Source organism: Salmo trutta, chromosome 21 (assembly GCF_901001165.1).
Source record: "Salmo trutta chromosome 21, fSalTru1.1, whole genome shotgun sequence".
Lineage (NCBI taxonomy): Eukaryota > Metazoa > Chordata > Actinopteri > Salmoniformes > Salmonidae > Salmo > Salmo trutta.
In genome coordinates, this window is record NC_042977.1 from 12,304,035 (window position 1) to 12,376,123 (window position 72,089).

At 42.1% G+C, this 72,089-nt stretch overlaps 2 protein-coding genes across 9 annotated transcripts; one reads left to right on the top strand and one right to left on the bottom strand.

Moving 5' to 3' along the window:
- Positions 1–2,099: 2,099 nt before the first annotated feature.
- Positions 2,100–21,635, bottom strand: LOC115156698 (zinc finger protein 644). Of its 4 annotated transcripts, none has more exons than XM_029704280.1 (8): positions 21,357–21,635; positions 20,554–20,655; positions 19,677–19,777; positions 8,491–11,086; positions 4,008–4,577; positions 3,719–3,844; positions 3,407–3,512; positions 2,100–3,134 (listed from the first exon to the last, which is right to left on the bottom strand). In XM_029704280.1, exons 2-8 carry the CDS (start codon positions 20,597–20,599, stop codon positions 2,939–2,941), a joined length of 3,741 nt encoding a protein of 1,246 aa, XP_029560140.1. In that variant the 5' UTR covers positions 20,600–20,655; positions 21,357–21,635; the 3' UTR covers positions 2,100–2,938. The 4 variants fall into 4 exon arrangements, with proteins under 4 accessions (XP_029560140.1, XP_029560139.1, XP_029560141.1 ...); XM_029704279.1 differs by having other exon boundaries at positions 21,267–21,635; XM_029704281.1 differs by lacking the exon at positions 19,677–19,777 and having other exon boundaries at positions 21,267–21,635.
- A 409-nt stretch (positions 21,636–22,044) lies between these two features.
- On the top strand, positions 22,045–48,697 carry LOC115156699 (probable ATP-dependent DNA helicase HFM1). Of its 5 annotated transcripts, none has more exons than XM_029704283.1 (41): positions 22,045–22,191; positions 22,764–22,877; positions 23,084–23,188; positions 23,314–23,426; positions 23,653–23,941; positions 24,197–24,465; positions 24,775–24,816; positions 24,968–25,038; positions 25,128–25,260; positions 25,525–25,676; positions 26,300–26,377; positions 32,026–32,181; positions 32,474–32,674; positions 32,794–32,882; positions 32,989–33,032; positions 33,168–33,269; positions 34,866–35,011; positions 35,209–35,303; positions 37,024–37,157; positions 37,614–37,661; positions 37,778–37,858; positions 38,292–38,383; positions 38,556–38,662; positions 38,749–38,796; positions 39,024–39,121; positions 39,245–39,379; positions 40,263–40,348; positions 40,586–40,669; positions 40,848–41,005; positions 41,322–41,425; positions 41,603–41,812; positions 41,959–42,021; positions 43,599–43,723; positions 43,933–44,000; positions 44,117–44,223; positions 46,286–46,369; positions 46,573–46,956; positions 47,217–47,289; positions 47,821–47,926; positions 48,137–48,273; positions 48,396–48,697. In XM_029704283.1, the coding sequence occupies exons 3-41, from the start codon at positions 23,118–23,120 to the stop codon at positions 48,460–48,462; spliced, it is 4,650 nt and encodes a 1,549-aa protein (XP_029560143.1). In that variant the 5' UTR covers positions 22,045–22,191; positions 22,764–22,877; positions 23,084–23,117; the 3' UTR covers positions 48,463–48,697. The 5 variants fall into 5 exon arrangements, with proteins under 5 accessions (XP_029560143.1, XP_029560144.1, XP_029560145.1 ...); XM_029704284.1 differs by having other exon boundaries at positions 22,764–22,864; XM_029704285.1 differs by lacking the exon at positions 41,959–42,021.
- Positions 48,698–72,089: the final 23,392 nt, after the last annotated feature.

The following is a 72,089-nucleotide window of genomic DNA, read 5'->3' on the forward strand; positions in this document are numbered from 1 at the left end:
ACCATCACACTGCCCTATCCCATCTGGACAAGAGGAATACCTATGTAAGAATGCTGTTCATTGACTACAGCTCAGCATTCAACACCATCGTACCCTCCAAGCTTATCATTAAGCTTAATAAGGCCCTGGTCTCAACCCCGCCCTGTGAATTGGGTCCTGGATGTTCTGAGGGGCCTCCCCCAGGTGGTGAAGGTAGGAAACAACATCTCCACTTTGCTTATCCTAAACTAATACAGAATACCTGTTTTACTTGAGTGTGAAAGAGCCATTAGATATCAAGTAGTTGGGGACTTGTAGTCATTTTTGTTTTATGTGGAAAATGTCATGCACAAACACCCATCTTTAACTGTGGACTTTTTTTTCCAGTTGGAAAGTATTTCAATAGATATTATTGAATGCAGAGTAGCGCAAATCTTCAGCTCTACGGATTGAATCAAGCCCCTAGTTAATGGATGACAGCAATCTTTCCATCAATAGCTGCGTTTACACAGGCAGCCTAATAACGATCCTTTTGCCGCTAATTCAGGGTTTCCCTAACACGGTCCTTGGTGTTTGCCCTAGCACTACACAGCTGATTCAAATAATCAACTAATCATCCAAATTTGATAATTATAATTACAAACAGCTGTGTAGTGTTAGGGCTAAAACCAAAACTTGTGCACCTTAGGGTCCTGAGGACCAAGTTTTAGAAATGCTGCACTAATTGGTATTTTGACCAATCAGATAGTTATCCAATAATTGGGCAGAATAGGGCTGCCTGTGTTAAATGTAGAGAGCGAAATTGCCACGAGTAGCATCGCAGCTATTGAGATGAGTGAGATGCAAGACTTCTGTGCATGGGACCAAAACAGCTGAGAAGTTGAGCCTCAATTTAGCTGTTGCAGAAATCGACCCACTATGCTGTTTACTTCCTGCATCTATGTCATATAGCCGAGTCTACCTGTAACGCAGCCATAGACAAACTATACTGAACAAAAATTTAAACGCAACAATTTCAAATATTTTGCTGAATTACAGTTCATATAGGAAAATCAGTCAATTTAAATAAATAAATTAGGCCCTAATCTATGGATTTCACATGACTGGGCAGGGGCGCAGCCATGGGTGAGCCTGGGAGGGCATAGGCCCACCCACTGGGGAGACAGGTCCAGCCAATCAGAATGAGTTTTCAGAAATAGTCCTCAGCACCCCATGCCCCCTCAGACGATCCAGCAGGGGAAGAAGCCAGATGTGGAGGTCCTGGGCTGGCGTGGTTACACGTGGTCTGTGGTTGTGAGGCCGGTTGGGCGTACTGCCAAATTCTCTAAAACAACATTGGAGGTGGCTTATGGTAGAGAAATGAACATTAAATTATCTGGCAACAGCTCTGGTGGACATTCCTGCAGTCAACATGCCAATTGCATTCTCCCTCAGAACTTGAGGCATCTGTGACATTGTGTTGTGTTAAAAAAAACTGCAGTGGCCTTTTAGGTGCACCTGTGTAATGATGTTTAATCAGCTTCTTATCAACACCTATCAGGTGGATGGATTATCTTGACATAGGATAAAATGCTCACAAACAGGGATAAAAACACATTTGAGAGAAAAAAGCTTTTTGTGTGTATGGCAGTGGTGGAAAAAGTATCCAATTGTCATACTTCAGTTAAAGTAAAGATACCATAATAGAAAATGATTCAAGTGAAAGTCAACCAGTAAAATACAACTTGAGTAAAAGTCAAAGTATTGGGTTTTAAAAATACTTACAGTATCAAAAGTAAATTACATTGCTAAAATATACTTAAGTACCAAAAGTAAAAGTATAAATCATTTCACATTCTTTATATTAAGCAAACCAGACAGCACGATTTTCTTGTTTTATTCATTTACGTATAGCCAGAGGCACACTCCAATTTACAAACAAAGCATTTGTGTTTAGTGAGTCTGCTTAAGTAGTACTTTAAAGTAGTTTTACTGAAGCACTTCACACCACTGGTGTATGGAACATTTCTGGGATCTTTTATTCAGCTCATGAAACATGGGACCAACACTTTACATGTTGCGTTTATATTTTTGTTCAGTACAACAGTGGGCCACTGCTAAAGAAAACACCAACAGGTCAATCCAGATGACAAAACCATAGTTTTATTTAGAACGTCAAAAAATTGTTTCAGCATAATATCGGTATGATATACATTTAAGCAAATTATTTAAAAACATTAAATACAGGTGACAGTTATTCATGAAAGGCAGCAACAATCCACGCTGTGACATCATCGAGAACACAAACTGTGACTGATAAACCCTATTCATTTAGGAGTTTGAGTTAATATGCAGATAACTGCTGTCTGTGACACTCTCACCCCCCCAAAAAAAGCCATCTGTGTTTTGAACCTTAAGTTCTGTGATTAACTCACACGCCATACTTACCGATATTGATAGTCATCAACTAATCCTCAGGCAGATTTCCTATCCATTTTTTTTACCCAGAATCCCCTCCACGCATAAACAAATGGTAGCAATATGATCATGAGTTGAATACAGAAGAGGATTGTATTTGTCCCATTTTCATGTGTAGCATAAATGTAAATATATTATTATACAGATAAAGGGTGCTCCCAAACTGGACCAAATGGACAGAGAATTGAATAATCTGAGGTAAGAGTTGTCTCTATTGGAAATGGCTTCCACACTACATTACTGCATAAACACAAGAAAACAGTCAGCCCACATGGAATCATATTCCTAACATGGGACATTTAAAATGCTGATAAAATGTAACAATATACCAAAAATAAAAATGTGTTGTAAGAGATTAGGTAGTCAAACTCCTGAAATTGTGTGTTGTAGTAGTGGCCATTTTTTTTCTTCAATTATGACTGTATAAAATTGAAGGAACATCCCATGTACAAACACATACACTCGGCTGAACCAAAATATATACTTTTTTTAAAACCTTGGCTTAGGAGGCAGTGTGAGTTGCCAGTGACGGGGTCTGTCTGTCAGAGGTGGGGTAGGACGGGTCCCTGGGCAGTGAGGTGACCTCCCTCATGCCTGCTCCTGTGTGAGGGACACTGGCATTCATAATGTGCCTTTGTAGATGCTTTATCCAGTCCTCCTGGACCGACAAGGGGCCCTGGAAGACCAGGTCACAGAATCTGCAGAGGATCCAAACACAATAAGACCCCCCCCATTCAGAAGTGGGCCTCAAAGACACTTAGATGCTTCAACCAACTCTTTGAAAGCAAATATCTTTGGTCAGCTTAACATTCCTTTTAAAGCATCACTACAAATAATGCATTGAATAGAGCTTCGCCCCAACTTAAAATCTGAGTAGTAAAAATGTAAATGAATAATACAATAATTTACACCAATGGCATAGACAGTATGTGGTCAAACTTTGTGGCATATAAGATGAGGTACAGAGTACCTGCAGGTTAGTCTATACATCTCCTCCGGTGCGTGTGGCATAGTGGGGGACATCTTCTTCTTGGAACCAGGCCTTGATCTCTGCCTCCTTTGTTTACAGTCATACGCTGAAACATTAAGAACAGGGCAGAGCAATAGGCTCAGGTAAGTTCAGTCTTGACTGGTGACCATGTGTGCACTTAGGCAGGGAGTCTGTGTGAGGCAGTGACATTAAGGAAATCATTGTGTTCACTGTACAGTAGTAAGGCTGTAAGAAATGTGCAGTAGTGATGTTACTTTGTGAACATCTGCCGCTGATGACGAAGGCACTTACTTGTTCCCTCCAGCAAGGCAGTGCTCTTTCGTTTTGCGTATGCCCGCAAGTGATTGGACAGACTAACACCGCTATGGAAGGTTGCCTTGCAATGGACACACACCTTCCTGTTGAATTCACCTTTCTCTGTGAAACAATATTGAATGAAAATCAAGTCACATTTTTGACCACATCGGCAATGGTTTTGCACGCAAACATAATCCATTTGGCATTCACATCTTTCATGCTAATATTTTGTCTTTGGTTAACAGCCCTTTATCCCAAACTTTACATTTAGCCTTGGTCTCACCCGATGTAGAGTTTGAGAGTGTTGAGTTGACTTGTGCTCCTCTACTGTACTCGCTGGTGGAGGAAACTGCCAGGGCGCTTCTTGCCGTTTGAGATGAAGTCCTCAACTTCGAGTCCTCCTGACACTTCCTCTTCTTCAGAATTCCTATCAAGGCACTCGAGAGTGAACCCTTTACCTCCAACTTAGTCTCTGCCTGTTTCTTATCCAATGTTTCCCCTGATAGAGAATACATGGGCACCAGTGGTTTGGCATTGTTGTAGAGGTTCTGAATGGGATTCTGTTTAGGGGGTGTCAGGTGATTAGAGGTGACCTGCTTTGAGGGGATTCTGGAATGGGAGGGGATCCGTTTCTTGCCCAGAATCTGCAGAGCTCTCTGGAACTCTCTCTTGTCACGCATCAGCTCCCGGAGCAACAACATTGGGGACTTGGACTTAGTGGCAATGGTTTTTCCGAGCCGTTTCAGATGGCCCCGAACATGGTTAGATAGCCCAGTCTTATTATCAAATGAGTCCCCACATAGTGGACAGGAGTGCCCTCGGACAGGAGCGCCCTCAGACTCAAACTTGGGTGCTGAAAACATAGCAACACAGCAGAAATAATTGGTCAAAACATTCTTTGTATGCCAAGGAAATTAGTACCCATCCCCATTCAAAATGAAAGACAAAAAAAACGAATTATTGAGTAATGTTTTCCACAAGTACATAGAGTAGCAAGCCAAATATTATAAGTAACCAGCCAGGTTCCCTGGGCATGAGGGCGAGGAGTTTTTGCCGAAGGGGCTCTATTTTGGCGGCCTCTGGTACATTCTAATGTCTTGATTCCATCCGAAATACACAGCGAAATTAATGAATAGTTTGAGTTTACCTCTCATATTGGGAAAATGTGTTGTGGTAATGTGTATTAAGACTTTACAATTGAAATGACTGAAAGTGTATTGTAGGGTGTCCAATCAAAAACGCATATTTTGAACAATGGTTCAAATAACATGTTAATTGTGTAGATAATCCTCTAAGAAAACAAATGGTCCAAACCTTGTGTCTCTTATCATAATCTGTTAAACCTATTGGAGTTTTTACCCTTATAGAATGGTCAAAATTAGGGTGCTTAAAACAATGGAGAACACAGAAAAAAAAGTGGTCATAAATCAGGAAAATAGCATGGCATCAGCTAGGCTGGATGCTGTGTGAGAATTAAGGTTACAGACAGGTTCACCATTGAACTCGTCATCTTTCTTCTCAAATCCGGAGGACATAAAACAATATATAAAAAAGGTAGGCAAGATGATGATTTTGAAACAAGACGTAGTATTTTCCATATTTTAGTATACGCTGTTCATATTAATGCGATGTTCCTGTTATTTTTCAAAGACGTCTCCCAAAAACAAGCGTATCTCTACGAAATGTTAACGTGTGTACCCCACGCTTTTTATTTTCAATGCCTTTTACATTTAATTCAGCTTGTGTCATGCTAATTTTGCTATTTGCGACCCGCGGAAACAACTTGGAAGACACGACCACAAAATGTGAAATCCTCAAATCTCTTTACATTCACTTACAGTTTTACTGCAATATATGCATTGCCGCAATGTTTGTTCTTCAAATTATGTATTTTATTAAAACTGAAAAATGAAGTAAATAGCCCACATCTTGAAAAATGTGTTAAAGGTTAAAATGATCAAATAAAAGGGTTATATCAGTCTTAAGTATTATATCTTTCTGATTTAACATAGCCTAAATGTATTTAAAATTATTATAAAAGGTAGGGACCTATAAAATCTGTTTTATTTTTTGTCCGATTCCATTTTCTCTTGTTTTTCCAGATTTCTGGTTTCCCATTTTTTCGCTCTCAAAAAATCACACTACTAGAAAAACAACAGAATTGGAGTCCACTTTTGAGGTCTGCGAAAAATCTTAGAAATTGATTTTTGGGTGTAGTTACCCTTTAATTCAAGTGTGCACCGAGCAAGAGGCTGTTGTTAAGCTGTGTTTTTATAGTGCACATGTGATGGTAGAGTTTGCAAAACAAATAGCCACTAGATTATTTTCATCAATCATGATATCAATCTGCCAGGTAAGCATAGGCTACTTTGTAGTTAACATTTAATTGAGAAGGTTTTTGGGAAAGCCTTTCAATCTACCAGAAGACTGTTTTCATTAGCATCATCGCTAATGTCTATACAAAGAGTTAGACATGCGTACTGCGCACGCACACGCACCCACACACGGGCATTCTCGTTGCCTCTTCAGAAAGTTGCAGGAAATACGAATCACTCATGCATTCTGTTCATGTCCTATGATAAACTTGGGAAAATTAATACATTTAGCGGTGTTAGGGAAGCTACTCTGAAAATAAACTCAGCAAAAAAAGAAACGTCCCCTTTTCAGGACCTTATCTTTCAAAGATAATTCGTAAAAACCCAAATAACTTCACAGATCTTCATTGTAAAGGGTTTAAACACCGTTTCCCATGCTTGTTCAATGAACCATAAATAATTAATGAACATGCACCTACGGAACAGTCATTAAGACACTAACAGATTACAGACGGTAGCCAATTAAGGTCACAGTTATGAAAACTTAGGACACTAAAGAGGCCTTTCTACTGACTCTGAAAAACACCAAAAGAAAAGATGCCCAGGGTCCCTGCTCATCTGCGTGAACGTGCCTTAAGCATGCTGCAAGGAGGCATGAGGAATGCAGAGGTGGCCAGGGCAATAAATTGCAATGTCCCTACTGTGAGACGCCTAAGACAGCACTACAGGGAGACAGGACGGACAGCTGATCGTCCTCGCAGTGGCAGACCACGTGTCACACCGGCACAGGATCGGTACATCCGAACACCACACCTGCGGGACAGGTACAGGATGGCAACATCTGCCCGAGTTACACCAGGAACGCACAATCCCTCCATCAGTGCTCAGAATGTCTGCAATAGGCTAGGAGAGGCTGGCCTGAGGGCTTGTAGGCCTGTTGTAAGGCAGGTCCATACCAAACATCACCGGCAACAACGTCGCCTATGGGCACAAACCCACCGTTTGGTGGGTTTGGACCAGACAGGACTGGCAAAAAGTGCTCTTCACTGACGAGTCACGGTTTTGTCTCACCAGGGGTGATGGTCGGAGTCGCGTTTATCATCGAAGGAATGAGTGTTACACTGAGGCCTGTACTCTGGAGCGGGATCGATTTGGAGGTGGAGGGTCCGTCATGATCTGGGGCGGTGTGTCACAGCATCATCAGACTGAGCTTGTTGTCATTACAGGCAATCTCAACGTTGTGCGTTACAGGGAAGACATCCTTCTCCCTCATGTGGTACCCTTCCTGCAGGCTCATCCTGACATGACAATGCCACCAGCCATACTGCTCGTTCTGTGCGCGATTTCCTGCAAAACAGGAATGTCAGTGTTCTGCCATGGCCAGCAAAGAGCCCGGATCTCAATACCATTGAGCACATCTGGGACCTGTTGGATCGGAGGGTGAGGGCTAGGGCCATTCCCCCCAGAAATGTTCGGGAACTTGCAGGTGCTTTGGTGGAAGAGTGGGGTAACATCTCACAGCAAAAGCTGGCAAATCTGGTGCAGTCCATGAGGAGATGCACTGCAGTACTTAATGCAGCTGGTGGCTGCACCAGATACTGTTACTTTAGATTTTGACCCCCCCCCTTTGTTCAGGGACACATTATTCTATTTCTGTTAGTCACATGTCTGTGGAACTTGTTCAGTTTATGTCTCAGTTGTTGAATCTTCTTGTGTTCATAGAAATATTTACACGTTAAGTTTGCTTAAAATAAACACAGTTGACAGTGAGAGGACGTTTCTTTTTTTGCTGAGTTTATTTGTGTGTCCAGGTTAAACGTGGGACGTCCCTCATTATAAACAGTCGGTTAAATTCATGGTTATTGCATCATTTTCAGATCTATTAGAAGTGATTAATAGATGGAACAACAATGTAATTTTACCAATTCACTGGCCAGAGATCAGGGCATTCATCAGCAAAGACGCAGTGCAAGCTGATAGTATTTTGGACAACCAAATTGAAGTCAAATGTTATTGATGAAATCGAAGTGTGTCAGCTGTACGTTGATTTGCGATTCATAACTTACATTTTTACCGGTACTACCAGTAGTAGGCCAACCGATTACACCACGACGGAATGCGTTTGAAGTGATGATGCGCCACCAAGAACAGCTATCATGTCCAGCAAAGTACATCGCCAGTGGGACGCACACACTTCGTACAGATCAGCAGGTGGGGGCTCTTCGTGGCAGCCGAGACAATCGAAGGAGGATGCGGTGAGCATAAAAAGGTTACTGGGCTCAAATTTAGTCACGCTTGATCTATATAGATCGATGCTTCTAATTGTGCATGTTATAAACCACTTTTTTTGATGATGATAGAGAATAACCTAATGGCTGGATTTATTGATTTTTCCCCCCAATGCTTAATTTAGATCAAGGAAAATAAAGGAAAAAGAATGGAAAATAGTACCTTTTTTCAGTTGTATTGCACCCATCTTTCGACGGATGCGAGGTTTCCTGTCTTGAGAAGCCACCTGCTCTCGTGATACCACATGGCGTGCATTGTAATTCAGTCCAACTCTATGCAGATGCCCTCTCACGTGATTGGATAATCCCACACCTGACTCGAACTCTGCAGGACAGTAAGGACAGGTCTTCCGCTCCCCACCCCCTTCTGAATCAGCATCTAAAAAGGATTCACTTAGTGGCACCGAGTTGGGCGCAAGGTTCTCTCCAAAAACCTGTGTTTCTAAGCACTCTTCCTTGACAACAGGCTTCTGCTGAGAATTCCTGTCTTGACCTTTCTCAAACAGGTCTTCATAGGTTCCAAGGACTCCTTTCATAGACATTCTTCTGCTAAAGGAATTACCAATGTATGGTTTCTCTTGCTTGATTTCACTTTTAGCGAGAATTTTATTGGTGGCATTTGTGGTGTCATCACTATACTGAAAGACATCCTTATTATCACTGTCTTCCATCTCCTCCACCATATTTTGCATTTTCTGACTTTGCAAATGTTTCGGTAAAATTAAGTAAGAGTCCTGGTCAATAGTATTGCGATAAGGGGTGGACATTTTTCTTTTGGAAGGTGATTTTTTCATAACTGGCATTTCTACGACAAGTTTAGAGACATGCTTGCTGTTGAGGTCTGCACTATTACCTTCACTTATACTGGAATCACAGCCAGAATTTAAGATATTATTCTCCAATTTAGATGCCAATAAATGTTTGTGGCCATTTGAAGAAGAAGTTGGATTTTCTGAAATTCCTGACAATGTTAGTCCAAAATCATGATTATGGTCACCATTTGTGCCCTCGACAAAAAAAAATCCTGTGGTGACATCATTTTTTTCATTCCTCTGCTTGCCACGTCTTTGTCGAGACAATAGATTATTTATTGACTTGTCAAGTTTTGACTCTGTGGTTTGAGACTTGAAGCCTCTTTGCGCTCTGTGAACTACCTTATCCTTTTTGAAAAGATCAGAAATGTCATTTGAATCACAAGGAAAATCTGTTCTTTTTCTGAAAGCCAGTTTTTTCACAGATAATTTTGATGTCAGCTCTGAAGAAAATGAATTTACTACTGTGGGTTTCCTAATGGGGAAGTGCTTCTCAGAAGGCGATTGTGCATCCTCATTTCTATCTCTACTCTGGAAAACGTCATATTCCTCGTATGTCTGATTATGACGAATCTCAAGATGATTTTTAAAGATGTTTTTGCTTGAGGTGCCATAAGAACAATGGTTACAGGAGTAGGAATGAGGTGTTTTATCTTCCTTTGACCTAAACACTCTGGGTTTATCTGGTTCGTCCAGGTTTTTACAGAGACTGTGTTCTTTGTTCATGTGTCTCTCAAGTTCCAACACAGTCACAGCCATATAGTTACAATTCTTACAGTCATAGTACCGCTTGTCCTTCTCATGAGTCTTGGCATGTTGAACAAATGTATTCGGACAATTTGTTCCAAAAGTGCACTGGGGGCACTGTAGCCTTGCATCTGTGCCTTCATCCTTCAATTCATTCATGCCCTTGATCTCCTCCATGAGTCTCTCTCTTCTCTCCTGGTGAATGGTCATGTGACGAAGGAGAGAATTGCGAAAGCGGAACGACTGTCCACACTCTCTGCATATAAAAGGCTTTGGAATGTTGATCAGACTGGGCGGATCTGTGTGAGTCCTCATGTGCCGGTGCAAATGGTTCTTCTCTTTGAAATTGATGTTGCACTTTGTGCAAGGAAAAAACAATGGCTCCTCCTCTGAACAAGAGTCAGTCAGCAGTTTCCCTTTCAGTGTTTTAAGCCTGTGAGCTACGCTTTTCTCATGTGGATTTCTTGCAGGCGCGTTGAAAATAAGTTGCTTGATGGCCTCTACAGTTCCATTGGGATATGGTGCTTTCTTCCTTGTCAGTGATTGAGGTTTGCAGCGTTTTCTCAAGGATTGGACCTTGTTGATGGGAACAGGGTCTTCTAGATCCTCCTCATCAAATACGCCCTTTGTTGACTTGAGGCTCAAATCAGAGAACAGTTCCTCTGAGGGATCTACCATGACCACCATGTCCATTTTGCGTTTCCTTCTCCTTTGGCTGTTTGGGGGAGGATCTGCCGTTGGTGGCTCTTCCATGGGAGAATCATCGTGGTCGTCCCACAGAAACTGCATGAATTCTCTCTGAGGGTCCCAGCTCAGGGGACCCTCATAATTATCCATTGAGTTCTCTGAAGATTCTACATCGAAACCCCATATCCCTGTAGTGTCAATGTCCTGCACAGTCTTCAACTGAGTAATACTCTTTTCCTCCTCCTTTTCTGTTGACAAGCTGTTGAGTTCATCTGATTCGAAGGCCTGGTGTAAAGGTTCATTCACAGACAACGCATTTGTGTTTGAGAGAACATCAAGGACACTGCTATTTTCTCTCAGAGGAGAAGTCTGAGATCTGTCCAATGTTTCTATAAACAAGGGCGTCTGATTTCTCATTAGATCTTGAAAGAGATCTAAAGGGTCAATCACAGGATCTGCATCTTTCTCTTCTTCATCAATACCGGTCAGATCAGACATTTCTGCAGCTGAACTCTAGGAAAGAAAAAAAAAACAGAGCAGAAAGTTGTTTACTTTGCCCATCAAACATCTAGCTGGCTACCGTTGCCAAATATGGTACCTCTCCTTTAAGAACTCTACCACCACCAGTGGTGCCTGCTGTTGGTGCACAGCAAAAAATACATTACTTCTGGGAGCTGCTGCAAAATATGATCTCAATTGTATTTATGTACAGTACCAGTCAACACTTTGGACACACCAACTCAAGGGTTTTTCTTTATTTTGACTATTTTCTACATTGTAGAATGATAGTGAAGACATCAAAACTATGAAATAACACATATGGGATCATGTAGTATTAAACAATCAAAATATATTTGAGATTCTTCAAAGTAGCCTCCCTTTGCCTTGATGACAGCTTTGCACACTTTGCATTCTCTCAACCAGCTTCTTCCCTATATACATCACTGGATACTTTAACCTCTCTTGGGTAGGGGGCAGTATTTTCACGGCCGGATGAAAAACATACCCAAATTAAACGGCCTACTACTCAGGCCCAGGAACTAGAATATGCATATTATTAGTAGATTTGGATAGAAAACACTCTGAAGTTTCTAAAACTGTTTGAATGATGTCTGTGAGTATAACAGAACTCATATGGCAGGCAAAAACCTGAGAAAAATACAACCAGGAAGTGGGAAATCTGGTTCTTGTAGTCTTTTCAAGTCATTGCCTATCTAACACACAGTGACTTAGGGTTCATTTTGCACTTCCTAAGGCTTCCACTAGATGTCAACAGTCTTTAGAACCTAGTTTCAGGCTTTTGCAGTGAACAGAGAGCAAACAAGAAAGCCGGGAAGTTGGTGACTCAGAAAATGACATGAGTTCTGTGGCGCGCATTCACGTGATGAGGCATCTGTGTTCCAAAACATTTTTCAAGACATTGGAATCGTCCGGTTGGAATATTATTGATGTTAAAAAGGCCCTAAAGATTGATGCTATACAACGTTTGACATGTTTCAACGAACGTAAATAGAACTTTTTTGGGACTGTGTCATGAAATTTTGGGCGCGCTTCCTACATTTGGAGTAGCTTACTGAATGCACAAACAACAAGGAGGTATTTGGACATAAATTATGGACTTTATCGAACAAAACAACATTTATTGTGGACCTGGGATTCCTGGAAGTGCCTTCTGATGAAGATCAAAGGTAAGTGAATATTTATAATGCAATTTATGATTTTAGAATACTCCAAAATGGCGGGTATCTGTATTGCCTGGTGTATGTTTCTGAGCGCTGTACTCAGATAATTGCAAAGTGTGCTTTCCCCGTGAAGCTTTTTTGAAATCTGTCACAGCGGTTGCATAAAGGAGATGGTTATCTATAATTCTTTGAATAACAGTTTAATATTTTATCAACGTTTATGATGAGCATTTTTGTAAATTGTTGTACTGATTCACCGGCAGTATTGGAGGCAAAATATTTTCTCAACATCACGCGCCAATGTAAAATGCTGTTTTTGGATATAAATATGAACCTTATCGAACACAACATACATGTATTGTGTAACATTAAGTCCTAGGAGTGTCATCTGATGAAGATCGTCAAAGGTTAGTGCTTAATTTTAGCTGAATTTCTGGTATTTGTGACCCCTCTCCTGCTTGGAAAATGGCTGTGTGGTTTTTCTTGTGTTGTACCTGTCCTAATCTAACTTTATGCTTTCACCGTAAAGCCTTTTTGAAACCAGACAATGTGGTTGCATTAAGGAGAAGTGTACCTTTAAAATGGTGTAAAATAGTCGTATGTTTGAGAACTTTGAATTACGACATTTTGTTGTTTTGAATTTGGCGCTCTGATTTTTCACTGGCTGGTGAATAGTGTGAACCGTCCAAGAGAGGTTAATAATGGAACACTAGTCACTAATAGTGTTTACATATTTTTGCTTTACTCATATGTATATACTGTATTCTATTCTACTGTATTTTAGTCTATGCCACTCCGACATTGCTCATCCTAATATTTATATATTCCTTAATTCCATTGTTTTACTTTTAGGTTTGTGTGTATTGTTAGATATTACTGCACTTTTGGAGCTAGAAACACAAGCATTTCGCTACACCTGTAATAACATCTACTAAACATGTGACCAATAAAATTTGATTTGATGAGGAAGTCACCTGGAATGCATTTCAATTTACAGGTGTGCATTAAAAGTTAATTTGTGGAATTTCTTTCCTTCTTAATGCGTTTGAACCAATCAGTTGTGTTGTGACAAGGTAGGGGTGGTATACAAAAGATAGCCCTATCTGGTAAAAGACCAAGTCCATATTATGGCAAGAACAGCTCAAATAAGCAAAGACAAATTACAGTCCGTCATTACTTTAAGACATGAAGGTCAGTCAAGCCGGAAAATTTCGCAAAAACCATCAAGTGCTATGATGAAACCGCCACAGGAAAGGGAGACCCAGAAATCACTTTGCTGCAGAGGAAGTTCATTAGAGTTAACTGCACCTCACAGGCTAACCACACCGCTCGCGTGTTATTCAATTATTGCACCCACATTGCTCGCGAGCATCTGCGTTGCCAAGGGCTAAAATAGAAATCAGTTCTATTTCTGACGCATATCGCACTGCAAGTCCTGCCTCTCCCATCTCCTCATTGGTTTATAGAAGCAGGTACCCACGTGCCATCTCCTCATTGGTTATACCCACGTGGGTGACTGAAAGACGGATGAGGTCGGTGGCGGTAATGCACCTAATTTATGAAAGTTGCCAATCGCAATATAAAGTCAAGAGAAGAAAAAGCCTGGAAGGAAGAGAGATGACTAGAAACAATTCGGTTGACCGTTTTATGTGTGGATTAATTGGTGGAGTAGAGGACCTTGTGCATTTCAGGTAAAATAACTCAATGTTTATATTCTAAGACAAATTAGCTAGCAACAGCAAGCCAGCTAAATTGGACAAATTAGCTAGCAAGTGCAAGCTAACTAGCTAAATTGCCATAAATGTTTAATGCATTTTGACCTGTCCCCAAATTAATATAATTGGTTCAGAGATTGTTTTGATGTCGTGATCACGTTTGGTGTGGGTGGACAAAATACATTTATCCACGATGGCGCACGCGCACAGCCGGTTTGGGTTCCGTGTCAGATTGCAGCCCCAATAAATGCTTCAGAGTTCAAATAACAGACACATCTCAACATCAACTGTTCAAAGGAGACTGCGTGAATCAGGCCTTCATCAAATCAAATTGTCACATGCGCCGAATACAACAGGTGTAGACCTTACAGTGAAATGCTTACTTAACTGCATTGTTGGTTAACGGCTTGTAAGAAAAATACCCCAAAAAGATAAGAAATAAAACAAATAATTAAAGAACAGCAGTAAAATAACAAGTCAGGCTATATACAGGGGGTACCGGTACAAAGTCAATGTGCGGGGGCAGCGGTTAGTCGAGGTAATTGAGGTAATATGTACGTAGAGTTATTAAAGTGACTATAAATAGATAAACAGAGTGGCAGCAGCATAAAATAAGGGGGGGGGGCAACGCAAATAGTCTGGGTAGCCATTTGATTAGATGTTCAAGAGTCTTATGGCTTGGGGGTAGAAGCTGTTTAAAAGCCTCTTAGACATAGACTTGGCATGGTCGAATTGCTGCAAAGAAGCCACTACTAAAGGACACCGTGAAGCATGGGGTGGTGGTGTGATGGTGCTTTGCTGGTGACACCGTCTGTGATTTATTTTGAATTCATGGCACACTTAAGCAGCATGGCTACCACGTCATTCTGCAGCAATACGCCATCCCAACTGGTTTGCACTTAATGGGACTATCATTTGTTTTTCAACAGGAAAATGACCGAAAACACACCTCCAGGCTGTGTAAGGGCTATTTGACCAAGAAGGAGAGTGATGGGGTGCTGCATCAGATGACCTGGCCTCCACAATCACCCGACCTCAACCCAATTGAGATGGTTTGGGATGAATTGGACCACAGAGTGAAGGAAAAGCAGCCAACAAGTGCTCAGCATATGTGGGAACTCCTTCAAGACAGGAAAAGCATTCCTCATGAAGCTGGTTGAGAGACCAGCTTCATTGAGAGAGTGTGCAAAGCTATCATCAAGACAAAGGGTGGCAACCTTGAAGAATCTAAAATATATTTTGATTTGTTTAACACTTTTTTGGTTACTACATGATTTCATGTGTTATTTCATAGTTGAGGTCGTCATTATTATTATTAGAGAATTGTACAAAATTGTAAAAATAACAAATCCCTTGAATGAGTAGGGGTGTCCAAACTTTTTACTTGTACTGTATACTGAACAAAAATATAACATGTAAAGTGTTGGTCCCGTGTTTAATGAGCTGAAATAAAATATCCCAGAAATGTTCCATATACACAAACAGCTTATTTCTCTAAAATGTTGTGCACAAATTTGTTTATATCCCTGTTAGTGAGCAATTCTCCTTTGCCAAAATAATCCATCCACCTGACAAGTGTGGCATATCAAGAAAATGATTAAACAGCATGATCATTACATAGGTGCACCTTGAGCTTGGGACAATAAAAGGCCACAAAACACAATGCCACATATGTCTCAAGCTTTAAGGGAGCGTGGAATTGGCATGCAGACTGCAGAAATGTCCACCAGAGCTGTTGCCAGAGAATTGTATGTTAATTTCTCTACCATAAGCCACCTTCAATGTTGTGTTAGAAAATTTGGCACTGCGTCCAACCGGCCTCACAACCGCAGACCAAGTGTATGGCGTCAGGTAGGCGAGCTGTTTGCTGATGTCAGAGTGCCCCATGGTGGCAGTGGGGTTATGGTATGGGCAGGCATAAGCTAATGACAACAAACACAATTGCATGTTATCTATGGCAATTTAAATGCACAGAGATGCTGTGACAAGATCCTGAGGCCCATTGTCGTGCCATTCATCCGCCTCATGTTTCAGCATGGCCCCATGTCGCAAGGATCTGTACACAATTCCTGGAAGCTGAAAATGTCCCAGTTCTTCCATGGCCTGCATACTCACCAGACATGCCACCCATTGAGCAAGTTTGGGATGCTCTGGGTCAACGTGTACAACAGCGTGTTCCAGTGCCCGCCAATATCCAGCAACTTCGCACAGCCATTGAAGAGGAGTGGGACAACATTCCACAGGCCACAATCAACAGCCTGATCAACTCTATGTGAAGGAGATGGGTCGTGCTGCATGAGTTAAATGGTGGTCACACCAGATACTGACTGGTTTTTTGATCCACGCCTCTATCTTTGACCAACAGATCCATATCTGTATTCCCAGTCATGTGAAATCCATAGATTAGGGCCTAATTAATTTATTTCAATTGGCTGACTTCCTTATATGTTGCATGTTGAGTTTATATTTTTGTAGATAAGGATCACTTTTGATATTGTAAACACTTTCACAATGGAGAAGAAATCTACTGTTATTTAGCCTAGTTGTAAATCAAATGACTGGTTTACAGAAATGTTTGATATGTTGTTGGATTACATTTCATATATAGTGCCTCAACCTGAATTTAAAAAATTTATTAAATTGCACTTTTGTCACTGGCCTACACACAATACCCCATAATGTTAAAGTGGAATTATGTTTTTCGAAAATTCTACAAATTAAATTAAAAATTAAAAACTGAAATGTCTTTAGTGACCAAGTATTCAACCCCTTTGTTATGGCAGGCCTAAATACATTCAGGAGTAAACATATGCTTAACAAGTCTCATAATACACTACATGACCAAAAGTATGTGGACACCTGCTCGTCACACATCTCATTCCAAAATCATGGGTATTAATATGGAGTTGGTCCCCTCTTTGCTGCTATAACAACCTCCACTCTTCTGGGAAGGCTTTCAACTAGATGTTGGAACATTGCTGCAGGAACTTGATCCATTCAGCCACAAGAGCATTAGTGAGGTCGGGCACTGATGTTGGACGATTAAGCCTGGCTCGCAATCAGTGTTCCAATTCATCCCAAAGGTATTCGATGGGGATGAGGTCAGGGCTCTGTGCAGGCCAGTCAAGTTCTTCCACACCTATCGACAAACCATTTCTGTATGGACCTCGCTTTCTGCACGGGGGCATTGTTATGCTGAAACAGGAAATGGCCTTCCCCAAACTGTTGCCACAAAGCTGGAAGCACAGAATCGTCTAGAATGTCATTGTATGCTGTAGCGTTAATATTTCCCTTCACTGGAGCTAAGGGGCCCAGCACGAACCACGAAAAACAACCCCAGACCATTATTCCTCTTCCACCAAACTTTACAGTTGGCACTATGTATTGGGGCAGGTAGCATGCTCCTGGCATCTGCCAAACCCAAATTCGTCCATTGGACTGCCACATAGTGAAGCATGATACATCAATCCAGAGAAAGTGTTTCCACTGCGCCAGAGTCCAATGGCGGCAAGCTTTTGTTCGGTACTGTTACATCGCTGGGTTCTTCTTTTTGTCATGCTATGCCCTTGCATGGTGAGGAGGATGTCCCTGGCCCCAACGATTGCATACCGCAGGGTAGATTGAAAAATTCAGAAAGTGGATGTTTTAGATAGGCGAGACGAGTTGGTTAGTCTGATTGAGTTTTCCAGTTTTGTTTTCTGATACGCCGACACGTACAAACTTGATAGAACACGATATTGGCGTTGGGGATGCTGACCTCATCCGTCAGCGGTTCTATAGTTTGTTCAGAGAAACAGCGTTGTCTGGATGCTGAGATCAGGTACATGCTGGAGAGTGATATTGCAGAGCCTTCTTTCTCCAGCTGGGCTTTTCCCTGTATCTTGGTCAGTAAACCGGATGGGACAAACACATTTTGTACGTACTACCGTAAGGTAAATGGTGTCACTAAGCCAAATTAATTTCCTCTTCCTCGGATGGAGGACTGCGTTGATCAGGTCGGAGTAGCAGTTTGTGAGCAGGTGCCACTGACGCGTAAGGCACGCAAAATCTCTGCCATTATTACACCCTCCGGTCTGAACTCGTATTTGGTTAAGAGTTTCGGCCAGCGGAACGCACCTGCCACTTTACAGCGCCTTATGAATAGGGTTGTTTCCGGTCTGGTCGGGGGCACTGTTTGTCTGGACGATGTATTGGTTGAAGCAGATACTTGAGGAGCATCTGTCCCGTATTCAAGCCTTGTTCGACCTCCTGGCTGCGGGTCGCCTCACTATCAACTTGGCACAGTGGGAGTTTGCTCAGGTGACAGTTACGTACCTTGGTAAGGTAGCTGGGCAGGGTGAGGTGCGCGTCCTGTTCGGGCTAAAGTGGTAGCTATTTGTGCTTTTCCACCGCCAACCACTAAAGAACTGATGCGTTTCTTGGGAACGATTGGTTATTATCGTTGTTTCAGTAGGAACTTTTCTACCATAGTCGCTCCCCTGACAAATTTGCTGAAAGCTAAGTCGGTTTAAGTCTGGTCTCCTCTCTGTCGCAGGCTTTTGATGACGCAGAGAGGCTGCTTACCTCACCTTCGGTGCTGGCTGCTCCTCGCATGGCTTCGTCATTCCTCTGCAAATCAGGTCGGGGCAGGTGCAGTCCTGATGCAAGCAGATGTGTCCAGTGTTAAGAGGCCCGTTAGTTTATCTTCAAAGAAGTTTAACTGTTATAAGTTGAACAACTCCGTGGCGGAAAAAGAAGTGCTAGCACTCATATGGGCGCTACAACACTTTGAGGTGTACATCAGGTCGGGTGTTGTACCTAATGTGGTCTACGCCGACCATAACCCTCTCACCTTGAGGTCTATGATGTGTCCTAACCACAGGTAATGAGATGGTGTTTGTCTTTATGGGCATTCCATCTCGATGTGCTGCACAACAGGGGGTCTGATAATGCCGTTGCTGACGCTCTCTCTCGTGCACCCTGTTCCTGAACGTGTCTGGAACCTATTGATCAGTGGACATGCATTTTCTTATGCGTGTGGTCCCAGAGTTGTGACGTATGCGTGTCATTTACGTGACCAGCTACTGCTTATTTTGTGTTTGTGTTGTCCTGTCTTCGGTTCCCTGCTGTCCTCATTTCCCCTCCCCCTCTTTAAGGTTGCTTCCTGTGCACATAGGTTGCTGAGGTCTGGGGAGGACAAGGTATTTTGTTGGTGTTATATATATATATATATATATATATATATAGTTGAATATTTACATTTCTAGTTTTTTGGTTGGTGTGGTGTTCCAGTGTCCTTGGTGTTCCCCGGTTTTATGAGGGGTGACGAATTCTTTCTCTCTGCTCGTTTTCTTAATAGGATGTCAGTGGGCGGAGCTGGGAGGGTCGTCAGCGAAATGGAACACTTCTGGGCTCAGGTGTGTCCCGGGGATAAATACACCTTTCCCCCATACATCAAGGAGACTCTCTCCACGCAGACGCGCTTATTTTTTGGTTGCGGCATTTTGGGGCTTCTTTGTGTTCGTTTGTTTTGGCACCCCTCATTATCACCATCTATGCACGCATCTACTCACACACACCATTGTTACTTGTATATAGTTTTACCTCCACGTTGTCTCCCTCGTTAAGGGTTACGAGCCGGTTGGTAACAGTAGTAATGAATAAATTGGCAAGATTTCTTTAAACTGACAATTCTGTGAAATGTCTTGTGCAAGCTTGACACAATACCTGTTTAGCAAAGGTTTCAACGAGAGATGATTCAGCTAGGAGCTTGCAGGGATCTGTAGTCTTGCATGATGTCTTCCTTGATGTTAATGAGCATTTCGAATCTGAGAGTAAATACACCCAAATATATTGATAAGTCACCCTGTCCAAGAGATGGTTATCAAAACGTCACGCCAGTGTAAGCCTACACAAAACACAGACCTTATTTTAAGTGTTTCTAAAATCCCCTATGGGAAAAATGAATGGTGGAAAAACAATTTCCCTCTTTGCCCGCTAGGTTTTATGGGTATTATGACACCTCCACTGTGGGGCTCTATACACCCCTGGTATGCATCCCATGAGGGTTTGAATCCCCACAACACTATATACAGATACATTTTTAATATAAAAAAAAAGAAGTAATTTCTCATGTACATGACGACAGCACGGTGAGCGGGCTAAATATGCCCATTTAAGGACACCTGTGAAGCAAGCCATAAATGCATGCATGTCACAACATATATCTTATAATAAAATGCTAATCGGTCACCCCTTGCTCAAGACCAATGGGTAACGTTGTTGATGAGCAGTTGACAGTTATGCGTTCTATAGTAAACTTTCTAGCTATGCGTTGCAGAACTGTAGCCCAGCTATGCCAAAACAAAGCGCAACCTTTACACTCGAGCACCAACATAGTTCCTCGAGCCCCATAAAGATCCAAGGGTGCTTTATTTCTCTTTAAATCTTCCTGTTGTTGGACGCTTGTAATAGCCTAACGTTACCCAGTCCATAATGTCCATACCAAAACAAAAACCTCCACCAAAACTACACAAAAAACGCCGGACATGTTTGAGCAATACCGAGAGGTGACAATATTGTTAGAGAAGACTTGAAACGTTACCTTTGAACGGTGTAAATGCAAACGATAAGCACTTCAGTCGTTGCATTGAATTATTGTTCACTTTCGTCTTCCATCCATTTCACAGTCGCCATTTTCCTTGGTCTACGTAGGTTAAACCATTTTTTTGAGAGGGAATACAAGAACGACACAAATGCATTAATGAGTGCACTTTTTAATCGCACAACATTTTTTCCAGTGTAGAACTAGGGATATAATATAACATTCACAATGTAAGTAATCATTTCATTATACTTCCGTGATCTTTCATAAACTTTTTGTCACCGTGATACGCTTCCCCCGCAAGTGAAAGTGGTTTGTCCCAGATAGGCTGCATGAAAAATCCCGAGTTGATGATCATCTACCTAGTTTATTATAGGTAGAAGATTGGGTGGACGCTACTGATCGCCGGTTTGAAATGGTTATTTTATTAAAATCGAATACATTGACATGTTAGATGGCCATTTCCATTCAATGTATATATACACACACACACGTCTCTTTTTTTCTCTGTCTGGATCACATTTGGGTTTGTGAACACCTTGCGGATACAGTTATAGCTACTCCACAGTCATAGTAGCACATGATTACTGGCAATCAAGATAAATATTTACTCCCAATGTTTGATATTTTTTGTTTGTTTTACACAATTACACAGCCTCTTTATCCTCGATGTGTAGTAACGTGTCAGCTAGGCTACGGTTGTGAGCTCTTACCTGTTAAACATTGTAATATTTTTTTCCACTAATTCCCCCCCACTCATCGTCTTATAGGATATTCAAATAACGCATAACATCTTCATGTACCTTTTTATAGCCAACACTCAATGCATGTTGTTTTGAAACCTGCCAGTCGTTTTTGGTGTCAAGAGGCAGCCGCAACGCGCGGCACACCAATCGATCAGCTGGTCTATGGCTTAGATATCTAGCTAGTTGTCAAATACATAAACGAACGGTCTATCGAGCAGCTTGATTCGAAATAGATTTTTACAATACATTCATTATTTTTGTGTTAAAACGAAAAAATGCTAATAATGTTTTGAGTTGCCGACCAATCTGAGCTGGCAAACCTATCTTCACAGATATAACAATAAGACAGATATTTCACCGGATGTATAAATGTGAAGCGTCCGCTTGGCGTTTCCACTCTTTACCAAATATGGTAGTGAGAGGAAGCTCACTGGCCGGCAGTGGAGAAGATGGAGCGAGATGGATTTTGGCCGACATTCTGCACATTTTCTCATCGATGAAACATTTTATCTCAATACAGTTTTCTGCTCCCAAAACTAGAATATGTTATGAACAAGGTGGATTAAGTTTTTAAAAATCGCGCTGTTTATAAGGGGTGCAAAGGCGAGTTGAATTATTGCACACGCGCACTTCACAGAGGAAGCGTCACTAACGGAAATATGCAGATGAGCTAGAACGCGCCAATAGGATCTCGCTAGATCGTGCTTGGTTCTGCCCACCTCTTTTCTTGTTCTGCCCACAATTACTCATCAGTTCCCGTTGGAAACGACAGGCTGTGGTCTATCTTGGTTTAGTTATAGAAATATTTGCTATCTCCCTCGAGCAAAGAGCGGGTATCATCAGCGTCTAGGCTCGAGACTAGTTAGCTATAGTAGTACTCCCACCGAAACAGGTAGGCAAAAAATTATTTTAATTACTTGAATTATCTATTTACACGCCACCCATCAGTTTGAAATATAATACGAATTAACAGGCTGTCATTCTTATGGTCATATAATACACTTTTATATTTTGTCAAATAAGTCGCTTAACTACATGAAAATGAGCCAACTTGCCTGCCTAGTTAGCTAACGTTAGCTTGCTAGCCATTTCCATTAGTTACCACAGCCACAAAGTCAAAATATTGTAAAGATTCATGAAAACAAAAATGTGCTTTTTGGTCTTAATTTAAAGTCAGGGTTAAGCATAAGGTCAGCAGTATGGTTAGGTTTAACATCTAATTTTAAGAAGATAAATTGTAGAAATAGGCGGTGTTTTACTTTGTGGCTGTGGTAACTAGTGACGATCCTTGCTAGTCCTGACCAAGAGACTGCCATCTTGCGTTGATCTGGTGTAGGGGTTTCAACACCTTAGGCCTTTGCACATTTTTTGTTTTGGCTTTACAGTATGTTTACAATTAAGATATTTTATGAGGTCTAGTCAGGCTACTGACACATGTTTTACCTTTCTTACAATCTCTCCCAGTTGCTGCAAACCTAGGCAGTACCTATAAAGACTTTCCTGTTGTGGCAACATTGTCTGTCTCCTTGGTGCCCTGAAATGCCTGTCGGTGTCTGCTGCATACAGTGCGTTCAGAAAGTATTCAGACCCCTTAACTTTTTCCACATTTTGTTACGTTACAGCCTTATTCTATAACGGATTAAATACCCCATAATGCCAAAGCAAAAACAGATTTTTAGAAAAAACAAAAATACCTTATTCCCATAAATATTCAGAGCCTTTGCTCTGAATACTTTCCGAATGCACTGTATACCGTGATTACATCTAACTTTGTAATTCTACAGATGACTGTTGCATAGGCCTACATGACCTAATGAGATGTTGGACTCAGAAGACTGCACTTTGTCCCTGGATAACCTGTTCTTTGAGAGGCCAGTTGTCCACAAAGTGTGAGTCGTCAGAAACAACCTGCATCCCACAGTCATGCCCCACTAGATTTGTATTTAGCAAGAGTAAAGTTCCTAGCCATGTTAAGCATTGCTTAACCCTTTTCCTGCCTTCCTCCCGTCTCCAGAAAGCCACTTTGTCAAGAGCAGAGTTCTTGGCAGTTGGAACCTCCTCTGTCCCTCTCCCAGATCCCAGCCACTCAGGACATCCAGAAAGAGGCAGAGGGTCTTTCATCATTCAGTAAGTGGCATTTGAAGTGATTAAATCATTTTAGTAAATTCAGTCAATACTGTAAGGGCCAGTTTCCCGGACCCTGACTAAACCGAGTCCTGGACTCAAATGCACTTTCAATGAAAATTATATTTTGAAAAGGATTTTTAGTTCAAGACTAGGCTTAAACTGGGTCTTGTTTTAAGTCATGTTCCTTCCTGTCTATCAAATCCCTTTCTGACCATCTCCAATGCAGGTTTCTCTCAGAAGCCCAACAAATTCCTTCCCCCTTTGAAAAGAGCAGTTGACGGTGATGGTTTCACTCCCAAGAATAACAAATTAAATCAGAATACCAGTGATGGAAGAAAAGAACCTGAGGCACAGGGCGGGTGTGCCCTTTGGGCTCAGGAAGACTTCATGAATAAATCCCAGGATACCACAAAGGTTAGAAGAGGTCAAACTAAAACCCCACAGGAGTCTGGTCATGCACTGGAGCAGAAACATTTCCCTCAGGAGTTCAGCCAAAGCCCACCTCTACAGAGAAGGTAAGCCGTTCAAATGAAACTAATGAGTGTGCATACTGTGCGTTCAGAATACATAGTAGATGTCAGTGTCCCCCATCACGTCTTCGTCAGATACTATTGTTTTGAAATGTAATGGTGTCTGTCAGAGCACGTCTGAAATGGCACCTTCTTTATCAAATACATGGCTGTACTAGTTACATCATGATATGTGGGATATCACTGTAAGCACTTGTGATCTCTCTACCTATAAATTAAATAATCTCTTTGTCGTTACAGTTTGTTCAAACCTCCCAGTGGTCAGGTGTTGAACAGCAGCGCAAACTCAAACAGAGGCCTCAACCAGGCAAGACCCGGAGTGCAGCAAACCTTCGACCAGGTTTCTATGGCGACAGAGCCTTGGCTGGCAAAGCAGTCGGCAGCAGGCCCCGGACCCCTCACCGGTCTGGGCCCGCCTACAGCCCGGGGACCACCACAGAAGACACAGGACAAGGGCACCAAGAGGGCTCATGTTCTCCCCATGACACCCCAACCCCTTCACATACAAAGTAGTACCGCACAGACTGAACCTAACACCATGTCTGTGTTTATATATATAAATCATATACATATTGCTATGATGAGGTATTGTAGCTGAAGAATGTACTCAGATGTAATGGTCATGGCAGCAGCCTGTCACTGTTCGTTAGAGCTTGATGCGGTGAAATGAGGTGAGCGCTACCCAATAGCCCTCTTTGCTGTAATGACAGAAAAATACCACTAAGGGGTGGACAATATCTGCCATTTTGACTGTGGTTGGGTTATCACTGTCGGTGTGAATGTAAAATGAGATGTCTATGGATTTGTTTTCATATTAGGTACTTTTGGGCCTGGGATACTCCGACCAATCTCCGAAATCCGTATCCTTTCGCATCTGTTTTATCATCAGTAATAACGCAAGGAATGAAAAGTTAATGAATGCTTGATTGATGCATGCTTGATGATGACTACATGAAATCTAGGGAACAATTGTGGGTTGTTTGTTGGGTGTCCTTAATCAAATGAACACAGCTGCTAAATTTAGATCGGTCTTCAAAGAGTTCCCTTACTTCAACTACGTTCAATCAAAAGCCCTAGATGACGTAAGCATTCCGAATTATCATCCAATTAAGAACCGTAACAGCAAAACAGTCTCCTTGAGACATTTTTATGAGCCATGTATGTTTTGCAGGTTCTATACACGAGTAAGAACTTTGTGGCTTGTGCTCCTACGGGCTCTGGTAAGACTGTGCTTTTTGAGTTGGCCATCATCCGCCTACTGATGGAGACCACAGAGCCCTGGAGAAACGTCAAAGCTGTGTACAGTAAGGCCCTCCAATTACAGTACTTAGTATCCTTCTCAAAAGCACTAGGTAAAAGCACTAAGACATTAAGAGCTGATTCATGCTACAGTATGGGTTAGCCTGTGTGCAGTCTTGATATCTGGTTTGTTGCTTACATGTTGTAAGTCATTTATGACCTGACTACACCCATACATTCTACGTGTTCAAAATGTAAATTTATAACATTTTATAAAATGAAACTGCATGATGAGATGGATTGATTGTGAATGCTTCTGTCGTCTTCAGTGGCCCCCATCAAAGCTCTATGCAGCCAGCGCTTTGAGGACTGGAAGAAGAAATTCGGGCCTCTGGGCCTGAGCTGCAAGGAGCTGACCGGAGACACAGAGATCGACGACTTCTTTGAGATTCAAGACGCCAATATCATCATGACCACACCTGTGAGTGACTCTGTATCCCAGTGTACAGTATACAGTGACACTGTATCCCAGTGTACAGTATACTGTATGTCGCATAGCCTGTCACTGGCGGACATTTTTATTTGTGTGTAATATGTAGCGCAATGAGGTGGCTGATCCTGTGACCATAGCAGACGTGATTTCCATGTTGCAATAGGGGTTTGTTAGTGATGCGAGGATGGATCAATTCAGTTGTATCGAGAGAATTCATGACCTACTGTCAAATTACCTAGTGACCTTATGGGTAGAATCTTCAGAATATTTGTCATAATTTCATAATTAGTAAAAAAATGTTTTTAAACTAAATGAAAATCCAGTGTTTCTATGTTAAACGGTTTTATTATATTTCAGTCTTCTGTGATGTGTAATATTGGGATGGGAACTCAAAATGGAATACATTTCAACTCTATATCTGTCATGGTACAGGTGTTTGTTTAAGCCCATAACCATGTGTGTGATGTGTATACTTTTGTTTCAAAGTAGATTTGTTTAAGGCTACCAAGAAACACTCTGTGTGACCCAGATTTAACCCACTGCAGTAAAAGGTTAACACTTTATTAACCAGTTCATGATAAAGCACAGACACATTTCTCTGTTTCTCCCAGGAAAAATGGGACAGCATGACGAGGAAGTGGAGGGATAACTGCCTGCTGCAGTTGGTCCAGCTTTTCCTTATTGACGAGGTCAGTGGATACATTTTAGTATTTTATGTTCTGTTCAAAATTCCCTCAGGTAGGACTGCAACCATATACAGTACTTGACCAAATAACACTCTGAAACAGCTTGGATAGAGTGAAATATTCTTTCCCAGATTCTGATCTATAGAGGGCTTGCAGACGCGTCATGTTGGAAGACCAAAGTCAGTCTGATGGAAGTCCTCCAATCGTCCACATGGCTGGCTACGTTTTGCTACCACCGGAAACGTTGGGAATATTGCCCATTATTTAGTTTGTCTAAGGACCTAGAAAACGAAGGCAGTGGGAGAACCTATTCAAGTAAGTAAATATATTTCGAAAATGATCGAAAACGATGTATTATTAGCTAGCTTGCACCAGAAACTTAGTGAGCTGCTAACGTAATGTTTGCTACGGTAGTTAGAAAACTTTACATACTGTATAGCTAGTTAAGTGAATTAAATATAACCAGTTTGCTAACTTCATATTAGCTAGTTAGCTAGGTATTGTGATGTATTTATTGTTGTAACTCTAAATGTATTTGTAGCGAGGTAGCTAGCCAACAGCCATGGAATAGGGTGAAAGGATTAGCTATCAGTCGCTGCTGTCAGAGAATGGAGAGTAGGCTACTCTGGATAGGGCAGGTACCTTTGTGGGAGGACATTTTGAAAATATTCTCCAGTTCCAGTCCCCAGCGAAAAAAACGAAGTACATAGAGATATATCTACATAATATTCAGTGGTGTCTAATTTGAGGATAATGCAGCCTGTTATTTTGTAATGTCTTCCGTCCTTAGGTACAGAGAGTTGTGAAACCCTGTCTGCAGATGAAGAGGTCCCAAGAGAATAAGGGGACATCCTTGTATACCATGGATTATATGTGTACCTATGTTCGCAAATTTAGTGAACAAAAATACAGTTTAAAAGTCACACAATGTATAAACCTATTACAACTGGAGCAGGCCAACCCTGCTGGGTGTGCAGGCTTCTGTTCCAGCCCAGCACTAACACACCTGATTCAAATCTAATTTTATTTGTCACATACACATGGTTAGCAGATATTAACAATTCCCCAACAAGTACCTAATACACACAAATCTAAAAGGGTGAATGAGAATATGTAAAGGTAAGTATATGGATGAGCGATGGCCAAGCGGCATAGGCAAGGTGCAATAGATGGTATAAAATACAGTATATACACTACCGTTCAAACGTTTGGGATCACTTAGAAATGTCCTTGTTTTTGAAAGAAAAGCACACTTTTTGTCTATTAAAATAACATGAAATTGATCAGAAATACAGTGTAGACGTTGTTAATGTTGTAAATGACTATTGTAGCTGGAAATAGCTCATTTTTGACTAAAGAAGGAATAAAACTGGCCTTTAGACTACTTGAGTATCTGGAGCATCAGCATTTGTGGGTTCGATTACAGGCTCAAAATGGCTAGAAACAAATAACTTTCTTCTGAAACTTGTCAGTCTATTCTTGTTTTGAGAAATGAAGGCTATTCCATGCGAGAAGTTGCCAAGAAACTGAAGATCTGGTACAACGCTGTGTACTACTCCCTTCACAGAACAACGCAAACTGGCTCTAACCAGAATAGAAAGAGGAGTGGGAGGCCCCGGTGGACAACTGAGCAAGAGGCCAAGTACATTAGAGTGTCTAGTTTGAGAAACAAACGCATCACAAGTCCTCAACTGGCAGCTTCATTAAATAGTACACGCAAAACACCACTCAACGTCAGTGAGTGAAGAGGCGACTCCGGGATGCTGGCCTTCTAGGCAGAGTTCCTCTGTCCAGTGTCTGTGTTCTTTTGCCCATCTTAATGTTTTATTTTTATATGACTTTTTCTTTGCAACTCTGCCTAGAAGGCCAGCATGTCGGAGTTGTGTCTTCACTGATTTTGAGACTGGTATTTTGCGGGTACTATTTAATGAAGCTGCCAGTTGAGGACATGTGAGGCGTCTGGGGTGCTCCCTCTGCTGTTTCCTGAAGTCCACGATCATCTCCTTTGTTTTGTTGACGTTGAGTGAGAGGTTGTTTTCCTGACACCACACTCCGAGTGCCTTCACCTCCTCCCTGTAGGCTGTCTCGTCGTTGTTGGTGATCAAGCCCACTACTGTTGTGTCGTCTACAAACTTGATGATTGACTTGGAGGCGTGCATGGCCACGCAGTCGTGGGTGAACAAGGAGTACAGGAGGGGGCTGAACACGCACTCTTGTGGGGCCCCAGTGTTGAGGGTCAGCAAAGTGGAGATGTTGTTTTCTACCTTCACCACCTGGGGGCGGCCCCTCAGAACGTCCAGGACCCAATTCACAGGGTGGGGTTAAGACGCAGGGCCTCCAGCTTGATGATGAGCTTGGAGGGTACTATGGTGTTGAATGCTGAGCTGTAGACGATGAACAGCTTTCTTACATAGGTATTCCTTTTGTCCAGATGGGATAGGGCAGTGTGATGGCGATTGCGTCGTCTGTGGACCTGTTGGTGCGGTATGCAAACTGAAGTGGGTCTAGGGTGACAGGTAAGGTGGAGGTGATATGATCCTTGCCTAGTCTCTCAAAACACTTCATGATGACAGAAGTGAGTGCTACGGGGCAGTAGTCATTTAGTTCAGTTATCTTTTCCTTCTTTGGTACAGGGACAATGGTAGCCATCTTGAAGCATGTGAGGACAACAGACTGGGATAGGGAGCGATAAACACAGTATCAATGTATCGAACCTAGTTAGTTAATAATCAAGTGTGCTATTGCTGGCCTGGAACAGAAGTCTGCTCACCCAGTAGATCAGGGGTCAGTGGAGCGAGGTTAGCCACTTCTGGTATTGACTTTTTTTTGTTCCCTTGAAATTCTGCGTTAATAGTAATAGCCTGCTTGTTACTAAAATGTCAAACCTTTACATACGAGTTAGCTTACTTGTACACTTTGAAATTATATGAAATAGTGTTGATTCTTTGAAGTCTTTAAAGTTGTTTTAATTGTTAAGTTAACTATTATTCAAGAATAACTAGTGTCGAGGTTGATTAGTCACAGATCACAATCCTGCAATAAAGAGGGGAGGGGACTCTGTGTCTAATTTGTGTTGTTTCTGTTTTATTCTCAAATTAACAGTACCTTTTTGTTCAGTCATAAGCTCTCCAATTAGTTTTATTTGATTGTCATAATTTTTTCAGGATATGTGAACCCATTTTTTTTAGCTGATAATGTCATGCAGTGCCAATGCAGCCATATGCCTACAGCAGTGGTTCCCCAACTCCAGTCCTTAAGTACCCCCAACAGCACATATTTTTGCTTTAGTCCTGGACAAACATACCTGATTCAATTCAATAGGGCCTGATGATTAGTTGAAATAGGTGTGTTTGTCCGGGGCTACAAAAAACGGTACTGTTGGGGGTACTCGAGGACCGGAGTTGGGAACCACTGGCCTACAGTATGATGGCATTAGCCATATGGGCATTTGCAATGCACCCCTTGACATTTTGCATTTGAAGCAGAGAATAGCTTAACTCACACATTGTTTACATATTGTTCAGCTCTTTGTTCTCAATTGAAAAACAATACCAGTAGACAATGTATGAAGCTAATCGGTTACACTAAATTTTGTACATGCCTTGCGCTGTGCAAATCCAACCAGTGTGCAAATCCAACCCTTGTAATCCCGGTGGAAGCAGATAATGGGATCCTTCGCTTCAAACACACACAACTACTACCACCAAGTTCAATGCCAGATACTTTTCTCCCAGAAGGTCTGAGTGGCTACCACAGCAATTACATTGTCTCTGCTAAATGTGTTTAAATTGTAAAATAAAGAAAATAGTTGGGCTATAAGAAATATTTTTTATTCAATGGGGCTAGTCAAAAGCATAGACGACAACGCTTTTCATTTCACCCATACAACAATACAGCCTATTATTAAAGTACAGTATGTTTACAATATCATAAACAGTATTTTACACCTTCCAAATGACATTTTATATATCCATATGGTCTAAGGAGGCACTTTTGTCATGACGACAATGAGAAGGCGCTCTCTACTCAAATGGCACAACGGATTAATTGAAATTGTCCAAAGCACAGCATATGACAACCATCTCGTATAACTGAGGGATGTTTCCTAAAGTAGTAGACGCTGATGCTGCTGCAGCATTGCTCATCTTCACAGTGGGAATCCAGTCGATGTGGGTGTCTTGATAAGAGGTCAGCTGTAGTACATAAACCAATTAAAAGCACTCCTGATGTTAGAATGGCACTTATTCAGGTCACCTATACCACCAGGGCTCTTAATTCATTCAGGTGTTTTAGTGTCACGTAAAGATTAAATCTATTGTTGGGATGGAACAGCCAATAGTCAACAGGCAGGTTGTCCTATCCCATTGAGGCCTCTGTCCTATGCTGTAATGTCCATACATTTTCCCTCTTATGAGTAAAGTTCTCAACCAATTATCATTAGGTTATCTTATGAATATATAATAACCACTGGAGTTATTTTGGTCAATAATTGTCCTCCAGGCTATATGGACATCATATGTTACAATTTGCATCTCCCCTTTTCATGGTTATGGCTAGAAGGGATCAAGCTTTTGTCAAATTAGTGTCATATTCTAGATTACATGGTTGCATTCGAGACGAGGTCGTTTTTCTTGATCTGTTGTCAGTAGAGTAAGCCATCGTATCAAATAATATTCTGCTAATGTCTCCAGTCATATAAAGTGTAGAAGAATTGCATCAAATGTTTATCAAAGGCCACATTTTCCGGTGCTAAGTGTTTATTTATAGCCTAAATTATCACTATCCAATCTACTCATCACATTAGGAATAGTATACTTACAATAGTCTGCAAATGCAATGATAGAGGCATGCAATCATTAGTTATAAAGGTGCCTTTTTATGGTGAAAAAAATGGCTTCCCCAAAACGTGAAACTCACTCTACACATGCTAATAGCTAGACTACAAGCTAACTAATTAGCTACTTTTGGCTAACTTAGTGTTGTTAACACCTGGATAGCGTAACAGCTAAACTAAATTCGAAATTGATCAGACTTGATTTACCAGTGATGAAATGATCGTAGCAGACCCTGTACTGATAGCTGTCTGGATTCAGGTATTGACGGGGGAAAAGTTTTTTTCGCATTTCTGACAGTTGTTGAGTCTTATCTAATTGGCATAACCAATGGCGTTTCATGATTGCGGGGAATCTGCAAACATATTTTTCCCCCGTTGTCTTTCCTGCCTTGTTAGAGCAGCCAACTAATCCACAGAAAATGACCGTGGTGATGAATAAACTAGTTTTAGGCACTGTTATCATGCAGTTTGGGGTAGCAACTCGGCTGTTGATGGAATCTTCCAATATAGCCGCTAGTAGACATCGTATGTCAACTGCAAGCCTTCTATTGTGGCTTGTGTGGTTCAGCGGTTAAAACCACGGACCCCAGCACACATGTACAGCCTGCATAACCAGACGTCCTACTGCCCTTTTGACTCGCAATCTCTCCTACCTTTACTGTCTCCTCTTCAATGTCCTATAGAAAATTTTTAAATAAAAAATGGTGATCTATTGTTTCTTGATTTGTCATTGTACTGAGCATATCTGTCTATTATTGTGTTATACATGTGTTACATTGACAACTAAATATAATCTATCTGGGCTCTGTGTTTCTAGGTGCACGTGGTGAAGGACCCAATGCGTGGAGCCACACTAGAGGTGGTGGTGAGCAGGATGAAGGCGGTCCATGCCTACCGTGCAGTAGAGAACCCTCAGGAGGACCTCTCCATGAGATTTGTGGCTGTCTCCGCCACCATCCCCAATACCAAGGATGTAAGTGGCTGAGGGTCAAAGAGGGGGGATGTCACACTTTGGCCATATGCAAATACTCTAAAGAGACTTCCTTCACTATAGTCATTCTTTCCCTTTCTGTTCATCATTTGCCATTCCGACACATGCATCTCCGTGTCTTGTTATGTTGTTATTGTGTCCGCAGTCCTGTCTCCTTCAGAAAGAGTAAGGGAATAGGAAATGGGGAAGGCGGGAGCTCGATAGTATTGCTAGTTACTGATTATCATTACATTTGAAATTACTTCTTACTGTGTTCAATGGTTTGGCATGGCAGATAGCAGACTGGCTGTGTGACGACAGAGACCCTGCTACTTGTCTGGAGATGGATGAGAGTCACAGACCGGTGAAACTGAGGAAAGTAGTGCTGGGTTTCCCCTGCAGCAGCAACCAGACTGAGTTCAAGTTCGACCTGTCACTCAACTACAAGATGGCCAACATCATCCAGACCTACTCGGACCAGAAACCAACACTTGTTGTGAGGAACTCTTTTTGGGTCTCTGAAATGTAGACTTGACCAGTACCTTATTTATACGTTTCAGTAAGTATTGCCATTGTTAATATTTCACACATAGGATTATATATTTTTTTAAACAGTTTTGTTCAACAAGGAAAGGAGTCCAGCAGTCGGCCACTGTTCTGGCCAAGGATGCCAGGTTCATCATGAGTATTGAGCACAAACAAAGGTTGTGCTACTTCCCTTTTCATTCTTTACATATGTACAGGTATTCAATACAAATTTTCTGCTGTTTAGTTTGATCTGATTGATTCGATGGAATCCTCTGTTTGCAGGTTGGTGAATTATGCAAACTCTCTCCTGGACTCAAAACTCAGAGGTCGGTGGAGAATTTATATTAATTTATATTCCTTCTCTTCTGTACCATGTAGGCAAACATTGCTCATTGATTTGAATGTAACTATTTTTGCGTTAGAAATGTGAAATTACTAGCCCAGTGTTTTCTCTTTTCCAGACTTGGTGTTGTTTGGGGTTGGTTTCCACCACGCTGGAGTTGACGTGTCAGACAGGAAGCGGATCGAGGAGGCCTTCAACATGGGAGACCTGCCTGTGCTGTGTGAGTATCTGTGTAGTTCCATGAATAGAGTACATGCTAAAACAGTTATAGAGTTGAATTGCTGTTCACCAGACACTGGGAGATTCATTCACCTTTCAGCAGGACAATAACCTACAACACAAGGCCAAATCTACAGTGGAGTTGCTTACTGTCACGATATTCTCCTTCGTCTGAAGATATCTCAAAATCACTGTCAGAAAAAGTGGACCAATACGCAGCGGATTGCGTGCTCAACATCATTTTTAATTTAAATTATGATGTACACGGACAAAACAATAAACACGAATGAAACGGTGACCGTTTTACAGGCTATACATAAATCTAGCAGTGTAAAATAAAACAACCCACAACCCCAAGAGAAAAACACACACCTAATATATGACTCCCAATCAGGAACAACGATATCCAGCTGTTCCTGATCGGGAGTCATAAGACTAACACAGAAACAGAACAACTAGAAACTACATACAACACACAACTTCTGCCACGTCCTGACCAAATACTAAACAACTACTCCCTCTGCTGGTCAGGACGTGACACTTACCAAGAAGACCGTGAATGTTCCTGAGTGGCCGAGTTACAGTTTTGACATAAATCTGCTTGAAAATCTATGTCAAGACTTGAAAATGGTTGTCTAGCAATTATCAACAACCAATTTTAAGAATTTGGGAAACAATTATTGCCAAATATTATACAATCCATGTGTGCAAAGCTCTTATTAGAGACTTACCCAGAATGAGTCACAGGTTTAATCGCTGCTATAGGTGATTCTAACATGTTTTGACTCAGCGCTGTGAATACTGATGTAAATGAGATATTTATGTATGTAATTTTCAATACATTTGCATACATTTAAAAAACCGTTCACTTTCTCATTATGGGTATTGTGTGTAGATGGGTGAGGAAAAAACATATATTTAATCCATTTTGAATTCAGGCTGTAATACAGGAAAATGTGGAATAAGTCAAAGCTGGTTCTACTCTTTTTGGCAATTTTCTGGTGTTTTGTGGTGGAAAACTGAGCGTGTCGAGAATAACACGTCCCATAGATAGATAGGCTAGAAATGCTTTTACACACAACAAGCTTCACAAGGGGATTATGGCTGGTTTCAGATGATAACTGTAACCCTGTTACGGTCAATCCAGTTAGTTTCTTACTGAAGTCATTTTATTTACCCCTTGAGACGGGAAAACATGTTTTTTATGAAGTTGAACATCTGCTCTTCATGAGAGAATGTTAAAATGACATTAAATGAATAGGTCTTTTTTGTATGAAGTTACACTACGTAAAATGTACTCTATTCGTGGAACGACCATTCTATCCTCCATTACAGGCCAACCATATGTGTTACTCGTCACAGTCATGCCAGTATAGAGGGTTTAATAAAGATTAGTGTCAAAATATACTGTGGATGTGGCTAAATATAGAAAAGCTTTTCGTTATCTCAGCCTATATTTAGTGCATCCTTTACCAACAATCTTCCTCCATACTTCAGGATCAGAAACATTATTGACCTTAACATTGTCATGGCACATGTTTATGTCATATGAAATACCAAAGAAACATTGTGTGAAGTTATTGGGGAAATGTCTCAGTTACAACTAGCACTCTGGCGATGGGGGTGAACCTGCCAGCCCACCTGGTGGTAATCAAGTCCACCATGCACTACATCGGGGGCGCCTGTGAGGAGTACAGCGAAGCCGACATGCTGCAGATGATTGGCCGAGCAGGCCGGCCACAGGTATGGAGCACAGATGAACCCTCAAGTAGTCCCAGACTCCCAGCATGCTTAGCTCGTCAGTGTACTGTAGGAGTGCCCAGTCTTAAAACAGCCCCATAGCCTTATTGCACCTTTTCCGTTGCTTTGTGAACTGTTTGTGTACCGCTCGCAAAAAGCATAACCTATCTACAGCTTTGCCTTCGATGTCTCCTCTCTAGTTTGATACATCAGCGACCGCAGTGATCATGACCAAGACTCAAACCAAAGACAAGTACATGCAGTTCACGAATGGAGCGGAAATCATCGAAAGCAGGTATGGGGACATTACATTTTCCAAGACCACCAAAACCTCATTCGACTTAATTTTGGGTTACATGAATTTACAGTTGAAGTCGGAAGTTTACATACACTTAGGTTGGAGTCATTAAAACTCGTTTTTCAACCACTCCACAAATTTCTTGTTAACAAACTATAGTTTTGGCAAGTCGGTTAGGACATCTACTTTGTGAATGACACAAGTCATTTTTCCAACAATTGTTTACAGACAGATTATTTCACTTATAATTCACTGTATCACAATTCCAGTAAGTCAGAGGTTTACATACACTAAGTTGACGGTGCCTTTAAACAACTTGGAAAATTCCAGAAAATTATGTCATGGCTTTAGATGCTTCTGGTAGGGTAATTGACATCATTTGAGTCAATTGGAGGTTTACTTGTGGATGTATTTCAAGGCCTACCTTCAAACTCAGTGCCTCTTTGCTTGACATCATGGGAAAATCAAAAGACATCAGGCAAGACCTCCACAAGTCTGGTTCATCCAATTTCCAAACGCCTGAAGGTACCACGTTCATCTGTACAAACAATAGTACGCAAATATAAACACCATGGGACCACGCAGCCGTCATACCGCTCAGGAAGGAGACTCGTTCTGTCTCCTAGAGATGAACTTACTTTGGTGCGAAAAGTGCAAATCAATCCCAGAACAACAGCAAAGGACCTTGTGAAGATGCTGGAGGAAACAGGTACAAACGTATCTATATCCACAGTAAACCGAGTCCTATAATGACATAACCTGAAAGGCCGCTCAGCAAGGAAGAAGCCACTGCTCCAAAACCGCCATAAAAAAGCCAGACTACGGTTTGCAACTGCACATGGGGACAAAGATTGTACTTTTTGGAGAAATGTCCTCTGGTCTGATGAAACAAAAATAGAACTGTTTGGCCATAATGACCATCGTTATGTTTGGAGGAAAAAGGGGGAGGCTTGCAAGCCGAAGAACACCATCCCAACCTTGAAGCACGGGGGTGGCAGCATCATGTTGTGGGGGTGCTTTGCTGCAGGATGGACTGATGCACTTCACAAAATAGATGGCATCATGAGGAGGGAAAATTATGTGGATATATTGAAGCAACATCTCAAGACATCAGACAGGTTGTTAAAGCTTGGTCTCAAATGGGTCTTCCAAATGGACAATGACCCCAAGCATACTTCCAAAGTTGTGGAAAAATGGCTTAAAAACAACAAAGTCAAGGTATTGGAGTGGCCATCACAAAGCCCTGACCTCAATCCCATATAACATCTGTGGGCAGAACTGAAAAATCGTGAGGCCTACAAACCTGAGTTACACCAGCTCTGTCAAGAGGAATGGGCCAAAATTCACCCAACTTATTTTGGGAAGCTTGTGGAAGGCTACCCGAAACGTTTGACCCAAGTGAAACAATTTAAAGGCAATGCTACCAAACACTAATTGAGTGTATGAAAACTTCTGACCCACTGGGAATGTGATGAAAGAAATAAAAGCTGAAATAAATCATTCTCTCTACTATTATTCTGAGATTTCACATTCTTAAAATAAAGTGGTGATCCTAACTGACCTAAGGCAGGGAATTCTTACTAGGATTAAATGTGAGGAACTGTGAAAAACTGAGTTTAAATGTATTTGGCTAAGGTGTATGTAAACTTCCGACTTCAACTGTATATGATACTTGTGAAGATGATGGTGATGATGATGTCCTATTGTTTGACCACAGCCTGCATACCCACCTGGTGGAGCACCTGAACGCTGAGATTGTCCTCCACACCATCTCAGACGTCAACATGGCCCTGGACTGGATCCGCTCCAGCTTCCTCTACATCCGAGCTCTGAAGAACCCCAAACACTATGGTCAGTGGAAGGAGAGACACACTGGACAGACCCCGGTCTCTATTAGTATTATCCAGCAAATGTACAGCATGGATACAGCATTGGCATGGATGCTAGTCTATTACATTACCGTTATTAGCCTGTGCTTACATCTCACAACATGGTGTCAAACAGTTGCTCAAAAGACATGAGGACATACAGTACCAGACAAAGTTTGGACACACCTACTCATTCATGGGTTTTTCTTTATTTTTACTATTTTCTACGTTGTAGAATAATAGTGAAGACATCAACACTATGAAATATCACATATGGAATCATGTAGTAACCAAAAAATGTGTTAAACAAATCAAAATATATTTTATATTTGAGATTCTTCAAAGTAGCCACCCTTTGCTTTGATGACAGCTTTTCACACTCTTGACTGGTACTGTACATGAGGAGAAAACAACTTACGGTCCTTTGCGCTTTATGCAGGCTTTTCCACTGACTTGGACCGATGTGGAATCGAAGCCAAATTGCAAGGTGTGGCATTGCTGTTTTTTTCTTTGTTATATGGACTTCTTATCTGAAAAGATAGAATATCTCCATCATGATAGCATTTGTGTGACTGAAGAATTTCTCTCCCCATCCTGCTTCAGAGCTCTGTCTGAAGAACTTGAATTCCCTGGCCTCCATTGGTCTGATATCCATGGATGAGGATGTTAACATCAAAGCTACAGGTTGAGAGAGGCTGACCATTTTGGTTCAAGAGGCTACTATGGCCATTTACTGTTTTGTTACATTGTTTATCGTCAGACGCGTAAAACAACTTACAAACCCTGTACCTGTTTGGTGTTATTCAATGATACAGATGGATGTCTCCTTAATCTCTCGTGGACAGACTAGGTAAACTTAAATGGCACCGTAGACCTGTCATGATACAACAGGATGCGTGAGATCGAGCTGCATTCGTTCCGGGGCTTGGGTTTTTCATCACTGGTTATTTGGACAAATCACGATTTCGCAGGTGTTGGCATATTTCGAATTTCGTCAGGGGAAGGGGACATTTGACCCATAGACTTGCCCGAAACTTGCATGTGCTTTCCAGCATCCCAAAGCCGTTAATTGAAATCTGTTATTTTCTTGACGTGTAACTGTGTTCATCCCGTACAGAGGCAGGCAGGCTGATGGCAAGGTACTGTGTTGCGTTTGACACCATGAAGCAGTTCAGCAAGGTGACTGGCACTGAGACCTTACCTGAGCTGGTAGGTATACCGTAACACTGTAGCGTCTCTCATTATGCACATACACTGTTTATATTGAGTTTCTCTATTGTGTTTGTTGAGTTTGTGTTGTTCGTTACAAAGGAAAGTTGAATTGATGAGTTGAGTAGATTCTGTATTCCACTCAAATGGAAGCTGGGTCTTCTTCACACAGATAGAATTGATGGCGAAGGGCAGAGAGTTCACTGACGTGCAGCTGAGAGTGAACGAGAAGAGAACCTTGAACACGTTGAACAAGGACAAGAACAGGATCACTATCAGGTTATAGTGGAATTCAATAAATGATATTCAAATAAAATGCCCTGAAGGTAGTGTAAATGCTGCTATCTGGGCTTTTGTTCATCCAGGTATCCCATGGAGGGAAAGATCAAAAACAAAGAGATGAAGGTGAACTGGTAGGTCAAGCAGAGAACCCTACATTGTACCAACATGAGAAAATGGAGGGTGACATTGGAGAAGGCCATGTATTCTCTTTGGGTGAATCTCAAAAGTCCTTCCTTGAACCTTGGGTCTTTTCCTCCGTTGCGTTTTGAGGCGGAGACGAGGAATTAGGCACATGAGGAATCAAGGAAAGACCTTTGAGATTCATCCCTTCTGTCTCTCTACCGGTCTTCCCCCTCAGTTTGATTCAAGCCCAATTTGGCTCCATTCCAATCCAAGAGTTTGGACTTGCACAGGACACAGGGAGAATCTTCAGAAATGGAGTCCGAATCAGCAGATGTAAGTCATCAATCACTTCACATTAACAGTAGATGATTAGCAGTGAGCCTCATCTGACAGACAACCTTCGCTTGAAAAACACTCTTCAGTAAGATAGTGTCTATGTGTTTTGAACTACATTAGGCTTGGCAGAGTTCCTAAACCAGCGCTCCAAGACAGGCTTCTCTGCTCTACTCAACTCCCTGATACTGGCCAAGTGCTTCAGGGCCAAGCTGTGGGAGGACTCTCCTTACGTCTCAAAGCAGCTGGAGAAAATAGGTAAGGAGACATAGAATACTGTCAATGAATACAGAACGTGTGTGCAAAATACTGTCAATGCTTGTAGAACAGTAGTAGGTTATCCTACTGTTGCTATGAGACCACAGGAGGTTGGTGACACCTTAATTGGGGAGGACGGGCTCGTGGTAATGGCTGGACGCGGAATAATGGAATGGTATCAAATACAGCAAATGCATGGTTTCCACGTGTTTGATGCCAGTCCTTTCGCTCCGCTCCAGACATTGTGAGTTTTCCTCCCCTCACCAGCCTCCACTGTCAGACACCGCTTTTACAAACGGAGTGGCTGCGGATCCGACTTTTTTTTTCTCCTGCGCATTTGTATATTCTCAACTTTACGCACAGAGAACAGGCTACTCAGGCGAATGGGTCTTGTTTAATCAAGCTAGATCAAAGCCGAATCAATGTCTGCAAGGTCACATAAAGATAGTATTCTACATAACAGAATCCAACATAATAGCATAGTGTAACATTACTGGAAGACTGTAAGCATTTTCTCTCGTGTGGCCAATACTCGACAGCGCGGCAATACTAGGAAAATACACAGGTCTGTTAAGCTAGTTTGTTAACGCCATCTGCTCTGGAATTCGCTCAATTCAAATGGTCGGTATGTAGATGCCGGATCCGCAGCCAAGGCCTTTTAAAAACCCATTGACCAACTGATTTTATTCCCAGACAAATGAAAGTCATGAAAATTGCTGTAACCATAGACATATGATGACACTGAGATTGAGATGCTAAAAACTGAGATTTTATTTATAATATAATTTTATATATATATATATATATATATATATATATATATATATATATATATATATATATATGGCTGTAACAACACAGATAACACAGATATCTGATCCAGGGTTGTCTCTGTCGACGGCCATGGTGAACGCTGGGCTCACCACCTTCAACAAGATACTGCAGACCAACGCCAGGGAACTGGAGCTGGTGAGAATAGCATGAACTGAGAATGACTGTAACTACAAAGTCATTAAACACCACTGTTGTCTCTATCTCTAAATGGTTTATTGACATTTCCCCTGAGACCAACATGCAGTGTCATGGCTTTCGATCAAATCAGTCAATTAAATGTTTTGCTTAAAGACCTTTTTACATCGACAGTTGTCACAATGTGCTTTCACGTACAATAAAAGCACATATTTGTTGTCTGTTTATGTTTTCTAGATTGTCAACAGACATCCTCCGTTTGGAAACCAAATCAGAGACGCTGTCATCAATCTACCCAAGTACGAAGTTAGTTTGGAGCAGGTAAAAAGTTTTGCTTTGGTTTAATTGTAGTTTGAACGGAAATGGTCATCAAGATGAATCGTTATAGAAATATTTGGTAGCAGGACGTAGCAGAATATGTTCCATACTTATATCATTTAATATCAATGAATACATCTCCCCAACAAGTTTAATTTCGTGTTTATTTTTCACGTTTTAGCTTCCAAGATACAACATCGCCACCGCAGAGATTGTCGTGACCGTGAATGTGAAAAACCACGAACAGCTACTGTCAAAGAGAACCACTCATGACCACCACTATGTCACAATGATCATCGGGGACTGTGACAACAACGTGGTCTTCCTGCAAAAACTCACGTAAAGATTAGGACTGGCATTTCCAGAAATGTCGTCACACACAGACACGACCTGATACACACATGCATAGAGACACACTTTACCTAAAGCTTGTAGGTAGAGACAGAACATATTAAAAGTGTATTATAAAACATTTTAAAGGGTCGTACATGCTTATAACAAGTTAGAAAGCATTGTACCTGCAGGCTTTAAGTCAAATGTTACCGTCATACACTCATACAAGGAAAAGAGTGAAGGGAAGAGAGCAGAAGAGTGGGAGAACAAGAAAGGGAACGAAATATGTAAGGGAGAGCGACTGTATTGTGTGTTCATCCAGAGACTTGATGCTGTTGAAGTCGGGAAACTGGTCAAAGAAGATTGAAGTGGCAAAAGCCTTCAAAGGAGAGGAGATCAGCGTGAATCTAATCAGCTCAGAATACGGTCAGGCAGTTAACTGTCAGGATTTTATGTTTGTTATTGTTCAAAATACATTTGTACAAACTACATAAAACTTCTAAAAGGCAGTTTAAGTCAAATTAAATTGTTTCAGTGAGAATTGTAAAAAGTAAGAATATACACCTCCTTCTATTACCTACTTTGAGATCTTCCTCTCTGCAGTGGGGTTGGACATTCAGCAGAAGTTTAGTGCCTTCTACTCTGGACCAAAGAGGTACGGAGGTGAAGCACTCACACCTGAGCAACGTGACACGATGCAAATAGCACAGGCTAACGCTCAGAGATCACAGGGTGCAACACAGAGAATACAGCCAACAGGCCAGCAAACACAGGCTACGGCACAGAAGAGAAACTCCACATCCACAGAAAAGGGTAGGCTGATTTTACACCAAACATTAGAATGCTTTGAGCTATTACTAAGTTGTACTTGCAGACTCACAGGACTGTTTTTGTTGTTTTGAAACAAAATTTGCTATATCTTTTTTTTTCCTGCTGAAATTCTGGTTCCTCACAACCAGTTCCAGGCAAAAGGCAATGTAACCACTTCTGCAAAAACAAGGATCAGTGTGGCCACGACTGCTGTGAGTCAAATTTTTAGTCCTCAAAAACTGTCCATTCCATTTCTCAATTGACACTTAGAATAATTAAAATGTTTGATTAAAGTATTATAGTGTACAGTGCCTTCAGAAAGTATTCATACCCCATGACTTTTTCCACATTTTGTTGTCTTACAGCCTGAATTCAAAATTGATTACATTCATTTTTTTCTCTCATCGATTTACACACACTACCCCATAATGACAGTGAAAATATGTTTTTAGACATTTTTGCAAATTTATTTAAAGTTAAATACAGAAGTGTTCACACCCCTGAGTTAATACTTTGTACAAGCACATTTGGTGTCAATTACAGCTGTGGGTCTTTCTGGGTGAGTTCTAAAAGCTTTCCAAACCTGGATTGTGCAACATTTACCCATGTATTATTTTCAAAATTCTTCAAGCTCTGTCAAATTGCCATAGATTTTCAACTCGCCCACTCAGGAACATTCACTGTCTTCTTGGTAAGCAGCTACAGTGTAGATTTGGCCTTGTGTTGTAGGTTATTGTCCTGCTGAAAGGTAAATTCATCTCCCAGTGTCTGGTGGAATGCAGACTGAACCAGGTTTTCCTCTAGGATTTTGCCTGTGCTTAGTTCTTAACGATTACAAGCATACCCATAACATGATGCAGCCACCACTGTGCTTGAAAGGTGGAGAAGAGGTACTCCCTAATGTGTTGTATTGGACTTGCCCCAAACATAACACTTTGTATTCAGGACAAGAACTTAATTGCTTTGCCACATGTTTTGCAGTATTACTTTAGTGACTTGTTGCAAACAGGATGCATGTTTTGGAATATTTGTATTCTGTACAGGCTTACTTCTTTTCACTCTGTCAATTAGGTTAGTATTGTGGAGTAACTACAATGTTGTTGATCCATCCTCAGTTCTCTCTTATCACAGCCATTAAACTCTGTAACTGTTTTAAAGTCACCATTGGCCTCATGGGGAAATCCCTGAGCGGTTTCCTTCCTCTCCGGCAACTGAGTTAGGAAGGACACCTGTATCTTTGTAGTGACTGGGTGTATTGATACACCATCCAAAGTGTAATTAATAACTCACCATGTTCAAAAGGATATTCAATGTCTGCTTTTTTTATTTTTACCCATCTACCAATAGGTGCCCTTCTTTGTGAGGCATTGGAAAGCGTTCCTGGTCTTTGTGGTTGAATCTGATTTTTAAATTCACTGCTCATCTGAAGGACCTTACACATAATTGTATGTGTGGGGTACAGCGATGAGGCAGTCATGTTAAACACTTACTGCACACAGAGTGAGTCAATGCAACTTATTATGTGACTTGTTAAGCACATTTTTACACCTGAACTTATTTAGGCTTGCCGTAAGAAAGGGGTTTAATACTTATTGACATATTGAGTAAACTTTTATAAAAACACACAGTCATTCCACTTTGATATAACGGGCTATTGTGTGTAAGCCAGTGACAAAAAATGTAAAATGAATACATTTTTTATTCATGCTGTAACACAACAAAATGTAGAAAAGGTCAAGGGGTCAACTTCCTGAAGGCGCTGTATTTTCATTTCCTAATTGTTTCCCAGGTCAAAATGGAGTGCCGGTGGTTCTGAAGAGGCCTATGAATCAGCATTCGAGTTTCTCTTCCTACCTCCAAGACTTGAAGACCAGGAGTGACACACTGACGGAGACTCCAGTCAAACGCCTCAAAGTGAGAGAACAACTGACAAGAACTGCAGAAGTCCTTTAAAATATAACCCCTTTGAGCTGAATTCTAACTTAAGAGACTCACACAAGACTCATTCATACTTTGGCTTAAATCGTGCATTGAAATCAAAGGCGTGACATGTTTTAGCTTTTTTTATGTTTTTATGTGTCAACTGAATTTGTGTTTTGTCTGCTTGTTGCTTGTTCCTTTAGATGAGAATGAGTGGTAGGACTGGGACTACGAACATTCAGCAATTTTCTTATACGCCTGCTGCTTGCAGGTACATACACTCTTTTTCCACATCCAACACATACAGTTCATCAGGTTGAAGTTAATTGATTACCAATGCAAACTGTATCTGACACTGCCCTCATCTTTTCTTAAAATGTTTTGAAGTTATGTAGGTAATCATTATGGTGCTTCAGCAATACAACAGAGTGTGGAATCAGCTGAGGACTTTGCAACGCCCCAAGAGATGGCATATCTTGAGAACTATGACCATGGTATGTTTAGTATCAGAATGCTTCTAGAGCAGAGATGGGCAACTTTGATGGGGGTGGGGGCCACAAAAAATCGGAACTCATCATGAGGGGCCGCAGTGGCTCGTGGGTCTGCGTACCCTCATCCATACCCACACATGCAGTCAGAGCTGGCCCTAGCCTTTTGGGGTCCCCAAGCAACATTTTGTTTGGTGGTACCTCACCATACCTTGCTAGCAAAAACATTTTAGTGCCCCCCCCCATTGACTGTGAGATCTTTTTTTAAGTTTTAGAGTTAATTTCCTGCAATCCTACACATTTTGCCATATACGTAGAGAAATATTTAGAGTTTTTAATACGATATCTGAGTGAAAGTAACTAGCAAAATCAATGGGGCCCCCCGGTGGGTAATTTGACCATGATTACTACAAGTTTAGATAGCTTTCCTCTAACTTACCAATCTATACTGAACAAAAATATAAACACAACATGCGACAATTTCAACGATATTAGTGAGTTACAGTTCATATAAGGAAATCAGTCAATTGAAATAAATTCATTAGGCCCTAATCTATGGATTTCACATGATTGGGCACGGGCACAGCCATGGGTGGGCCTGGGAGGGCATAAGCCCACCCACTTGGGGGCCAGTCCCACCCACTGGGGAGCCAGGCCCAGCCAGTCAGAATGAGTTTTTTTCCCCACAAAGGGCTTTATTACAGACAGAAATACTCCTCAGTTTCATCAGCTGTCCGGGTGACTTGTCTCATACGATCCCGCAGGTGAAGAAGTCCTGGGCTGGCGTGGTTACAGGTGGTCTGCGGTTGTGAGGCCAGTTGGACGTACTGCCAAATTCTGTAAAACGACATTGGAGGTGGCTTATGGTAGAGAAATGAACATTAAATTCTCTGCCAACAGCTCTGGTGGACATTCCTGCAGTCAACATGCCAATTGCACGCTCCCTCAAAACTTGAGACATCTGTGGTATTGTGTTGTGTGACAAAACTGCACATTTTAGTGGCCTTTTATTGTCCCTAGGACAAGTTGCACCTGTGTAATGATCATGCTGTTTAATCAGCTTCTTGATATGCCACAAGTGTCAGGTGGATGGATTATCTTGGCAAAGGAGAAATGCTCACTGACATGGATGTAAAAAGAATGTGTGCACAAAATGTGAGAAACATTTCTGTGATCTTTTAATTCAGCTCATGAAAGATGCGACCAACAATTTACATGTTGTGTTAATATTTTTGTTCAGTATAATTTTTTTTTGCTTTCAGTGACTGACATAACAAGAGAATAGCTGCTGATGCACAACCAAATTGCACCTTGTGTATTCTACAATTGTAACTCTTTACTATTTATATTTGACTACTTTTACTTCACTACATACCTAATGAAAAGAATCTACTTTTTACTACATACATTTTCCCTGACACCCAAAAGTACTCACTCATTACATTATGAATGCTTAGCTGGACAGGAAAATGGTCCAATTCTCGCACTTATCAAGAGAACATCCCTGGTCATCACTACTGCCTCTGATCTGGTGGACTCACTAAACACATGCTTTGTTTGTAATTTATGTCTGCGTGTTGTATTGTGCCCCTGGCTATCCGTCAATAAAAAAACAAGATAATGGTGCCATCTGGTTTGCTTAATATAAGCAATTTGAAATTATTTATACTTTTACTTTTTATACTTAAGTATATTTTTGCAATTACATTTACTTTTGATACTTAAGTACATGTATATTTAAAACCAAATACTTTTAGACTTTTACTCAAGTAGTATTTTACTGGGTGACTTTCACTTTTAATTGAGTAATTTTTTAAAAAGAAATCTTTACTTTTACTCAAGTATGACAATTGGGTACTTTTTCCACCACTAGTATTCTATCTCTCAACATATTTCTATGAATTATTCATTTTTGGGGGGAAATTGATCGACAAAAGAGGGGCCATGCGGGCTGCCAGTTTCCCATCCCTGTTAGAGGCTCGTACCTCCATTCACATTCTATACAGCAGTGTGGAAAAGTAATGGTAGTTAACTTGAGAGGAGTAACTGAAAAGATATCTCTCTACAGAGTATAATGACTACCTGGAAGACATATATCAGACAATGGGAGAAGAGGAACCACCACCTATTCAAACCCCTACAGAGTCACAAAGTAGGACTTCTCAGTTACTAAAACTATGTCATACTGTATTTTTTTTTTTTCAAGACTTGATTCCAAGTCGTACACCCTTGTAGATTCAATACTGTTTGCACATACTATTTTCGAGTAGACCACTTACTTCAAACACTGCAAACAGACATACATTTTATATCAACATCTCATCTCTCAACATTAATCAACATCTATGTTTTCAGGGACTTCAATGTGGAGGAAACCCAGTGCCTACAACAGAGGGTCACTCAGTCACAGCATCCCCCAAACCGATAGCATGGGTTACCACCAAAGTAATTTCCCCCTTCAAAACCAGAGTAGGGGTTACCCTCAGAGTCACAATACCCCCCAAAGCCAGACTAGCGGTTACAGCACTCCCCAAAGCCAGAGCAGGAGTTACTCTCCGAGTCCCATCATAGACTTGACCGATGACAGTGGCTTCCTCTTGTCGTCACACACCCCCAGCGTGACCTTTGACCTGGGAGACGAATGGGATGATTTTGACGACGACAACTTAGTTCACGCCAGTGAGACATCATGCACCACTGTAGCTAAAACTCAGGGGATGGACCGTGACAGGCTGAAAGGTATTCTACTACAGAACATCCAGGGTTGGAGTCAATTTCATTTAAATTCAGTCAATTCAGGAAGTAAACATTCATTCCAATTCTTCCTCATTGAAAATAATTAAGAAACATTGGAATTGAAATCAAAATTTCACTTTACTTCCTGAACTGACTGAATTGAAATAGAATTGACCCCAACCCTCTGTTCATCAATTACAGTTTGATTGGTAATTTTGATCTGATCTTCAATTAATTATGAAATGATGGAAACGTGTTTTCAGGTCACTCAACACCACTACCATCCACTTATGTACAACCCAAACCCCGCTTCACTGTGTCCAGTGCCCCACTCAGGTGAGTTCAACTTGTACCAAACTTCACTGTGTCACAAGATGTCAAACCACTGTCATTACACTGAATTAAATATCTATTATCTTTGCCAGCAGGCTAAATTTAGCATGGGACGTGATAGTGATGTTATTTCCCGGTTGTATGCCAACCAGTTTCTGGTTATAGAGATGTCAGCAAGTAGAAACTTGGTTATTGTTGTACAGATGTAGGATCTTAATTTGAGCCAGTTTGCTACAGCAGGAAAATAATCCTGCAGCAACAGGAAATGTGAATTATGTGGATTATAATGAATGCATTTTTTTTGGAGAGTTGATACATTTTTCATAAGGGGAAATCAAATCTGAAATTTGTAAGTGGAAATCACTAACTTCAGAAGCCTTTTTAATCCTCAAATACACTACTAGTTTTACATTTCAAAGTTCTCCTGCAACACGGCGATCAAATTAAGATCCTATATCTGTAAATACTTGATAAATGTGTCCTAAACCAAATGATTATCAATATAAAATGTCATGTTTGATTTGTGTGTCCCAGGTCAACCTCCCCAGTTGTTCCTCAGATAGCAGTTACTAGTCTCTCAGTCAGACCACATAACCTCCAGGCTTCTGCTCCCTGGAGCGACTCTGACAACAAGGCCACAGTGAGTTACTAACTACCCCTAGCAACTCAGTTGACGTCATCTCAATGCTGAATCTGACGTCAAAATTATACTGACAACAGACAAAGCCAAGGCTTTTGTTATGATATAGAATGAAAGTACGTTGTTTTTTTTATTTAAAATCATGTGATTTGTGTGTTTTAGCCCATTTGTTTCCAAACACATTGGAAAGGTAATATTCTCCCTCTGCAGAGGACATTCAGTGAACCCTCTGTGAAAGCACCCTCCATCCCAAAACAGACTGATACAAGCATGGCTCCGCTGGGAGGACAGTTTGATTTCTTCTCAAAGACGACTACCCCAAACAATGACAATGTGACTGGCAAAAGGTAAGGAGGAACTATAGAGAAAGAATACTTAATTTCCTTTACTTTTTATCAATATATCTTGTAAGCAGATTATGCATTAACTTGATATCATTGATAGACAGCGTGATTCCTCATCATTGCAGGCTCCAGGGAGAGGACAACAGCAAGGAAGTGGAGGCATTCATGGGTATATTTGATGGACTATTTTAGAAGTGTTTATAGTTGGATGGACGGGTTCCATGGCAATGTTTCATGTTACTGTGTATGTTATACTTTATTTCTACTGTTTGTTGTTTGAGATGAACTGTTGATCCTATTTGAAAATGTTGCTATCATTCAGGAGTAGGAACATTCAATCATCATTAGCAGGTGGTCTAAAAAGGATTACAAAAAAGTATTATATCTATGTACTTAATTTAATAAACACAATATTTATTCAGAGGAAGTCTGAGGGGATTATATCTGAATATTATCATTTTTATATTGATATCTAGAAAAGTATCAAACCTGAAAAACATGTGTGCGTGGACAATCCTAAGGGTGGAGTGTTTCAGCATGATATAGGTAAAGTTTAATGTGGTTAGGGGGGCTGGCGAGTGGTATTTCTTTTTTGGGGGGGGGGGTTAGAAGTTAGTAAGGAATTATTTGGTTTTGAATTTTATTTTCATGGTTGTATAGAATTGGGCAGATCATGATTGTTCGTACACAGTGGCGATTTTAGCATATAAGTCTTGGTGGGGAAAACTCCATTTAAATTTTTTGTTGTTGTTGATGCATGCCAGCAAAGCCACTACACAACACTAAACAATACATTAATTGCACTATGACGGTGACACACAAACTGTTAGAGCCTACGTAAAGCTGTCCCAACAGCAGAGCTATCTTTCCAGCACAATGGAGTGAATCCTTACCACCGCTACACCTGGCTATCAGCGAAGCCTTGTCTGGCAGCAAAACAGTTCATTCAGCCTCATTTACTGCCTTTTTTTAAAACATAGCTGATATGGCTGACTTGCAACAAGTGTGGTTTCTACGGACAATTGAGATGTACAAACCTTGGCATAAGGGAACGATGAGTGGATAAGAGGCAATACGTAATTTCGATTAAGACATTAATGAGCGAGCTAAGACGGACGTAGTCAATGTAACTATTCGTTCAGCACTTTTGAAATATACAGTCACAAAATTCAGAACATGGGGCATTCTTACAGTATTCTCACTGTAACCGTAGGATAAGTAAAGGGAGCATATAAGACGACAATGAAAGCTCTTACAATATTCGATGATGACATTTCTCTAAAACAGGCTATATGATACGTCAGAACAGTAGACAGGAAAGGGACCAAATTATTAGGGTGAGGCACATGGGCTACTGACAGCTTACTACACAACATACACTTAGTATTACTTTCTTAACGTATTACTTTCTTAACTACAGTATACATATCCCCTTCGCATATTACATCATTTCTGCAGCAGCATATAAGACATTTTTGGACTCACCTTGTTGTGCAGTGCTCACTTGAACAGGACAGTGGCGCAGCGGTCATTCTGGTGGTCAAATGTTGTAATCAAAGTCTGGCATTCTCTGGATTTATGGTGCTTTCAAGACAACTGGGAACTCGGGAAAAGGTTGCTTTAGAAAGAGGCACAAGTTCCCTTGGAATTCCGAGTTGGATGACTGTTCAAGAGCTCGTTTTTTTCCGGGTTCCCGGTTGTTTGAACTCACTGAAGTCTGAGATTTTCCTGTTCTTAGTTTTTCAGTTGTTTTGAACATGGCAGAAGTCATGCAGGATTGACAGCATGGCCAATGTATTTAACATTTTCTGGCCCATGGTGTTGCATGTGAATGTTTATCCTTTTAAGCTTGGAAAAGATACCCTTAAACCCAGACTTGGACCACACACCCTCTTCACTGAATAGCAGGCTAGTGATTGCTTTGCAATGCTTGCAGTTATCCACTGATTCCTTCCAAACCACTCATTGTTGAATTTATGATTTCCAACTTGTTGTATAAGCACCGATACGGGGCGGCAGGTAGCCTGGTAGTTAGAGCGTTGGGCCAGTAACTGAAAGGTTGCTAGATCGAATCCCTGAACTGACAAAGTAAAAATCTGTCGTTCTGCCCCTGAACAAGGCGGTTAACCCACTGTTCCTAGGCCGTCATTGTAAATAGGAATTTGTTCTTAACTGACTTGCCTAGTAAAATAAAGGTAAAAAAGAAAAAACAAATCTATGATTTCTCTTCATATGACAAGGCTTGAAAAGGATTTGCCAGTAGATTGTTGACTTGATTCATGATGATGACTGTTTTCTAGCTAAGATTTTGAAAGTATGATGTTGACATTTTATCTGTGGCCAATGACCTTGAGCCTTCTTGGATGGGCACTTGTAATGTAAATATATGGCAGTACCCAAGGGGCATGAATTTTCGAGCTCTACCCGTAGATTTTGCAGTGACGTAGTGTCCCCATGAGTGACAGAACACTGAGCCAATCACGGTGCAACTAGAGAATATTACCAACCCCTACGCTTCGTATTTTCTGCTGGCTGCCCCACCACCACAGAACGCACTGAGCTAGGCTGAAACACCTGCATTTTAGAGCTCTATTACTCAAGAAAGCATCAAAGAAACCATGTTTGTATATGACTAAATTCACTTTTCTTTTTTTTTATTACATTGTTTGCAAACTGTTATGTGACACGTATTAATGTCAAAATAACATGCAAATATATATTTATTAATTTTTTTAGCTAAACAGGTGGGGCTCAAAACATCTGAGTGAAAATCAATGGGGGTCCCCTGTCCATAATTACTACAAGTTTAGATAGCTGGCCGCTAACTTACCAATCTATACTGAACAAAGGTATAAGCGCAACATGCAACAATTTCAACTATTTTACTGAGTTACAGTTCATATAAGGAAATCAGTCAATTGAAATAAATTAATTAGGCCCTAATCTATGGATTTCACATGAATGTCACGTCCTGGCCAGTATAAGGGTTAATTAGTATTGTAGTTTGGTCAGGACGTGACAGAGGGTATTTGTTTTATGTGGTTCAGGGTGGTGTGTTTGGTTAAAGGGTGTTTGATTTAGTATTTCCGGGGTTTTGGTTTATAGTCTATGTTTATGTATTTCTATGTCTAGTCTGGTGAGTGTGTTTCTATGTTGTGTTGATTGGGGTTGGGACTCTCAGTTGAAGGCAGGTGTTGTCTATCTGCCTTTGATTGAGAGTCCCATATATTAGGGTGTGTTTGTGGTTGTTATTTGTGGGTGATTGTTCTGTGTGTAAGCCGTATGCTTTACCAGACTGTTTGTAGTTGTTCGTTCGTTTCGTTATTTTGTATGTTCATTTTTGTAGTTAATAAAAATCAAGATGAGCATACACGTACCTGCTGCGTATTGGTCCTCCTTCACCGACGACAACCGTGACAATGAATGGGCAGTGGTGCAGCCATGGGTGGGCCTAGGAGGGCATAGGCCCAGCCACTTGGGAGCAAGGCCCACCCAATCAGAATGAGTTTTTCCCCACAACAGGCTTTATTACAGACAGATATACTCCTCAGTTTGATCAGCTGTCCGGGTGGCTGGTCTCTTACGATCCCGAGCGTTTCTCCATTGCCAAGATAATCCATCCACCTGACAGGTGTGGCATATCCAGAAGCTGATTAAACAGCATAATCATTACACAGGTTCACCTTGTGCTGGGGAACAATAAAAAGGCCACTCTAAAATGTGCAGTTTTGTCACAATGCCACAAATGTCACAACTTGAGGGAGCATGCAATTGGCATGCTGACTACAGGAATATCCAACAGAGCTGTTGCCAGAGAATTAAATGTTAATTTCTTTACTATAAGCCGCCTCCAACATCATTTTAGAGATTTTGGCAGTACATCCAACCGACCTCACAACCGCAGACCATGTGTAACCACGCCAGCCCTGGACCTCCAAATCCGGCTTCTTCACCTGCGGGATCGTCTGAGGGGGGGGGGGTGCTGCTGAGGCGTATTCCTGGGCCTGGCTCCCAAGTGGGTGGACCACCCAGTCATGTGAAATCCATAGATTAGGGCCTAATGAATTTATTTCAATTGACTGATTTCCTTCTATGAACTGTTGTTCAGGAAAATATTTCAAATTGTTGCATGTTGCGTTTATAGTTTGTACACTTAAGAGTAAAAATAGAGCAAACTTTTTTATAGACACAACTACAAACTTCAAGAGTTGGTTTGATGGGTTTACTCCAGTTGTCATCGTCCTCCCCCTTGCATAAATGTTATTTATTTAAAACAAATCTGACATTCACATTTTACAATCATAAATAGTTAACATAAATACAATTCAACTTTCACATCAATACGTTCGAGTTCATAATTACATAACATGATTTAATAGTGTCCATGGAAGGTTTTAGAGTCCATCTTATTTGTAGTTCCATTTTGACAAAAAGTTGTTTTTATAGTCATAATGCATCTTGTTTCCCAAAGTATACTGTACCCAATATTATCCACCATAGTTATTTAGTAATGTTAATGCATATTATTGTCCACAATAATTATTTAGCAATGTCATCCATGTGAATATCTAAGAAACTGTGAAAGACAGACTTGTGATTTATACAGTGGGGAGAACAAGTATTTGATACACTGCCGATTTTGCAGGTTTTCCTACTTACAAAGCATGTAGAGGTCTGTAATTTTTGAAGGTACACTTCAACTGTGAGAGACGGAATCTAAAACAAAAATCCAGAAAATCACATTGTATGATTTTTAAGTAATTAATTAGCATTTTATTGCATGACATAAGTATTTGATACATCAGAAAAGCAGAACTTAATATTTGGTACAGAAACCTTTGTTTGCAATTACAGAGATCATACGTTTCCTGTAGTTCTTGACCAGGTTTGCACACACTGCAGCAGGGATTTTGGCCCACTCCTCCATACAGACCTTCTCCAGATCCTTCAGGTTTCGGGGCTGTCGCTGGGCAATACGGACTTTCAGCTCCCTCCAAAGATTTTCTATTGGGTTCAGGTCTGGAGACTGACTAGGCCACTCCAGGACCTTGAGATTCTTCTTCTTATGGAGCCACTCCTTAGTTGCCCTGGCTGTGTGTTTCGGGTCGTTGTCATGCTGGAAGACCCAGCCACGACCCATCTTCAATGCTCTTACTGAGGGAAGGAGGTTGTTGGCCAAGATCTCTTGATACATGTCCCTTCCATCCTCCCCTCAATACAGTGCAGTCGTCCTGTCCCCTTTGCAGAAAAGCATCCCCAATGAATTATGTTTCCACCTCCATGCTTCACGGTTGGGATGGTGTTCTTGGGGTTGTACTCATCCTTCTTCCTCCAAACACGGCAAGTGGAGTTTAGACCAAAAAGCTCTATTTTTGTCTCATCAGACCACATGACCTTCTCCCATTCCTTCTCTGGATCATCCAGATGGCCATTGGCAAACTTCAGACGGGCCTGGACATGCGCTGGCTTGAGCAGGGGGACCTTGCGTGCGCTGCAGGATTTTAATCCATGAAGGCGTAGTGTGTTACTAATGGTTTTCTTTGAGACTGTGGTCCCAGCTCTCTTCAGGTCATTGACCAGGTCCTGCCGTGTAGTTCTGGGCTGATTCCTCACCTTCCTCATGATCATTGATTCCCCACGAGGTGAGATCTTGCATGGAGCCCCAGACCGAGGGTGATTGACCGTCATCTTGAACTTCTTCCATTTTCTAATAATTGCACCAACAGTTGTTGCCTTCTCACCAAGCTGCTTGCCTATTGTCCTGTAGCCCATCCCAGCCTTGTGCAGGTCTACAATTGTATCCCTGATGTCCTTACACAGCTCTCTGGTCTTGGCCATTGTGGAGAGGTTGGAGTCTGTTTGATTGAGAGTGTGGACAGGTGTATTTTATACAGGTAACGAGTTCAAACAGGTGCAGTTAATACAGGTAATGAGTGGAGAACAGGAGGGCTTCTTAAAGAAAAACTAACAGGTCTGTGAGAGCCGGAATTCTTACTGGTTGGTAGGTGATCAAATACTTATGTCATGCAATAAAATGCTAATTAATTACTTAAAAATCATAGTTATTTTCTGGATTTTTGTTTTAGATTCCGTCTCTCACCGTTGAAGTGTACCTATGATAAAAATTACAGACCTCTACATGCTTTGTAAGTAGGAAAACCTGCAAAATCGGCAGTGTATCAAATACTTGTTCTCCCCACTGTATATACAGTGCCTTCAGAGAATATTTATTCAAATTTGTACAAGTTAATTAGAAGTGAAAACCTGAAATGTCGAGTCTAAGTATTCAACCCCTTTGTTATGGCAAGCCTAAGTACGTTCAGGAGTAAAAATATGCTTAACAAGTCACATAATAAGTTGCATGGACTAACTCTGTGTGCAATAAGTGTTTAACATGATTTTTGAATGACTCTCACATCTCTGTACCCCACACCCAGAATTACCTGTAAGGTCCCTTAGTCGAGCAGTTCATTTTAAAAACAGATTTGTCACAAACCTCTTCGTCAGAAGATATGTTGAAATCACTGTCGGAAAAAGTGGACCAATATGCAGCGGATTGCGTGCTCATCATCATTTATTTTCAATGTGAACACGAGGAAAACCAATAAACAAAACTCACGACAGGAACAGTGTAGCAGGCTAAACAAAAGCAGTGCTAACATACAACTACCCACAACTGACAAACAAAACACACACCTACTTATAGGACTCCCAATCAGAGGCAACTAGAAACACCTGCCTCCAATTGAGAGTCCAGCAACCAAACCTGCACATAGAAAACTTAATCTAGAACCTACTCATACTAAAACATACACCACAAAACCCCGGAACACATAAATAACACACCCCTCTAAGCTATACACAAAAAAAAAACACCATACAAAACAAACATACCTCTGCCACGCCCTGACCAAATAATACAAATAATCCTCTATACTGGTCAGGACGTGACAAGATTCAACCACAAAGACCAGGGAGATTTTAATGCCTCGCAAAGAAAGGGCACTTATTGGTAGATGGGTAAAAATTTAAAAAAGCAGACATTGAATATCCCTTTGAACATTGTGAACTTACTAATTACACTTTTGATGGTGTATCAGTCACTACAAAGATAAAGGTGTCCCTTCTAGCTCAGTTGCTGGAGAGGAAGGAAACCGCTCAGGGATCTCACCATGAGGCCAATGGTGACTTTAAAACAGTTACAGAGTTTAATGGCTGTGATAGAAAACTGAAGATGAAGCAACATTGCTAACCTAGCTGACAGAGTGAAAAGAATGACGCCTGTACAGAATAAAAATATTCCAGAAAATGCATCCTGTTTGCAATAAGGCACTAAATACTGCCAAAAATGTGGCAAAGAACTGAACTTGGTCCTGAATACAAAGCACTATGTGTGGGGGAAATCAAACAACATATCACAGTGCCACTTCCTATTTTCAAGCATGGTGATGGCTACATCATGTTATGAGTCATCGGCAAGGACTAGGGAGTTTTTTAGGATAAAAAGGAAAGGGAAAGCACAGAGGAAAACCTGGTTCAGTCTGCTTTCCAACCGACACTGCAAGACAAATTCACCTTTCAGTAGGACAATAACCTAAAACACAAGGCCATATATACAGTTGAAGTCGGAAGTTTACATACACCTCAGCCAAATACATTTAAACTAAGTTTTTCACAATTCCTGACATTTAATCCTAGTAAAAATTCCCTGTCTTAGGTCAGTTAGGATCACCACTTTATTTTAAGAATGTGAAATGTCAGAATAATATTAGAGAGAGTGATTTATTTCAGCTTTTATTTCTTTCATCACATTCCCAGTGGGTCAGAAGTTTACATACACTCAATTAGTATTTGGTAGCATTGCCTTTAAATTGTTTCACTTGGGTCAAACGTTCCAGGTAATTTTGGCCCATTCCTCCTGACAGAGCTGGTATAACTGAGTCAGGGTTGTAGGCCTCCTTGCTCGCACATGCTTTTTCAGTTCTACCCACACATTTTCTATAGGATTGAGGTCAGGGCTTTGTGATGGCCACTCTAATACCTTGACTTTATTGTCCTTAAGCCATTTTGTCACAACTTTGGAAGTATGCTTGGGGTCATTGTCCATTTGGAAGACTCATTTGCGACCAAGCTTTAACTTCCTGACTGATGTCTTGAGATGTTGCTTCAATATATCCACATACATTTCCTGCCTCATGATGCCATCTATTTTGTGAAGTGCACCAGGCCCTCCTGCAGCAAAGCACCCCCACAACATGATGCTGCCACCCCCGTGCTTCATGGCTTGCAAGCCTCACCCTTTTTACTCCAAACATAACAATGGTCATTATGGCCAAACAGTTCTATTTTTGTTTCACCAGACCAGAGGACATTTCTCCAAAAAGTATGATCTTTGTCCCCATGTGCAGTTGCAAACCGTATTCTGGCTTTTTTTATGGCGGTTTTGGATCAGTGGCGTCTTCCTTGCTGAGCAGCCTTTCAGGTTACGTTGATATAGGACTCGTTTTACTGTGGATATAGACACTTTTGTACCCATTTCCTCCAGCATCTTCACAAGGTCCTTTGCTGCTGTTCTGCGATTGATTTGCACTTTTCACACCAAAGTACATTCATCTCTAGGAGACAGAACGCGTCTCCATCCTGAGCGGTATGACGGCTGTGTGGTACCATGGTGTTTATACTTGCGTACTATTGTTTGTACAGATGAACGTGGTACATTCAGGCGTTTGGAAATTGCTCCCAATGATGAACCAGACTTGGATGTCTACACATTTTTTTCTGAGGTCTTGGCTGATTTCTTTTGATTTTCACATGATGTCAAGCAAAGAGGCACTGAGTTTGAAGGTAGGCCTTGAAATAAATCCACAGGTACACCTCCAATTGACTCAAATTATGTCAATTAGCCTATCAGAAGCTTCTAAAGCCATGACATAATTTTTGGGAATTTTCCAAGCTGTTAAAAGGCAGAGTCAACTTGGTGTATGTAAACTTCTGACTCACTGGAATTGTGAAAGTGAATTAATAGTGAAATAATCTGTCTGTAAACAATTGTTGGAAAAATTACTTGTGTCATACACAAAGTACATGTCCTAACCGACTTGCTAAAACTATAGTTTGTTAACCTCTATGGGACCCCTTCCCGTTCTCATCCCGGTAACGGGATTGCTTGACAAGATAGCAAAAATCTAATAATTTCAATTTCTTAAACAATCAACTATTTTACACCATTTGAAAGATAAACATCTCCTTAATCCAACCACGTTGTCCGATTTAAAAGAGGCTTTACGGCAAAAGCATAAAGTTAGATTATGTTAGGACAGTACATTGACAAAACATTACACACAGCTATTTTCAATGCAAAGACAGGCGTCACCAAAAGCAGAAAACCAGCTAAAATTATGCACTATCCTTTGACAATCTTCATCAGATGACACTCCTAGGACATTATGTTAGACAATACATGCATTTTTTGTTCTATCAAGTTCATATTTATATCCAAAAACAGCATTTTACAATGGCGGTGATGTTCAGAAAATATTTAGCCTCCAAAACTGCCGGTGAATCTGCGCTACAATTTACAAAATTACTATTCGAAAACATTGGTAAAATATAATATTGTTATTCAAAGAATTATAGATTAACATCTCATGAATGCAACCGCATTGCCAGATTTCAAAATAACTTTACTGGGACACTTTGCAATAAACGAGGTACTATGCTCAGAAAAATAGGCTAGGCGATACAGGTTAGCGCCATCTTGGAACCATCTAAAATCAAATATACTATTGTAAATATTCACTTACCTTTGATTATCTTCACCAGAAGGCACTTCCAGGAATCCCAGGTCCTCAACAAATGTAGTTTTGTTCGAAAAAGTTCATAATTTATGTCCATATAGCTCCTTCTTGTTAGCACGTTCCGAAGGCTACTCAAAATGTACGAAGCGCGCGGGACTTGTCGTCACGAAAGTGCAAAAAAATATTATTTACGTTCGTTCAAACATGTCAAACGTTGTATAGCATAAATCTTTGGGGCCTTTTTCGATTAGAACTTCAATAATATTCAAGGCGGACGATTGCATTGTCTTACAAAACGTTTCGGAACGAGAGAGTACCCACGGGCACGCGCATCATAGTAGTTATGGCCCTCCTCCTATGACAAACTTTCCAGACCTCTCGTTCGGTCAGTTTTTACAGGAGAAGACTCAAACCACTTTGTAAAGACTGTTGACATCTAGTGGAAGCCGTAGGAAGTGCTACATGAATCCTAATTTACAGTGTGTTTCATAGGCAAAGGCTTGAAAGTGATTCCACACATCAGATTTCCACTTCTTGTTAGGGTTTCTCTCAGGGTTTTGATTGCCATATGAGTTATGTTATACTCACAGACACCATTCAAACGGTTTTAGAAACTTCAGTGTTTTCTATCCAAATCTACCAATAATATGCATATCCTAGCTTCTGAGTTTGAGTAGGAGGCAGTTTAATATGGGCACATATTTTTCCCGAAATTGTCAATACTGCCCCCTAGCCCCAACAGGTTTTAACAAGAAATTTGTGGAATGGTTTAAAAAAGAGTTTTAATGAGTCCAACCTAAGTGTATGTAAACTTCCGACTTCAACTGTACACTGGAGTTACTTACCAAGACGACATTGAATGTTCCCGAGTGGCCTAGTTACAGTTTTGACTTAAATCTGCTTGAAGATTTATGGCAAGACTTAAATGGTGGTCTAGCAATGAACAACCAATTTGACAGAGCTTGAAGAATTGTTTTAAGAATATGCGAATATTGTACAATCCAGGTGTGCAAAGGTCTTAGAGACTTACCCAGATAGACTCACAGTTGTAATCACTGCCAAAGGTGACTAACATTTATTGACTCTGGGTTGAATATTTATATAATCAAGATATGTCAGTTTTATTTTTCCTGAATTATTTACAAATGTTATAATTTTTCTTCCATTTTTTGTAGATCGTTGACAAAAAATGACAATTAAATCAATTTGAATCCAACCTTGTAACACAAAATGTGGAAAAAGTCAAGAGGTGTGAATACTTTATTTTATTTAACTAGGCAAGTCAGTTAAGAACAAATTCTTATTTACAATGACGGTCTACCAAAAGGCCTCCTGCGGGGTTGGGGGCTAGGATTGAAAATACAAATAAATTAAATAAATCGCACAAAACACATCACGAGAAGAGACAACACTACATAAAGAGAGACCTAAGACGACAACATAGCATGGGAGCAACATGGCAGCAGCATAACATGGTAGCAGCACAAAACAGGGTACAAACATTATTGAGCAAACAAAAGCAAAGGGCAAGAAGGTAGAGACATCACACAAAGCAGCCACAACTGTCAGTAAGAGTGTCCATGATTGAGGCTTTGAATGAAGAGATTGAGATAAAACTGTCCAGTTTGAGTGTTTGTTGCAGCTCGTTCCAGTCGCTAGCTGCAGCAAACTGAAAAGACGAGCAACCCAAGGATGTTTGTGGTTTGGGGACCTTTAACAGAATGTGACTGGCAGAACGGGTGTTGTATATGGAGGATGAGGGCTGCAGTAGATATCTCAGATAGGGGGGAGTGAGGCCTAAGAGGGTTTTATAAATAAGCATCAACCAGTGGGTCTTGCGACAGGTATGCAGAGATGACCAGTTTACAGAGGAGTATAGAGTGCAGTGATGTCATATAAGGAGCATTGGTGGCAAATATGATGGCCGAATGGTGAAGAACAGCACCCTTACCTGCCGATCTATAAATTACGCCTCTAATCTAGCATGGGTAGGATGGTCATCTGAATCAGGGTTAGTTTGGTAGCTGGGGTGAAGGAGGAGCAATTACGATAGAGGAAACCAAGTCTAGATTTAACTTTAGCCTGCAGCTTTATGTGCTGAGAGAAGGACAGTGTACTGTCTAGCCATACTCCCAAGTACTTGTATGAGGTGACTACCTCAAGCTCTAAACCCTCCGAGGTAGTAATCACACCTGTGGGGAGAGGGGCATTCTTCTTACCAAAACACATGACCTTTGATTTGGAGGTATTTAGAACAAGATTAAGGTCAGAGAAAGCTTTGTTGTAGAGCGTTTTACACAAAATCCAGGGAGGGGCCAGCTGAGTATAAGACTATTATCTGCATATAAATGGATGAGAGAGCTTCCTACTGCCTCAGTTATGTTGTTTCTGAAGACACTGTACATCAAACCGATAATTCTCATCAGATCGCATATTTCCTTAGTTCTGTCGCAGTCACTAAAAAGGTGTTCTAAACTCTCCATCATGAGTTAAAGGCATAGAACACAAAGTTGTTTTGTCAAAAGTTAATTTAATTTACTACAGCACCCAATGGTAAACGTCGTATGGAAATCAACCTGGTAGTATCACCGAGTAGATTTTTAATACATTATTTTGTTTCTGCATGGGTCAAGTGACTTCACCTCCATATATTGAATAAGATATCACTTTTTAAATAGTTTTGTTCAAGACACTGTGTTCCAGTTAATATTTATATGTCTGAGATACCCGATCATTTGGTTCCGTCACCGTATTAAAATCCCCACATATGATTACTGAAAATCCCACACATGAATAGCCCCATAGTTTCATCATTAATTGTTTTCTTATTTGCATCAGATGCTGTATAGACATTTAAACACTCATTTTGGTTTCTCTAAAAAAGCATTGATGATGTTAAATCATCTGGCTGCAAAGTCTAATTCTAAGGTCTTTTTAGATGACTTATTATTTGCTTACCTTCTCGGGATTTGGTTTCTCATCTTTTTTTTTTGTTGTAATTTTCACCCCCTTTTCCGTGATTACGATCTCGCTGCAACTTCCCAACGGGCTCGGGAGAGGCGAAGGTCAAGTCATGCGTCCACCGAAACATGTCCCGCCAATTCGCGCTTCTTAACACCCGCCCGCTTAACCCGGAAGCCAGCTGTACCAATGTGTCGGAGGAAACACCGTTCAACTGACTACTGCAGTCAGCCTGCAGGCACCAGGCCTGCCACAGCGGGATGACCCAAGTAAAGCCCCACCGGCCAAACCCTCCCCTAACCCGGACGACGCTGGGCCAATTGTGCGGCACCCTATGGGACTGCCGGTCATGGCCGGTTATGACACAGCCGAAACCCAGGCTGTAGTGACGCCCAAACACTGCGACGCAGTGCCTTAGACCGCTGCGCCACTCGGGAGGCCCCTCATATTTATTTTTAAACTTGGTTTTGGATTGGGAAGTGTGGGAGGCGTTTCACTCCGCCTGCAGTGGTAACTGACGCTCTGCCGTGGCGCGGGGGATGGAACTCACTCTCTGGTCTAACTCTCTCTCCTCGCCTCCCGAGTGGTTCAAGTCAAGACTGTCACAGCCGGCCACGACCGGGAGACCCATGGGGCGGCACACAATTGGCCTAGTGTCGTCTGGGTTAGGGGAGGGTTTGACCGGCCAGGATGTCCTTCCCCCATCGCGCTCTAGCGACTCCTGTGTCGGGCCGGGCGCATGCACACTGACACAATCGCCAGGTGTACGGTGTTTCCTCCGACACATTGGTACGGCTGGCTTCCGGGTTAAGCGGGCATTGTGTCAAGATGCAGTGTGGCTTGGCTGGGTTGTGTTTCGGCGGATGCACAGCTCTCGACTTTCCGTACGGGAGTTGCAGCGATGGGACAATTGGATACCACGAAATTGGGGAGAAAAAGGGAGAAAATAAAAATAACTCTCTCTATCCCTTCTTCCGGCTCTTCCCCTGACTGGATTGGGGACCAGCCCTAATTTATAGTCATAAGATGGGACACTTGAAAAAGTCATGCCCCTCTGTTGCATACAGGGTGCACTTGCTTAGACACTCGCAGTCCCTGGATTTGCATCCAAGGTCTCCGCTTCTCCAACACTTCATCTCTGGGCAATCCTTGAACTGGTGGACCAGCCTCTGGCAGATGTAACACTGAGGGGTATGTCCAAGGTAGGAGACCTTCCCGTTGTAAGGGCCCAGAGATTGAGTTAGGGATTGTGTCATGAATGAGCCTAGTCAGTATGACTTGATGACTCATCCCGTCTCCAGGCAGAACTCTAGTAACACTGAAACAAGAAAGATCAAGAAGAAGCAGGAGGACAGGAAGAGGCCTCAACCACAACGGCTGGAGAGCAGCAAAACCCAGTCAAAGGCAGAGAGGAAATGACAGGTGCGGGTAGACTGTATGCAGATGTTCCTCTGCCGGAGGGCGTAGCTTCATCTTATATGGCGAAACCCCCGTAAAACCTCAGCCCTGGGATAGAGCTGGTAGAGTTGCCTGATGGCACGTGGGTCTGCCATGAAGCAGATGACACCACAGATTGTCGTCACCTACGAAGGAATCAATGTGTTACCTGACTCTGTGTAGACATCACGTGTAAAGGTGACAATGTATTATGTAACTTTGCTGAAATGTCACTTGTAGGGTGGGAGGATGTGTTGTGTGGCTGTAGTCAAGAGGCATGGGTATAAAAACCAATGTAAAAGATAGGGAAAGGGCGGAGATTCTGAGGAAGACCGATCAGGAGCTGATTGATGTGTCAGCAGACTTTTGGAGTAAGGTAAGAACAGAACTTAATTACTATTGTTAGAAGTCCCATTGTAATTGCTATATATATATTTTTTTTAAAAATCCATCAGTTGTGAAGCTGTGTTACTGGTTTTCATTCACTAGTTAAATTAGTTGTTGAATAAAGTGCTGAAGAAGAAAAGTAGCTGTTATATCTAGCCTAGCTGTAGAAGAACACACGTCTGCACGGTTTCACATTGTACATCACTCTGTCGTTTAATGACATGTGCCACTCATCCTGACAACCCATTCATCCGTAAAGCAGCACACTGTCGTAAACCATAACAACGTATAGTATGACGTACAGCACGTCGTACCATACATAACATTTCCCCCCCTTTCCAAAACCAGGGACTGGTACCATATATAAAATGTCCATAGGGCAAGAACCTAGAGTGATAACTGTAAGAAATAAAACATTAACCTTTAAAACGGAAGGACCCTCCAAACTAACCAGTTCAGTCCATTAACCTGGAGGTTGACTAAGACCCCTATCGGAGCCTAAGAATGAAAAGAGGTTAAGTAGTCCCCCAGATGAGCAGGGCGAGTTCGTGTCCGCATAGGCCTTTCTTCAACCGCCACCGCTTGTAGCTCTGGCCCTTGGGGAGCCCACAGAGGCTGGGGCTCGGGTGGTAGTGGTGGGGGAGGTCCATCCGGTGGCGTCTCTGGCCTGCATGTCTGTTCTGTGTGCATTCGTATTCCTTGAGGAGCAGGGACTTTCCTGAGGCGGCTGGCGTGCCAGCGTGATCCATTGCTCAACATGAATGTGGCGGGCCCCAGTTGTCGACTGACCTGCAGGGGGTCCGACCAGAATGAGGCCATTTTGTTGCACCGCTGAGGCCGTCGGGCTCGGACCCAGTCAGACACTTGGATGATCGACTTCTTCACCCTGTGTGCCTTGTCGAAACGCTGTTTCATTTCTCTTTGGTGCCTAGTCACTGCCTGTTTTTCTTGGGTGCACCTAGTCGCCGGTTCTGCAACTCTCTGTGTTCTGAGTCTGTCCAGTGGCAGTTCCATCTCACGACCTAGCATGAGAGATGCCGGGGAGGCCTGTGTTGTTGTGTGTTTGCTTGCTCTGTAGTGCATTAGCGTTTGATTCAAAGCAGTTTGGAACGTGCACCCCTGGACCAGGTGCGCTCTGATGCCGTTCTTCAGCGTTTGGTTGAAGCGTTCCACCCCTCCGTTAGCTTGTGGGTTGTAGTAGGCCGTGCGGATGTGTTTGATTCCCTTGTTGCTGAGATATGAGGAGAACTCGCAGAGATTAGCTGGGGCCCATTGTCCGTGGTAAGGGTGAGGGGCAGGCCCCACCTTGTGAACAGGCTGTCTAGGATGTCCACGATGGCCTGTGCTGTGACAGTTCCGACAGGAACCACTTCTGGCCACTTAGAGTGGAGGTCATACACCACCACCAGGAAGCGCTGATGGTGAGGGACTGCGTGACCATGGATCTCGCCACAGATGTCCAGTTGGATGTGCTCCCAGGGGCGGGACTGCCATGCGAGAGGCTGCAGGGGGGGGGGGGGGGCGGACTGTCCTGTTTTCCCACTGAGGAGGCATGCAGCACAATCCCTGACCAGGGCTTCAATGTTGTGGTCGATGCCTGGCCACCACACAAGGTCTCGACATCTCTGTTTGACCTTCACTATGCCCAAGTGCCCCTCGTGCGCAGACCACTTGGGACCACAGTGCAAAACCCTCGAGAGACACAGACTTCTTCCCAGCAAGACAGTTCGTGCTTCACCCTGGCGAAAGTCGCAAGCTCTTCCGGCACGTGTGCTGGCCATCCAGTGCGTATGTAGGTGCGCAGGGTAGACAGTGTGGGATCCTGTTCCGATGCTTGCTTCAGCTCTTCCAGTGAGACGACTGACTGAAGAGGAGCGTAAAGCATTTGTACGAGGTCTGTTTCATTGTCGTCTGGCAAGACGGTCGGAGTAGGAGCGTCAAAGGAGCGTGAGAGGAGGTCTGCCACCACGTTATCCCTCCCTGGAGTGAACTTCAGCTGATAGTCGTACTGTCTGAGGCGGTCGGCCCATCTGTGCAGCCGAAGTGGCTTGTGGCCAGTTCCTGATGCCGACAGTAGCGTTGTGAGGGACTGGTGGTCGGTTCGGAGCGTGAACAGACGGCCATAGAGGTAGAGGTGCCACCTTTCGCACGCCCAGACACAGGCCAGTGCTTCTCGTTCGCCCACAGAGTACCGTTGTTCTGTGGGGCTCAGGGCCCTTGAGGCGAAGGTGACGGGCCTCTCAATGCCATTCTGCAGCTGTGAGAGGACAGCTCCTAGTGCTCCAGCTGAGGCGTCACATGTGACAATGGTGGGGCAGACGGGGTCAAAGTGAGCCAAGACTGGGGCTGTGGAGAGCTGGCTCTTCAGTGAGCGGACCGCGTCTGAGCAGGCTGCCGTCCAGGCCCATGGCTCATCCTTCTTGAGGAGCTGGCGAAGGGGCGCTGTGGTCTGGGAGTAGTGGGGCAGAAACCGGAGGTAGTAGGCTGTCATGCCCAAGAATGACGCCACCTGAGAGGCTGAGGTCGGTTCCGGGATCCTGTGGACGGCTTCAATGTTCGACATGAGTGGGGCAATGCCTTTGGCCGACAGGCGGAACCCCACAAACTCGACGGCTGGAGCTGCAAAGGTGCACTTTCCACCGTTAAGGGTCAGGTTGTTCTGCAGTAGAGCGCTGAATACTCTGTGGAGTCGACAATCATGGATGTGGAGGTCAGGACCGTGGACCACGATGTCATCCAGATAAACCGCCACCCCAGGTATTCCAGCGAGGATGGTGCTCATCACCTTCTGGAAGCAGCTGGGGGCGGAGTTAAGTCCAAAAGGCATGCGTGTATATCTGAACACGCCAGCATGTGTGACAAAGGTAGTGAGATCTCTGCTAGCTGCGTGGAGGGGTACCTGAAGATAACCCTGACGAAGGTCAAGCTTCGTGAAGATCGTGGAGCCATGGAATTGTGCGGTCAGCTCCTCAGCTGTAGGCAAGGGGTACTTATCCGGGACAACGGCCTTGTTCACAGCACGAAGATCCACGCAGGTCCGGATTCCACCTGACTTTTTGGTTGCAATGACTAAGTTTGAAATCCAGGGGGCAGCGTTGACTGGCTCAATGATGCCTGCATCCAACTGTGCCTGGAGATCTTTTGTGACGTCATCACGCAGTGCAAAGGGAATGCGCCGCAGGGGCTGCATGACTGGGGTCACTTCCGGATTCACTAGGGGCCTGTGAGTAAAGGCTGTGAGGCAGCCCAGTCCATCAAACAGAGTTGGCCAGTTCTGTTGCCATGTGCAGGTAACCTGGTGGATAGCTGACCCACTGTCATCTCTCAGCGTGAATCCCAAGCCTGTGAAGAGGTCGAGGCCCAAGAGGTTGGCACCCCGCTTTGCAACATGAAATGTGAATGATGGCAGATGCTTGGTGCCGTAGTGTACTGGGACCTGGAGGGTGCCTACAATGTCTATCTTGGATCTACCGTACCCACACAGGGCAGTGGAGGGCTGTTGGAGTGGTAGGTGACTGAAAAACTTGTAGTAAGTTGCAAGGTTGAGCAATGACACCGCAGCGCCAGTATCCAGCAGTAAAGGCAAACCCACCTCACCCAGCTGCACAGTGCATGTCCTGAATGACACATGGTTGGTGGAGACAGTTCGAATTTCCGTGCGTTCATGTTGAGAGTGAGATGAAACTAAGGGCCTGTGCTGGGTGGAGCTAGTAGCTGGGGCAGAACGACACACTTTTGCAAAGTGATTGTATTTTGAACAGTTCTTGCATATTTTCCCACGGGCTGGGCAGTTTGAAGCCCTTGAATTGTGAGAGCTAGCCCCACAGTTGCCACAGCTACTTCTGTTCGTTTGTCTGTGTGCCTGCTGCACGGGCATGCCGGTGTCTGTCCATGCAGCTATCAACGTGGGAGGCCATGCACAGCGCGTGATCGTTGTAGTGCGCCTGCTCGGGCTGAAGCTGCTGTGTGAGAATGGCTGGGGGCCGAGTGTATGCTGCAGATCTGTCTGTTAGCATAGTAGAGCATTCCAACGCCGCTTCAACCTGGAGTGCTATTTTAATAGCTCCATCTAGTTGTAAATTATCCGATTCCAAAAGCAGTTTCTCCCTTGTCTTTTCACATAACGTCCCCTCTATCAACTGATCCCTGATGATCTCGTCCTGAAGTGTTCCATAGTTACAAGAGCTAGCCAAATCCCTCAGATTAGCCACGTAGCTTTGAATGGACTCACCCGGCCGTTGGTGTCTCTTCCGTAGCCGGTAGCGTCGGAGGAGCACTCGCTCTTTCCCGGCGAAGTGGTTCCGTAGGAGGCTGACTGCAGCAGTGAATGTAGGAGCCGATCCAAGCGCTCTGAAAATCCTTTGTCCCTCTGTACCAAGGCAGTGACGGAGCAGTGCTGTCCTCCGCTTGTCGGAGATTGTAGAAAGGTCCATAGCTTCGATATAAGTGTTAAAGCTATCAAGCCAGTTATTCCACGGGACTGGAGGTTCGCCAGGCACAGCGAGGAATGGTGCCGGCGGTGGTAAACTGAATTCAGCCATCTTCGTCGCCAATGTTATATCTAGCCTAGCTGTAGAAGAACACACGTCTGCACGGTTTCACATTGTACATCACTCTGTCGTTTAATGACATGTGCCACTCATCCTGACAACCCATTCATCCGTAAAGCAGCACACTGTCGTAAACCATAACAACGTATAGTATGACATACAGCACGTCGTACCATACATAACAGTAGCATTAGTACAATTATAGGCTCAGGGGGTTCACCTTAGGTGGTCCAAGGCCAGACCATATTGTGGGCTTGAGCAGGAAACCACAGGGGAGCACTAGGGTAACTGTGTAAAAAGCACACAAAAAGGAGTACTGAGTATCTATAGTGTGCTCCCTTAAGAATGAATTCAAAGAAACGTGTTTTAGCTGAAACCCTATACCCGGGACTTAGCGAGTGTGACTCACCCGTGATGGTGTTGTCCGGTCAACTAGAAAAGGGAGGACCAGTCAGGAGTGTCTGAGATTATGCCACGTTTATAACAAAACATTGTTTAACCCCTTCGCTGAACGTATCCTGTGTGAATGGCGAGATAACATGCCCGGGCCACACTAAAATAGTTTAGGGTAGAAAGACAGGGACCGGGAAAGAAGCTCATACCGCAGGATAATCCAGGCATACAACGCGCGGTGGGAGTTGCCCCACCCTGTTTGGTAAAGAGAAGATCCACAGGCAAAGGCTACCCGAGTGTGTGTGAACCGAGTAGGGCCGTCTGCGAGGCGGACCATACTAGTCACCTTGACAATTTGTATTGGCTGCCCTCTAGTGGTTTTGTACTTGCGTACTCTAAACCAGATCCCGAATTTATCCACAGGTTTCACTGCAGGTTGTAAAATAGTGCAGTACCCGTTTAGAAACAGTTCGTCATCGTGATCTGAAACTTTTCCCCATCCAGAACTTTACAAAGACCATCTTAACATCCAGTTCAATGGAGGACTCCACTGTACTGTACAGTCCTTCCACTTTGCAGCTGTCTCTTTGGCTGACTGGACTACTAGGAAGCGGCGTAATGGGGGTTCTTCCTTAAAGACGAGCTATAACTCTCCTATTCGGCAGTGCAATGAATGCATATACAGTGCATTCGGAAAGTATAGAGACCTATTCACTTTTTCCACATTGTAATACATTTTTGAATCAGGCTGTATGGACATAGTTTTTTCCCCTCATCAATCTACACACCTTACCCCATAATGACAAAGCAAAAACAGGTTTTTAGAACTTTTTGCAAATGTATTAAAAATAAAAAGGTAAATATCACATTTACATACACTACCGGTCAAAAGTTTTAGAACACCTACTCATTCAAGGGTTTTGCTTAATTTTGTACTATTTTCTACATTGTAGAATAATATAGAATAATATAATATAGTCAATACAGAACATTTCAAGAACTTTGAACGTTTCTTCAAGTGCAGTCGCAAAAATCATCAAGCGCTATGATGAAACTGGCTCTCATGAGTACCTCCACAGGAAAGGAAGACCCAAAGTTCCCTCTGCTGTAGAGGATAAGTTCATTAGAGTTACCAGCCTCAGAAATTGCAGCCCAAATAAATGCTTCAGAGTTCAAGCAACACACATCTCAACTTCAACTGTGTGAATCAGGCCTTCATGGTCGAATTGCTGCAAAGCAATTCAAAGTAGCCACCCTTTGCCTTGATGACAGCTTTGCACACTCTTGGCATTCTCTCAACCAGCTTCACCTGGAATTGTTTTCCAGCAGTCTTGAAGGAGTTCCCATATATGCTGAGCACTTGTTGGCTACTTTTCCTTCACTCTGCGGTTCGACTCATCCCAAACCATTGCAATTGGGTTGAGGTCGGGTGATTGTGGAGGCCAGGTCATCTGATGCAGCACTCCATCACTCTACTTCTTGGTCAAATAGTCCTTACACAGCCTTGAAAAACTAATAATAGTCCCATTAAGCAGGGCGGAAGGTAGCCTAGTGGTTAGCGCGTTGGGCCAGTAACCGAAAGGTTGCTAGATCAAATCCCTGAGCTGACAAGGTAAAAATCTGTCGTTCTGCCCCTGAACAAGGCAGTTAACCCACTGTTCCTAGGCTGTCATTGTGAATAAGATTTTGTTCCATGCTGGTTAAGTGTCATTCTAAATAAATCACAGACAGTGTCACCAACAAAACACCACCTCCTCCATGCTTCACGGTGGGAACCACACATGCAGAGATCATCCGTTCACCTACTCTGCATCTCACAAAGACAACCAAAAATCTCAAATTTTGCCTCATCAGACCAAAGGACAGATTTCCACCAGTCTAATGTCCATCGCTCATGTTTCTTGGCCCAAGCAAGTCTCTTCTTCTTATTGGTGTCCTTTAGTAGTGGTTTCTTTGCAGTAATTCGACCATAAAGGCCTGATTCACACAGTCTCCTCTGAACAGTTGATGTTACTTGAACTCTGTGAAGCATTTATTTGGGCTGCAATTTCTGAGTCTGGTAACTGTATAATGAACTTATCCTCTGCAGCAGAGAACTATGGGTCTTCCTTTCCTGTGGAGGTACTCATGAGAGCCAGTTTCATCATAGCGCTTGATGGTTTTTGCGACTGCATTTGAAGAAACATTAAAAGTTCTTGAAATCTTCCGCATTGACTGACCATGTCTTAATGTAATGATGGACTGGCGTTTCTCTTTGCTTATTTGAGCTGTTCTTGCCATAATATGGACTTGGTCTTTTACCAAACAGGGCTATGTTCTGTATACCAACCCTACCTTGTCACAACACAACTGATTGGCTCAAACGCATTAAGAAGGAAAGATGCCCGACAGGATGCCCTGCAGAACACATACACAACACACACACACAATTACAGGAGAAGTAGGGTTAGCCCTATATTAGTTATGCCTACCCCTATACAGGGTGAAGTTACCTCTAGTTGAATGAGAACTTGTGTGAAAGTCAAATATAATCATTGAGAATAGTATGAAAGAGCTAGCCTGTTTCCAGATCGGTTTGTGCTGTATAGCCAAAATTAACCGGCCCCTACGGTCCTTGTCAATGGCGGTAGGATTTGGATATACCGTATATCATATGCGACACAAACAGATCAGGAACCAGGCTATGAAAGGAGCAATGGTCACAATCTGAGCAGGATTCTTACCAGAATCTATGTGGCAATGTTCCTGAGGGGAGATTCTGCTAGGGTTTCAGGACCCTTCAGCTGCACCTCCAGAAGAGGTTCACAAAGACTCCTCATACTGCTAGGGAGACAACATACACACACGCTGTAGACAGAGACTCTATTCATGCAGCTATGAACACATAGTGAGGGGAAAAAAGTATTTGATCCCCTGCTGATTTTGTACGTTTGCCCACTGACAAAGAAATGATCAGTCTATAATTCTAATGGTAGGTTTATTTGAACGGTGAGAGACAGAATAACAACAAAAAAATCCAGAAAAACGCATGTCAAAAATGTTATAAATTGATTTGCATTTAAATGAGGGAAATAAGTATTTGCATACTGTATCAAAAGCCTTAGAAAGATCACTAAAAAGTGAGACAGTGCTGTTTTTTGTCTAGGGCTTCAGTGATATCATTTAAAACCTTCATGGCTGCTGTAATTGTGCTATGCTTCTTCCTGAAGCCCGATTGGTACATTGATAAAATAGAGTTAGTAAATAAAAACTATTTTAGCTGCTCACTCACAAGGGTTTCAAGTATTTTCACCAGGGGTGACAGCTTTGAGATTGGCCTATAATTATTTAAAAGAGTTGGATCTCCCCCTTTTAAAAGTGGTAGGACAAATGCTGATTTCCAGATCGTTGGAATTTCATTACATTCCAGGGTTAGATTGAACAGATATGTAAGTGCTTCAGCTATGAAATCAGCTGCCAGATTTGAAAAGCAGGGATCTAGAAGATCAGGACCTGCAGGCTTTCTCTGATCTAAGGATTTCAGGGCTTTATAACATTAACATTCAATGTATCAAAATGTATGATCATACACAAGGAATGTGAGCAATATTTACAGTAATACACATACAATATTCAATTAGGATTTTAAAAAACTATTTAGACTTATTGAAACTATAAAAACGGTTTCAAGTTAAACTCCTCATTAAGGCCAAGAGGAAACAGTGTGTTGAGCCTGTGGATTCAGAAAGATTCCCTTTGAAGAAGTTTCCTCTCAATGTCTCCTCCCCTGCATGACATCTTGACTATTTATATTCCAATGTATCTCAGAGAACTAATAGGATGTCCAGCTTGTACAAAAGGAACAGCAACCTTATTTTTTTTTGTCTCACCTGTCCATATATTGCTGTGGTGCTCACTGATCCGTGTCTTAAGGCTTCTACGGGTATTCCTGATAAGGGTATTTCTTGGTTTAAGGTAATGATTAAAGAATTCCACCCTGAAACGTAACTACTAGTGATTATTAGTTTATGTAACATGTATAATGAATAATTAAAGTGCTAAACGTAAGTCCAATAAGGTTCGGTAGAGATAAGTGAGGGAGAGAAATGTGTGTGTGTGTGTGTGTGTGACTAAGAAAATACCGAGAACAATTTAACTGTGTATGACCTGACCTGGCTAGAACTCTGAGAAACTTACGGCATGAAAGGGAGTCCCATCAAGGTCCGTCTAATCTTGGGGGAATGGAACTGCCAGCTGGGTAGTGATAAACAGTGGTGAGAACCATGGGGAAGGATAGACTACCTACTGTTCGTGG

Excerpts from the sequence above, each read along its gene's own strand:
- LOC115156699 (XM_029704283.1), top strand. The coding sequence starts at position 23,118 with ATGTTGGACTCAGAAGACTGCACTTTGTCCCTGGATAACCTGTTCTTT. Across the intron at positions 24,817-24,967 it reads CCGACCAATCTCCGAAATCC|CTGCTAAATTTAGATCGGTC; the intron begins GTATCCTTTCGC and ends AAATGAACACAG. Across the intron at positions 35,012-35,208 it reads GCCGAGCAGGCCGGCCACAG|TTTGATACATCAGCGACCGC; the intron begins GTATGGAGCACA and ends TCTCCTCTCTAG.
- LOC115156698 (XM_029704280.1), bottom strand. The coding sequence starts at position 20,599 with ATGCAACGACTGAAGTGCTTATCGTTTGCATTTACACCGTTCAAAG. Across the intron at positions 11,087-19,676 it reads TTGAAACCTTTGCTAAACAG|AGTTCAGCTGCAGAAATGTC; the intron begins GTATTGTGTCAA and ends TTTCTTTCCTAG. Across the intron at positions 3,845-4,007 it reads ACTCTCAAACTCTACATCGG|AGAAAGGTGAATTCAACAGG; the intron begins GTGAGACCAAGG and ends ATTGTTTCACAG.